This window comes from Cicer arietinum, chromosome 1 (genome assembly GCF_000331145.2).
Source record: "Cicer arietinum cultivar CDC Frontier isolate Library 1 chromosome 1, Cicar.CDCFrontier_v2.0, whole genome shotgun sequence".
NCBI lineage: Eukaryota > Viridiplantae > Streptophyta > Magnoliopsida > Fabales > Fabaceae > Cicer > Cicer arietinum.
In genome coordinates, this window is record NC_021160.2 from 21,974,904 (window position 1) to 22,035,268 (window position 60,365).

Here is a 60,365-nt window from a genome sequence, read left to right on the forward strand (position 1 = left end):
CTTTTTGATAACATTCTGATATTGCTTTTTCAGATCAAGACCAAAAGATTATTCATAATCAATAAGAGAGCTGAAAAAGAATTCTTGAGAGAAAAAGACAATGATCTCACAAACACTCAAATGAACAACCAGATTATTGTGTGAGATACATTGATAGAGATTGAAGACAAATGTAACACCCGGTTTTTCAAAGCGAGGGTATATTTTTTTTTAAAAGTAATTAAAAACGAACAAAGAAATAAATCAGGAAATGCTTTTGGATAAATAATTGAGTCATTATAATTTACGCAGCGGAAAAGTTTCTCCAATTATAAATCCAAAACATTTACATAACATCAAATGGTACATGGAACCCATCCAAAGATGATATCAAACTGATAATATTTGTATAAGTACAGTTTTCCAAACTAAAAATACTTCAAACCAAAAAGAAGGACCCCTAGTCCCTATACATCATCCTAATCTGATCATCCTACCAAAAAGCTATACACCCTGAGTAATCTCCACGCGCCCCGTGAGATCCTCCTAACGTAACTGCAGTCAAGCGTTCCCATCTCCATTCCTGTCCGTAGGGTACGAACCGGTAGGGCCGTCCTGACTCTCATCTGAGGGCAAAGCCCAGATTTCCACAATAGTTGTAAAGGGTCACCAACCAGAAAATAACAGTTAACACATAGCAATTAAGTTTTTGAATGCTCAAAACAACTTTTCAACTAAGCATGCACCTTAACAGGATTTTCAATATGCGAAAAGTTCATACAGTACATTGCCAATGAAAATGAAGGTAAAATGCAGTTCTCGATCTCCTAATTAACACATAATAAAACAAGACATGGATAGATTCATGAGCAATTAATCATACAACTAAAACTGAGGATTTTCACTGAGCCAATCGATTGGGCAATCGATTGGGGTGAAGATTTTTAATGAAAATAGAATCCTGGGCTGAATCAATCGATTTGGCAATCGATTGACAGGATAACGGAGCCCCTGACTTAATACCAATCGATTTCCAAATCGATTTCCTGAAGGTTTTTAGTGAAATTTTGAACTCTGGCTTGATTCAATCGATTGGGCAATCGATTGACAGGATAGCTGAGCCCCTGACTTAATGGCCAATCGATTGGGCAATCGATTTCGAAAGGGATTTTTGAAAACTGATTACAAAATCGATTGGCTAATCGATTTTGTTCATTTGGCCAAGCCCCTGACTTCCATCCAATCGATTGGGAAATCGATTTCCCTGATCATTTTTCCAAAAATTCATGAATTAACCTAAGTCATTCCTAATCAAGTTCACAACTTAACACTTAGCAATTTCTACGCGATTACCACGGCAATTGGGATCTCGATAACCATCATACTTACACACAATAATCAACACATAACACTTAGCATTTTCAACGCAATTAACACGATAAATCAAATTCAAATCACTCAATCATAAACTCAAATCAAATACGACTCGCGTGCCAAGCACCCTAATGCAATGCGTATATGCCAAAATGCATGGACTCGGAATTCCAAACCAAAACCCTCCTCGAAGGGCCGTAAATCATAATTGTACCGCCTATCGCAGGCCAAAGTACCAATTACCGAGGTGCCACCTATCACGGGTCAGCACGATTTACTAAAATGCGTAAATCATAAACGTACCACCTATCACGGGTCAGTACAGTTTACCGAGGTGTCACCTATCACGGGTCAACACGATTTACTAAAAGAAAAAGCGGGAATCGTAAACGTACCGCCTATCACAGACCAGTACTGTTTACCTAGGTGCCACCTATCACGGGTCAGCACAATTCACCAAAAATGTAAATCGTAAATGTACCACCTATCACGGGTCAGTACAGTTACCATGGTGTCACCTATCACGGGTCAACACGATTTACTAAAAGAAAAAGCGGGAATCGTAAACGTACCGCCTATCACAGACCAGTACTGTTTACCTAGGTGCCACCTATCACGGGTCAGCACAATTCACCAAAAATGTAAATCGTAAATGTACCACCTATCACGGGTCAGTACAGTTACCATGGTGTCACCTATCACGGGTCAACACGATTTACTAAAATGTAAATCGCAAACGTACAACCTATCACGGGTCCGTACAGTTTACCAAGGTGTCACCTATCACGGGTCGACACAATTTACCAAATGAAATGCATGAGCATACACAGACTCCATTCACAACAATCGTTAAGCAAATGCAGATATTAAAAGATTCCCCATTTTTAATACCCATTTAACTTAAACGACTTTCAAACAACATTAATTAAATAAGTCATTAAGAGATTCCCCGTTCTTAATACCGATTTAACTTAATGATTTTCAAAACAAAACGTTAAGCAAACAGTCATATTAAGAGATTCCCCATTCTTAATACTCATTTACCGAAACGATTTTCAAAAACGATAGTTAAGTAACCGAGACATTAAGAGATTCCCCATTCTCAACGCCCAGTTAACTTAAACATTTTCCTCAAATACACATTAAGTAAACCGAGGTATTAAAAGATTCCCCATTTTTAATACTCGTTTAACTCTAATGGTTTTCAAATTCCACAGAAACAAATTCAAACATACTTTCACATTCAAACCATAATTCACAACAACCACACCAATTAACAAACATCAAGTTTCATTTACCCATAATCATACACAATGACATTCAAATTCATTTACCACGAAACATTCATCACTATAAACAAAACCTAACTCTTAGGGTTTTACCCGTAACGCACTAGTTTGGTTTTTCCCCAAATCGACACATTTAACCCTAACAATTTCCTTCCCACACAACTACAGATAAGTCCCTAATGCAAGCTAGAAGTTTGGAAGGAGCCCTTACCTCAAAGTTAGCTTTATCGAGTGTTTCCGGTTCCGCGAGAAATTCCGGTAAAATCTCCGCTCGCAACGCCGCTTCCAAATTAGTTCACTAGCACCGTAGCGTGGTGGTGAGCAACTTTCCCTTCTATCACTTCGAGAAAAGAGGTTTGGATCTAGGAGAAACGGATGGGTTTGTGTTTGGATCTCAAAAACCGTATTTCTTCGTTTTCGAATCAAAGAGGAAGAGTGGAGTTACGAAAACCTTGGTCTAACCCTCACCCAACCTTGGGTCACTAGTTTTGAAGAAAAGGAAGCAACGAAAACGAGAAATGGAGAAAGGATGGATTTTTGGTTGTATGCTCGCGTGACTGAGGAAGGAGATGGAAAATTTGGGTTTTCCTTCCTTTCTATTTCTTTCCTTTGCTTTTCCTTTCTTCCTTTTTCCTTCCTTCCTTTATATACTATTTTCTTTTCCTTTTCCTTCCTTCTAGTTTTCCTTTCTTTTTCCCTCCAAGCAAACATATATATATAAAATAAATATAACTTAACAAATATCTCAAAATCTAGATATTTATTAAATTACCGTTTCACCCGAAACGCCTTAAATTAACCGTAAAGTATTTTCCGCAGTTAAATTCAATTTATTTGTCGACGAGAAATTCTAATTGGCATCGAAATATCTTTTTGATTATAAAACTCCAAAATATCATCAACTTTGGCTTAAAAACCTCCGAGCCAAAATCCAAAATATACCAAAAATACATAAAAGGGTACTTTAAAATTAAGGGTCTTACAGTTCCCAAGCTCGGAGTTGAGCCTCTCATGCCTAATCCTCCTCCAACTTTTCCTGGCATAGCTCAGCTATCCATGTCTCTATCATCTGAGGGGTGTTCACCTCCTATTTGCCATGACAAAGGGGGAGAAGTTATTTAGATTTTAAGTAAGATCAGAAGTTCTTTTTAAATGACTAATTATGTATTTTTTGTTTTGTTTTGAACCACCTTGTAATTATCAAGAACTTTATTGTTATATCAATGAAAAATTAATATTTGGTTCAAATGATTAACACATATTGAGGAGGAGTTTTTACCAAAAAGCTCTATGAATTATTATTAGAATCAAAATTAAAATCTGAATTAACATGTTTGTCATCATCAAAAAGTGGGAGATTGTTGAGACAAAATCCCAAATTAATGTTTTGATGATAATTAAACAAAAAGTAAATTAAGACTTCTAATTATGTTTCTAGTATTTAACATGTGTATTTGAGTGTGTTAAAATAAGATAGGTATCAAGCATTAAAAAATAGATCTCCACATCTGCAGTAAAACGAAGAACGTTCTTGATAGATTTCTAGAAAAACGAAAAAAACGTTCTCCACATCTGCCATAAACAAGGATGAACAAATTTTTATGTAAAAGATTAGATCCAGAATGTGTTATCCATTCCATATCTTCATCAGAAAATATACAAGGATCAATCTAAGAAAGAATCATTCCAGAATTCGAAGGCTCAACACTTTGCTTCATAAAATGCATAAAGCAAGACCATTCTCCAAGTCAAGCAAGTGCAAGTACAAACTGACAGGTTGTAAAGGACACTCTTGTTGTACCTTCAAATAGACTTGCACACGTGATTCAAAGCTTGTAATCACTTCAGATAATTTTCATGATCGCAATATAAGTCAACTCATCTCAGAAAAATTCGAAGAATGTTCTTGGATTACAAGAACATTCCTGGTTTCAGCAAAAACAATCTTGCTTTATGGTTGATCTTATCCATTCACTTACTCATGACAACTGACATACTTCCAACGGTTAAATGAGTTGTCATAAGCTCTCTTGAAGCCTATAAATAAAGCTTCACGATGAATTACAAATCAGAACTCAAAGTGTCAAACAAAACATCACTCATTCAATCACACTCGAGCTTTTCAAATCATTTTAAGTTGTAGTTCCATTTCTTAGTGTGATATTAGAATCAATTATTACTGAGTTCTAAAATAAAGAATCTATTTCTCAAACAAGAGTTGAGCAATACCCATATTCTAACATTCTCAAAATTATTACTTTGTAACTCAAGGCTATATTGTTAACATAGCTTGAGTAGTGTGTAAAAATCCTTTTATGATTTAAAATGTAGCTTATAAAATTCTTTCTGAAATAGTGTAAGGTAACCTGTGAAAATCCTTTCTAGGTAGAAAGGTAGAACTGTGTAATAGATCAAGTCTGATCTGTGAAAACTAAGAACATTCTTACTTTGAGCACTTAGTGAAAAATCTCACATTTTTGAGAACTGGACTTAACCCGTGTTGAGCGAACCAGGATATATGCTTGTGTGATCTCTCTATCCCTATCTCTATTTATTATTTGTCTTACAATCAATTTTTATATTGATAAATTGATATTGTTGTTTTTTCACTAACCAAGAACATTCTTCGTTTGTAATCCAGATCAATCTTGAGTTAAACATTTCAGTTTTTAAACAGGAATTTTTAAAAAGGGGCAATTATAATTCAAACACATCTTCCTTATAATTGACATTGTTACTTCAATTTCAACTAGTGAAATATGACTACTCAAGGGTAAGATCAATCAAGCATCTTGAAAAATAAAAAATTTACTTGATAAAAAGGTTCATATTCTAATATTTTTAAAAATAAAATTTTATTTAAAATTAACATTGTCTCAATAAATATAAAATTTAACTTTATTATATTTTTTTAAATAGCCAATGTAAATAATTGATTATTAATTTTGTTAGTAAGATGAGTGGAACTCGTGATTTCTTTGTCACTTCTACTCCCCAAACCACCAAACTACATTATGATTCTCAATTGACTTTACTATACTAAATCGATTATTTTAAGTTAATAAATAATTATATTTTTCTAAGTGTCTAAAAAATAATTTTTGATAAAATTATAATAATTATAGACTTTAAAAGTCCTCGTATTAAAAGTCCTCTCCTACGAATATACTAAAATTACAAAATAGTCCTTCTAGAAATAAGTGAATGACATGAATTATTTTTTTTTAATTCAGAACGTATTTATGTTTTGCATACTTTTTTTAATTATTCAGAATTTAAAATTTTTGAACCATGATAATGTTCCAACAATTTGAAATAGAAAAAAATTCACAACAGTTTTTAATGAAAAATCATAATTTTCATGTATCTTATGATAGTGGCAACAGATATTTAATGCATTTTTCATAGTATAGAATACCTATAAATAGAGTAGTGGTCTCTAAACTTTTCGCCCAATTTTTAAATATACCATCTACAGTAGAAGAGTAAAAATTAAAATCAATAATATAAAATTTGAAGTTTTTCTCTTTGCAATAATGGCTGTATATGATTATTTTAAGAATCAAATTTATTTGTCAGTACTAACAGTTCATTTTTGTTTTAAGAAAAACATAAAGATACTGAGAAAAAAGATAAAATTCTAACAAATAGTTGTAAAAGAAAAGACACTTATAGCAAAACACAAAAAGAGGACATCGACTCACACGGTGGCAAAACACGAAAAACAAAACAGGAATACGAATTAAAAAAATATGGAAAAAAAATAACACAAAAGATCATCCAATACTTCCAAGTAACATATGATATAGCTGAGTCCAAGTAGATTATGCTAGGCTTGAGCTTCAAAAAATTCAAGGCTTAGGTTTAATGTGATATGTCTTATATTTATTTTTTAAGTTTGTCTGATCTTAATAGAAATTTAGTATGACATGTTAGTTTATTAAAAGCATATTTTATTTTAAAATTTTTGAATAGGTAATCAAATATATTTTTAAATAGATTAACAAGTTAATATGTTAATGAAATTAAGTTAAATGTTGATATTTAACATCACATTTTGAAGAATGTGACTTTATACATCTCTTATAATAATACATGTATATATGTTAAAAACTAAAGAAGGTTACTATGCAAAAATTACTAAAAATTGAATATCTAACAAAAAATATCAAAATTTAATATAATAATTATAGTAATAAAAAAATATTATTTATATTTATTTAAATAGGTCGGTCTAATATGCCTAAAAAGTAGTCTGACATTTTTAACTAAATATATTTTTGGCTAAATTACATCTGTGGTCCCTTAACTTAATTTCAGGTAACATTTTAGTCCTTTATTTTTTTTTCCCGATTTAGTCCTTTATTCCTAACAATATCAAATAAAGTATGAAAATATGAGTTTATTTGAAGGTTTGCGTTACGAATTTGATGAAATTTGTATTATATTGAAAAATATAATTAATTTTATGAGTTTTGATTGAATTTTTTTTTGAATTTTTGTATAAAGAAGGATAACATTGTTGAAATTTTAAAACATAAAATATCAAATTGTCACTTAAAATTAAAATAAAGGACCAAGTCGGGAAAAAAAAAAGATAAAGGACTAAAACGTTACTTGAAATTAAGTTAATGGACAACTGATGTAATTTAGCCTATATTTTTTTAGAAGTTTTGATCTTGTTTGTTTAAAAGAAAAGTCTGACCTAATATGAGTCTGTCTGACATAGACTAAACCGTAGGTCTCTGTCGGCCGGTTTAACAAATTCTCACCTCAACTTCCACATAACGATCCATTATTAAGCATGAAAATAATAATGGGAAACAAAGAGATAATATTAAACTCAAACTCTCTCTAATTTCAAATCAGTAAAATTTAAACATCAAACTTTTCTAAATTTTTCAATAAATTTGTCTAATTCTTAAGAAGTTTTGATTGCACTAAGAACACAAACCCTGAATCAATTTTTAGAAAAATCATTAAACATGAGAGAATTTAAGTCAAATACATATTAAAGTTCTTTAAATTAAATGTAAATTTTTTTTAATCTAGATCATAAAATCACATGAAAATTTATTAGGTTGTTCTTATATTATTGATAATAAAAGTCGTAGCAAAATTTGAAACTACAACTACAAATGATTCAAATGAGATTAAGATTAAAAATAGTTCAACTTTGTAATATTTATAAACATCAATGACTAACTTATTACAAACAAAAAAATCAATTTGATATTTTTGTATAATTTAAAAGACACATGATTTATTTTATCTAAAAAGCAATGATAAATTTTTAAGTACTCTTCAATTTGATTGAGTACGGTAAATTAAGGAAAAACATCTCAAAATTAAATTATTTTAAAATTAAATAAATATAAAATAATAATTTAGTTTCAAAGAGTTGATACTCGAGTGTTATACTCGACCAGAGTGTTTACCAAAAATAATAATATATAAGTTTACCTTATCTCATTATATTGTATTCTTAGTTGTATTCTTTCTAATCATATTCTAGTCAACAAATTGGAATTTTATCTTCCAAATCAAAAAAAGATTTTCAATAGAAATAACTTAGCTTGATCAGATATTAATTGTGTGAGGTATAAATTTGATTTTAAAAGAAAATAATTTAGACTTTCAAATAAAATCTCTCATTAGTTTCTTATTCTTTTACAAGGATCTCATTTTTTTTCCGAAATAATAAGATCATATGTTGTTAACTTATGTAGATTTTGTAGAAAAATAAGATTTGGATTCGAATCTTTTTCAGCTCTCAAATATATGGATGATCATGATTAATAATTATTTAATTGACATATGATCACTTAAAAAAATCAAAAAAAAATCAAATAATTATTTATTTAAGAGTTATTTAGGTAAGATTTAATTTTCTCACTCTCTCGTTATTAAACTAAAAGACAATTACTTTTAGCAATGGACCCTATAATTATTATGACAATATCTAACAAAAAATTATTATTTTAATTACTTTTGAATAATATTGATAAGTAGCAATGGACCCAAATATTTAATTATTGTTATTCAAAAATACAAAGTCCTATAAATAGAAACTTACTATGCAAGCTTCTTCCCTTTTCACCAACCCAATAAGTTTATAGATTCTTCATACACCCTTATACTTGTTGATAATATTTATTGAACATAATCAGCCATTGAAGATTCAAAGGCCAGCCATTGAAAGGTAAGAAATTTTCTCCCTTTTTATGCAAGTTGCTATAAGTCAATCAATGAAAGAAAGAATTTTCTTGTGAAAACTTTTTTCTGTCCGTATTTGATTTTGCACTCAAATTTTAAAATCATACAAATTCAGTTAACGTCTTTCTATATTAATTCAAATCATTGAAACTGACTTTTATTATTTATTTAATTTCAAATAATAGAAAAATTGAAATAAACAACGAAAAAGTAAAATTAATTAATAAATTTGACATATCTAACAATTTGTGACAAAATTAGATAAATTTTGTCATTTTTTCATCTCTATTTTAATTTTTTTCTAGTGGTAATATTTTTATTATTGATATGCATCTTTTTTTATAGTGTTATAAATACAATGAGCAGTTCAATTTATTTGTTTGCTGCTAACCAATTTCTATATTTGTATGTTTTAACCAATAAGTCGTAACATGTTAACCTTAAAATACATCTAAAATAAGAGAGAAAGTAGCGTAGTTTTCACGAAGAGAAAGAGAGATCTAATTATAAATTTTCTACCATATTTAAAGTTGATGTTTGCTTGATTATCTATAATGATGACAATGCTCCACCAACTATTTGGCCTCGAAATACCAAAAAAGTTCACACCATCCTTGAAAAGTTTGAGCTTCAAAAGAATGAGGTAACTCCTAAGAATTTTGACATCAATGAATTTTATGATAATAGAAATAGTAAAGTTGAAGCTGATTACCAACGTGAGGAAAGATATCATGAAAATCAAATGTCCAACTTCTAATCCAAGTTTCAATATTCAAGGAGAAGGGCAAATAAGGAATTTCATTGTTTTGTTGAACGGTAAGATTGGGGCTTGTAATAAAAAAATTAAGATGTTGCAAAACATGCCTCAAAGACAACTTCATGATGGTAATGGTTCTCATTATAAATCACAAATGCTTGAATTTAATAATCCAAATAATAAAGGGGTGGTAAATATTAATACTAAATAATAAAGGGGTGGTAAATATTAATATTAAGTTTTGGAAATTCAACAAGAAACCAAATTAGTGAAGCAAAATGGTCTACTCAACTTGGTCAAATTATTGAATTTGTAATGCTGATGGTATGAGGGGTCATGCTTTAATTTCTAGTACAAATTTTCATCAATTTAACGTGTTGTTACAAAATGATACAAATGAAGATAAGCCAGAGTACTCATTTTGCAATGTCAATGAACGTGGGAAATCAATGCAACTATGTGATTTTCATCCTACAATGCCAACTGTTGTTTCTCAGATTGAGAATGTGCAACATATTCAACAACTATTGGTGAAGAACTTTAATGTAGATGAGTACCGCACCAATAAAGATTAGAGTAGGGTTTTATTCTTTGATTATTCTTTTATAGGCAAAAATTAGTAAATTAGTGATTAAGTTGTTTATGTTAATGTATTTTTTCTTTAATATTTTCTATTAGTTTATTACTTATCATCATCAAATTAGAATTAGAACTAGTGACGTTTTATTTAAATACATGTGTATATATTTTGTACTTCCCTTCAATAAAGATTTTTTATTTCATTATAATTTTTTTTTTACTAAAAATGATATTCATTTATTCAAATTGATAAACATTATATTGATTGAGAATAATATAATTAAAATTACCGAAAATAAAATAAAAATAATGTATCTACAAATAAACTCACAAAATTTATGTTAATATCGTAAAACAGTAAAAAAAATTAATAAATATGATAAAACCTATAAATATAACAAAATTAAAATGTTTGAAATAGTGTTTACACATTATATTTATCCTTCTTTTCCGACCATTTTTTGTTTGGACAACCTCTATAGTCTTTTTCATTGAGATGTTTTGAGCTTTGATCTAGTGTAGTTCATGGATCGAGTTGGGAGTTGGGTCAATTTTGATCAACCAACTTTATTAAAATTCTTTGACTCCAATTATGTCGAAAACCGTAGTTTTTCTTTCAAACCCAAACTAACCCAACTAGATGATAAACATATTATCAAGTCTTAAAAGAGAAATAATTTTTGAAATAAAAACAAAAATTGCATTCTATTCCATAAAAATTCCGACATTGAGATTAAATCTCATAATTTAAATACAATACAGCCATATGAACTAAAATGAAATACTTTGAAATTCAGCACATTAACATCTTTACCTACATCTACAAAAATAAATAATTCACAATTTTGTACTACCCAAACCAAACCACTTCGAACCAAACGCTTTGGGTTGAACTTGAACAAATTTGTAGTAGTAGTTCAAATAAAAAATATCAATGATATTAAGTCAGAAAAATCAACTTGTTAAAAAAAATGTGAATTTTTTATTTTTGTAGATGTAGTTGAAGATTACTCTTATTGAATGTAGACGTGTGTTTTAATTTAGTTGAAATGCTAAAATTCAAATTATAAAATAGTCTCAATGTTGAAATTTTCGTGATTTTTTATAAAAAAAACATAATGTCACATAACTCGATGGTCCGGATCAAACTAACCCATTCATCATCAAATTGGATTGGTTCAAGTTTGAAAGAAAAATTACAAAAAAAAAAAATACGAGCCAATAGATTGCATTAGATATTAAAATTAAAATAGACCAAAACTAAACCAACTCGGCCAATGGATCCCCTAGATTTTACAAATCTTAAATTTGAATATATGTAGAAAAACATACAGTCGATGGCATGGGCAATTGGTGTAAAAATGAGATTTGGATTCTATAGATTCCAGAAAGCAAACTCGACCCAAAAGAGATTTTTTAGCCATATTTATTGTGTAGTATGAAAATGCTTTGTAACATCTCAAACTACTTCCAAGATTGTCCACTAACCCCAAAAACCATCACCATCACGAGTCTTTTAATATACTATTTTCTGACTCGCATACTTTCTTTCTAGTTATTCACATAAATACAAAAAAATTAGATTCTTCAAATTTAGAGAATCCAAAACCACAAAAGTGATGCAGCTCGTGGCAGGTTTTTCACATCTATTGGTTGTCTAATGTATTCGATTGAAAAACCTTTTCATATCTAGTTATTCACATTATTCCATATCCTTATTTTCATATAGATTGGTTGTCTAATGTAATAGATTGAAAAACCTTTTCCAACTGTAAAACAATCCTAAATTTAGTTTATATTAATAGTAAGTGTAAAAGTATTTCATCCACACATTCAATAAAATATTATTACCCATCATTCATTGTGTTTACAAACACACAAATTATCTTTGTAAAAAAAACACATTATCATATTCATTGGATAATTTGACAATACATCATGTGACACATACATGAGTAAAAGATCTCTACACTTACTGTTGATGGAAATTAAACTCACCATTCTTCTCTAAACACATAAATTGGAGATTGCAATTTGGTAGAAAAATCGGCAAACAGATCAGGTTAAACAAACTCACATGGTGCATGGTGGTGGTGATGCGTTTGATGTTACCGCTCTAATGCTTTTAACTACAGCCTAAAGAAAACCATATCCGGTATACAAATCAAACAATCAGTGTTTCATTCACCTAAAGGTAAAGTAAAATGTAAAAATAGAAAACACATTTTCTTAGATTATTCGTCGCTTTATTGACCAATCCAACAATTCTGGCAAGAGTGTTCTGTAATTACCTGAGTCAAAATTTTGAACACACAATCAAGAGGAAGTGTGAATCATTTTGTATTTCTCATTACAATCATGAAAAATTGTAAATGACAATAAAAAATGGCCAGAAACGAATAACAGGTCGGAAGAAGGGAATTAACAATGATTCAACACTTCAGGTAGGATTTTACAATTTTTGTACCAACTTGCTTAAGGTTTTAAAGACGTAAAATAATGTGGCAGGATAATTAAAGATACCTGAGAACTCCTAGACTAAGTAATCAAAATTTACATACCTATTGAACAGCCAATAGAGGGATAATCTAATAAAAAAAACTTCTTCACAGACCTGCAGATAATGTATGCAAAATCATGAAAAACTAATAGCAAGAACTAGCAGAAAATCATCAAAGCAGTGATAACCAGCTACTTTATACAGGTTACACTTTTAGCATATCATGTGAGATAATATGCACAACTAAGCTTTGTACCCTTCCATTTACATACAATCGCAATTTTTTAAGTTTCATATCCCTTGGTAAGTCTAATGAAATTAATCAACAATACTAGTTATGTCACCAGGCACCATGATCAGGGAAGATAGAAGTATTATGGCTAGTAATGGATATAGTAGTATAGCCAGTATGACAATCTTGGATGGAAACGAAATTGATCTCTTTCCACCTGTGCCAATCATTTCATACATGTAAACCTCCAGCACAGGTATAAATATCATGGAAATTGATTGCGATTAGGTCAAATTATCAAAGATCTCCAAGGATTATTCCTATGAAAGGAAAAATATTTCAAAGAGCCACTCAGAAGCTAAGAAGACTATTAAATTAACATATGAAGTTATTCCTTAAACCAGAACTCAACAATGATATTTTTTAATAGAAAATTTAATAACTAGTTAGTTTGTCCAAAGTTTAGGAAATAAGTTAGAGCAAAAGAAGCTAGTTTATTACCTCTCCGATATGGACAGCACAATAGAAATTATTAAGGAGGAAGACTTCCGACCTGGACTTGGCAGATGGCCAAACTACTTTATACTAGAGTACAAAAGGTGATGAAGACCAGTTTGTAGATCTATTCTGAATCAGACAAAAGTATGCTTAAACATCACTAATGTAAATATCAAGGACAGAGGCTCAAACATTAATGTTTCCAATTTCACTTTTTTGAACAAAAGTACAAATAAAAGTATTCCAAAACACAAGTCATCCATTTTATCCAAATAAAATTGCCATTTACAAATATCCAACATGAAGAGGAAGAAAGAAAATGTATTAAACACATGATATAATGACAATTAGTTTCTCACAAATGTTGACCTAGGTTCTTGTGGTATCTAGACATATTAGGAGACAGCTATTCTCTAAATTATGACAGATTTATATTAGGATACGAGTTGAAGGCTTGAAGCCTTGAAAGCATCAGAAATTTATTCAAATTTCGCCGTGAATATATAGAATTTAATGAACCAGATCTTAATCAAACTCAAAGCTTCTCAAACCCCACAATGATGGGAATACGGGAGCCTGATGCCCATGGAAGTCCTTATAAAAATGCTAACAACACACTCTTTTAGACACACTATTAAACACATTAGTTGTGATTGGTCCTTTATATAGAAGTCAAATTAATGGCCTCCTAAAATGATCACAATTCAGAAGAGTGTGTTACTAACATTGTCTATCCTTATAATAACAACTAAGCCCTTTTTCACCAGAAGGAATCGGCTACATAGATCAAACAACTCGATAATAAACTTCCATGTTTTGGACGAAGAGATATCCATTTATCTAGGTTGTCCTATATTTAAAACTATTGGACTTCCATGATAAAATAAGTTTATTTCAGTACAAGATAAGTGGGCCTGTGCATCGTCCATGCATCAAGTCCAAATGCTCTTTCCATATGGGCATGTTAGAGGCATAGTATAAAACCAATTCATGTGTTATCACTTAACAACTCGAACTTTTGGGATAGTTGGTTTACAATTTAGATTATGAATGTAACTAACTTGACATTCATCTTCTGAAATCTCTTTTACATGCATCAGAAAGGCTGAAACCTAAAATGAAATAAGTTTGTCATTATGAAAATCCTAAATACTACATTATACAGTTATTATCATAAACATGTTGATGTTTCAAATCCATAATTACGATCATATATTTCATTGAAATGCTTAATGTTTCAAATTTTTACTATGGATGATAGATATTGCTTGAAAGACCAACAAACTATGGATGATAGATATTGCTTGAAAGACCAACAAACACGCTATTCAATCTTATCCATGCATCTGTTAACTTGATTGTTATAATTACAATTATCTTTAGACTCCCTTCAATTTGTTGTACTCTATCACAACTTTTTTAGTATTTTTAGGATTTTTGAATGTGTTCAATAATTTTTTGGGTGGTTAGCTAAATTAGATCCTCCTTGACAACACATGCATTAATGCTACACATAATAATACTTGAATCACAAATCTAGATGATTACATAACAGCAACAAAATGTAAAATAAATAACAGTTTCCATTTCTACTAGCAGGCTAGGCAAGCATTTGGCTCTTCATATGCAAGATAGAAAGTAAAATATGTAACTTTCAGAACTATATTCCATAATATGATTGATAAATTTTATGTACACCACCGCAGAAAATTCGAACTTCAACTGTACAAAGACTAGACGGACAAAAGAAAAGGAGATGGTTGCTACAACTACCTTTCACGAGAAACAGAGAACTCCAGATTTGTCAACTGAGAGAACAAAAGAGAACCAACTGTAGACTCAACAATAAGACAACCAATAGTTTATTGTATAGGTTAATTCATCTCAACTCAAATGGAAAGGAGCCATTAGCAACTAATTAGAGGCCAAATTTCCTAAATCTAGGAAAGTAGAAAGCTGCTAAATTTGGTCTAAGGAAAAACCTTATTCTTTGTTACCATATCTCTTTGCAATGATAGGACGCACATCTTCAGCATCAGCCAATGTCTCTAGAAAGGGAAGTAATGACATCAGCGCACAATCTAACCGATCATCAAACCAACTCTTTATGGGGATACCATTATTCACTTGCAACTGGAAAACCTGAAATGTGTTATGAGAGTGAAAAGATTAAACATCAAATGCAGATAATATATTTATTCCTCTCCCCCATCCAGGCCAGAAAGTAGTATATGGATATTTTATATGGGAAAATCCAAAAAGGGGCAAGGGAATTAAAGGTAGTTGTTTGAATGTTGAAGTAACCATAGAGATTATTTTCCTTTTTAAGTTAAAAATAAGCCTTAACCCTGGGCCAAAATCGAGCAGGAATAAGTTATTCCAAATAACTGAAGATTTCATGAGGAAGGAGAAGGAACACTTCCCCCTCCTTCCCTTCTCCTCATTAAAAAGCTTTCAAACAAGGGTTGAGTCAATTTCTCTTCCTCTCTCTTTCTTTACATCTAATCCAGACATACAAAGTTATAACAACTAATTGAAGGAATCTCAAGTTTCTTCCCTTTTTTATTCAGTGTTCGGAAAAGGCAAAGCCTAGTGCTCATTGCAGGATTCCCCAAGATATAGTTATGAAACTTTTAGCAGATCTAGTTTCATCAATACCTTTTACGTATGTATCTAGATATGTGTGTGTGTGTGTAGAATTAGTAGGGAAAAAAAATTTGTTAAGTCCCCAGAGATTCAAAATAACATCGTGATGAGACTTTTAATACTGAACAGAAATTGAAAACTGCTTAAAATTAAGAAACAAAAAGGAAGACATTTACCTGAGGTGAATTATCAATTATGACAACTTTTGCAAGATCAACACCCAAAATAGTAAGATCTTTTGTGTAATTTCCATCCGAAAACAAGCATGATTCTCGATACACACGGCGAGAAATAAATTTTTCATCTGGATCCAATATATCAAGTAGTTGCTTTGCATATATGCTTTGGCTGGCAGTAAAAATAACTACTTCAAACATCTCTGATACTCTCTCCAAGAATGTGTGGAGAAAAGGCCTCTGTCTTACGTACACTGTGTACTCTTTCATATTGAAGAAAATGGTAAAAGTGAAATCTGCATCATCACAATGTTCCAGTGTAGAATGAACAAGTGTCTCTGCACATAAGAAAGCACAACAGATGGCTAAGGTGAATAGAATTTTCAACTGCAAATATTTTGGAAACGAAGCATCAATAAAAAGTGAAAAATCTTTTTGTTATCAACAGAACAATGAAATATCATCCTGTAGAGATAATCAAAGTTAGTTGATCTAAGTGAGTTTTAAATTCATCCAATGAATTTAATCAAATTTATTTGTGTCAGGTGTAGTGATATTTACTTTTTTGCATCTAGAAATACAAAATATTTTAGCAACGGCACAATTTGATATTCAATATCAAACTTGCTGCCAATAAAGTTAGTTTAAAAGGAAACTCGAGCTATCATTAGGCCTACAGCACTGTAGAATGCTTCGGAGATCAAGATATGACTTCCAAAATTTGGCTTGACAATGAAGTTTCAGGACATATGTTAATCAATTGTAGCTCTTTAAGCATGCACAATTTATTTTATATATTCATATACTGTGCAGTAGAATATCTTTTATTCTTTGGTGCATCTTCTATTCTAAGATCTTAGAAGACCTTAGAATATATTGTGCACTCAGTTAGCCTTCTGATTAAGAATGCGATCTTTGGGTCTATTTCTTAACTTGTTTCCTCGTTTAGTTACGGTTAGGATTCTTCCCATATTAGTAGGCTTGGGCTTGGCTTTTACTTGTAGCAACAAACTAGAAAAACTAATTAAAAGCACTTGGTAGCTACATCACACCAAATCAATCAAAGATAATTGCACTCCGAGGTGTTAGTGCTTTGTTCTCTCCATCAAATCATATCAAACTACATCACACCATATGAAAACCAAATCCTAGGAGATAGTCTAAGAAACTATCAGATACACTAAGATCAAGATATTACGAAATATTTTTCAAATTATAGGGATATCATTTCCAAATTCCAATAATATAAATGCTTAATACACAGCTAAGCATCTGATTTTTATGAAACTTTTATTTGATACCGTTATTTTGAATTTCATTGTTGAAAAAACTGAAACAGCAATAATTTTAGCAATACCAAGCTATGGATTGAAAGATATATAGATATCTTTATTTTAAGATTAAATACCAAAAACCTGGAAGATAAATCATCCAAAATTTATTCTTAAATCCTAAGTGAGACACCATAAACGTTTACAAGCAACGTGTCAACATATTCATATCATCATATTCATAAGAAATGGAGATTTGGACTATGACTCACACACCATTTTATGTCAAATGTATCAGTTTATGCCAATGCTACATTAAATAATTATAGATTATTAGTTATCAGTGGGAAACATGCTAACTTAATTTCTTACCATCTAAATCAAGCACTAGGGTTACTGCCTTTCTTCTTGGAGATTGCTTAGGAATTAGTGTGGGTTGGCCATTTAATTCTACTTCTGATAGTTCTGGTAAATTCTTGATAAATGACTGTGGATCAAAGCATTCTGCCTTATCCAAGTCATCTTTAACATCAGACTCCTGGTTGCAGGATCTTATCTGAGCTATTGCGGAATACAAGCTACCAGTTTCTCGAACCAACATGGCTTCCTCATATGATATAATATCTGAAGTACAGCCAATTTTAGCATCACCTTCAAGAGTAGGCAGAATCATGTACTGTTCAGAAGAAGAAAACACGGATGGTTCGGTGGATCCATAATCAGATAGATAGTTGGTTTCACCAACATCATCGTCCAAGGAATTTCCACGGAACGGTAAACTTGTAATGATCATATCAGAAATGTAGAAATCAGATACATCGCATGTTTCAAAGTCACATATGTTTCTTTCTTCATCAGCTCCCACTCCTGCAATGTTAGTATCACCAAAGCTCCCTATAAAAGAATCAAAGTTGTCAGAATACAAATAATAACAATGAGGTAGCCATAAAGTAGCCATACGTTGTGATGCAGTCAACTCAATCTAAAAGACACTAGAATGAACCAAGTATAATAAAAGCCTAAGCTATTATGTAAAAACACATGAATGGTTTTATGGCTAGTAAACCCCCTACATGATCCCTTTGGGCTTAAATCATGGACAAAGCACAAGATTACTCAAGGTAATGAAATTTAACTTTTATTTGGTTAGTGACTGATACTGTATTATGAACCAAACCAACTGTCCTGAAAGTCTACGCTATCAGGTGAAAGCATGTGAATGGTTTTATATGTAGCAGGCTAGCAGCCATGAGTTTGAAAACCGAACATATTAATTTGGTCTACTTGGGAAATCGGGCTGGATTTGTAAATCCCATTACTTCATAACAGAAATTTTATTTCCAAATAACAATGAGATTTTTAATCTTAGTGGTATTTTACTATTTATATATTGGGGTCTTAAGTCAAATTTCAGTCAAGCATGTGTACAGAGTTTTGCAAGCTTTCTTTAATTTGTACTAGTTTTTTCATTGCTAGTTTTGTTTTGTACTGATTTATTACTTAGGCTAGTCATTATCATGCATCTCTTTCTTTGGCTGCAATCATGATATGGAGATTTAAACCAACAATCTCCTACAAAATGCTCAATACTCTCAGCCACCGCTAGTCACTTCTAGTGGCTTGTAAGAAGTATGTCCTTCTTTGGTATGATGCCTAAATTGATTTCTTCTCCACAAATCCTGTTTATTTTTCTACAATTTATCAAGTGAGCAGATCTGATTTCTCCGGCAAGAAGAAGCATCAAAGTTTAGCCCATCAAATCCAAGTTAAGTAATAAGTCCTACCTTCTATTTTCCCAAAATCTATTCAAACTTAAATCCTGATCTCATAAGATGTCTATGCAGCACCCTAAGAGTAACCATCGACCCTTTTTGTCATCATAGTTTCCTTTCAAACCAGCTATTTCCCCACATAAGCCCTTGCCTTCGACACCCCTAATATCAACTGTCAGTTCTCCCAACAAAATACTAATTTTGATATGTTGAATTCTAAGCCCTGTATCATAATTTTACAGTATGTAGGTGATTGAATAGTGTATGTATGCAACAAAAATTGTTAAAAATCAATGTTGAAGGATCTAACAATGTCTAATATAGTAAGTTACACAATGCAGAACATAGCTTCATGCATGGCATCAAGCGATAGAAAAAGTGCTAGCAAAACACTATTCCCAACAATCTATACTACTGGGTGAAATCTATTTGGATCCCACTAAATCATGTGGGTCTCATTCTTTATTTAGCAAGACCCAACCCAAAAGTGGTGGAATCCACATAAATTACGCCAAATAGCATAGTGTGTTATTGTTAGAACATTGAAAAATATCTTATAATATCTTTTATATTACATTAGAATATCTTGAGTTATTTCCTAGGATCAATTTATAATGATAGAGATATCTTAGAATATCCTCTCATTATTATTATGATTTGTGTTGAAGATTGGCGCTAATTAAGGAGAATCAACAGATTCTGTTTTGTACAGTTTTATGACAGCTTTATGTCCATTAAATATAGATTAGTATTAGCTAATTCCTAGCCTTTCCTATCTTATTAGAATTAGCAATTATGAGGAGAATAACTTCCCTAATTCCTAGGCTAGATCAGCGCTCAGCCTTAATCTCCTAGTCTGTATAAATTCTGCTTTGTATTATTGTAAAGACAACAGAAAATAAATAAGAAAATTCCGCATGGTATCAGAGCTCGATCTGATCCATCCCTAAGAAAACCCTAGCGCCGCCAGCAATAGGTGAACCTTCCGACGAACAGCCAAAGATGGAAACTGGATCATTTCCGACCAGTTCACATGATGGGCTCAGTCATCTCATCACTGGCCATAAATTAAATGGTCAAAACTATACCCAATGGGTAAGATCAGTCAAGATCTTCCTTCAAGGAAAAGGGAGAGAAGACTACATCACAGGAGACACAAAATGTCCCCAAGAAGGAGATGTCACCCTTCAAAAATGGAAACTTGAGAATAGCCAAGTAATGTCATGGCTACTCAACACCATGACCAACGAAATTGGTGAAAATTTCATGTTCTATGATTCGGCAAAGGAGATATGGGATGCTGTGAAGGAAACATATTCAAATGTGGACAATACCTCTGCCATATTTGAGCTAAGAAGCATTCTACACAACCTTCGACAAGGAGAATCTTCTGTTACTGAGTATTTTAATACACTTAGTAGACATTGGCAACAACTAGATGTATATGAAGAAGTCACATGGGACTGTCCAGGGGATAAGAAAAAATTCAAAGAGCTGGTGGAGAAGGACAGAATCTACATGTTCCTATTGGGACTAAACAAGGACCTTGATGAAGTCCGTGGAAGGATCCTTGGAACCAAACCTCTTCCCAAAATTCGGGAAGCCTTTTCAGAAGTAAGGAGAGAAGAGAGCAGGAGGAAACTCATGTTGGGAAATGCCACCTCAACACCTCCCACCGAGAGCTCAGCAATGGCTGCAAGAGGAAACCAAATTCGGCCATTTCAAAAGAAAAATCGTCCCTGGTGTGATCACTGCAAGAAACCAGGCCATACACAAGAAATATGTTGGGTTATACATGGAAAACCCCCAGAAGCCAAGCAATTCAAAAGCAGGGACAGCAGAGGCAACGCAATTTTTAACCACCAAGAAGCTGAGGTAAAATCTACTTCATTTCCATTTAACAAGGAACAAATGGAGGCTTTACAAAAAATCTTCAAACAAACCATGCTCTCTACAGAAAAAGGTGGTACGGCTGTAGTGGCTCAGAGAGGTAATGTCTCACATGCTCTAAATACTAGCATGGGAAAAACAAAGTCATGGATTATTGACTCAGGGGCTTCAGATCACATGACTGGAAATTTTAATTTGTTTACTTGTTATTCTCCTTATCCGTTTAACTGCACTGTCCGAATAGCAAATGGCACACATTCTAAGGTCATGGGTACAGGATCAATTATTTTGTCACCTAATATTACACTAGAATATGTTCTATATGTGCCGAAACTTGATTGCAACTTGCTGTCCATTAGCAAAATCACAAGAGATTTGAAATGTGTTACTAAATTTTCTCCTAACTTGTGTGAATTTCAGATTTTGGAGTCGGGGAAGACGATTGGCAGTGCTAAAGAGTGTGCTGGACTCTACCTACTTCAAGCTGAAGAATTAGAAAGAGGACTCAAGAACCAGTCATATGCAGCAGCTAGTGTTCCAAGTAGTGACAATCCTGTAATGTTATGGCACTATCGATTAGGCCACCCAAATTATTTCATGTATCTGGAAATATTATTTGCTTCTTTATTCAATAAAAATCAGAAGCATTTTCAGTGTGAAATTTGCCAATTGTCCAAACATACACGTAGCCAATACCCACCCCAACCCTATAAGCCATCCCAACCTTTCGCCCTAATTCATAGTGATGTATGGGGACCATCACGCATTAAGAATGTTACTGGTTCTAGATGGTTTGTCACGTTCATTGACGATCACACTCGTGTTACCTGGGTATTTTTAATGAAAGAGAAATCAGAAGTAGGAAGGATCTTTGAGGTTTTCCACAACATGGTGCAAACTCAATTTCACAACAAGATCCAAGTGCTTAGAACTGACAATGGTTGTGAGTACTACAATTCGATTCTAAGTTCTTACCTACAAAAAGTTGGCATTGTTCACCAAAGCTCTTGTGTGGACACTCCACAACAAAACGGAGTTGCGGAAAGAAAGAATAGACATATTTTGGAAGTAACTAGATCAATCATGTTAGCCACAAATGTCCCGAACCAGTTTTGGGGGGAAGCTGTCCTTTCGGCAACACACCTTATAAATAGAATGCCTTCCCGGATCCTTAACCTCAAGACCCCCCTCTCCACACTCCAAATCTTCTTCCCAACCAGCAAAATACTCACCTCCATTCCCTTAAAGATTTTTGGATGCTCATCCTTCGTCCACAACCACAACCCACACCGTAGTAAACTTGACCCCAAATCTATCAAGTGCATTTTTCTTGGTTACTCACCTCACCAAAAAGGGTACAGATGTTACTCACCCATCACCAAAAAATTCTACCACACCATGGATGTAACCTTCTTTGAGAACCAACCATACTACCCCAAAGTTGGCATTCAGGGGGAGCAAGTACACACATATCCAATTGAAACTTTAGAATACCAACCTTGGATGTTTGAACAAACAGAAACTGCCCCTATCCCAGCTGAAAGGACAGCAGAACCTGAACCGGTTGTTGTAACAGAAACTGAAGCAGTGGCCGAGGCAGAAAATGGAAAAAACAATGAAATTGGAACAACCCAACATAATCAAACAGAAACTGAAGCAGTGGCCGAGGCAGAAAATGGAAAAAACAATGAAATTGGAACAACCCAACATAATCAAACAGAAACTGAAGCAGTGGCCGAGGCAGAAAATGGAAAAAACAATGAAATTGGAACAACCCAACATAATCAAACAGAAACTGAAGCAGTGGCCGAGGCAGAAAATGGAAAAAACAATGAAATTGGAACAACCCAACATAATCAAGGTACACACGAAGGAAGTTGGAAAACTTATGAAAGAAGAAGGAGGAAGGAAGTAGAGCCTAGCACAGCTCCACCGCAAAGCCATGAGTCTCACCAGATTCCAGAAAATGAAATCCCTACAGGTAACGTTGTCCCAAACTCTAAACTCCTTGTGAATCTTGACACTGTTGATATTGATATTCCTATTGCTGTAAGAAAAGGGGTGAGAACTTGCACTCAACACCCTATTGAGAATTGTGTTTCCTATGGAAAATTATCACAAAACTACAGATCATTTGTAGCAGCCATTGACAACATAGAAATTCCAAGGAATGTTCAAGAAGCTCTACAGAAACCTGAATGGGCAGCAGCTGTAACTGAAGAAGTCCAAGCACTGGTAAAAAATGGCACATGGGAAATCACCACAATACCTGAAGGGAAGAAACCAGTGGGATGCAAGTGGATCTTTTCGGTTAAACACAATGCTGATGGGAGTATAAACAGGTACAAGGCCCGATTAGTTGCAAAGGGATTTACACAATCATATGGAGTGGACTATGAAGAGACCTTTGCACTTGTGGCAAAACTCAACTCAGTTCGGGTCCTATTATCATTGGCAGCAAATCTAAATTGGCCCCTACACCAATTAGATATAAAGAATGCCTTCCTAAACGGTGAGCTAGAAGAGGAGGTGTATGCAAATACCTCCCGGGCTTGAATCACATGACACCTCAAACATGGTATGCAAACTCCATAAATCCCTCTATGGCTTGAAACAATCTCCAAGAGCATGGTTTGATAGACTAACAAGAGTTGTCAGGGAAGATGGCTTTGCCCAATGCCAAACAGACCACACTATGTTTGTTAAGCACTCTCCGGAGGGAAGAATAGCCTTATTTATTGTCTATGTTGATGATATTGTTATTACAGGAGATGATCATGATCAAATCAGCCACCTCAAGAGTATCTTAACCGAAGAATTTGAAGTCAAAGATTTGGGCCAACTCAAGTACTTTCTAGGAATGGAAATTGCTCGGACAAGGGATGGTATTTGTGTTTCTCAAAGGAAATACACTTTGGATTTACTCAAAGAAACAGGGATGCTTGGATGCAAAGTTGCCAATACTCCGGTAGAACCCATGAAACAAAGTGAAGAAGAAAGTGTACCTTCTGATAAGGATAGATACCAAAGCTTAGTTGGAAAACTAATCTATTTAACTCACACTAGACCAGATATTGGTTTTGCTGTGAGCCTGGCTAGTCGCTACATGACCAACCCAACTGAGACTCACATGAAGGCTCTAAATAGAATCCTTCAATACCTAAAGGGTACACCTGGCCGCGGGCTCTATTTCCAGAAGAGCCACAACCAGGGAATTGAAGTTTATACCGACTCAGATTGGGCAGGGAGTTTATCTGACAGGAAATCCACCACAGGCTATTGCACCTTTGTATGGGGAAACTTGGTAACATGGAGAAGTAAGAAACAATCTGTGGTCGCTAGAAGTAGTGCAGAAGCTGAATTCAGAGCTATGGCACAAGGAATTTGTGAAGGGATTTGGCTCAAACGAATGTTGGATGAGATCAAAATTCCTACTAACTACACTATGAGAATACTTTGTGACAACAAGGCAGCTATAAGTATTGCAAAAAACCCGGTTCACCATGATAGAACAAAGCATGTGGAAATAGACAAACACTTCATTAAGGAGAAAATTGATCATGAGATCATAAGTGTTAACCACATCTCATCAAACAGACAAGCAACAGACATTCTAACAAAAGGCACTTTCAAGGCACACATACGAAACTATCAGGTCCAATCTGGGTATGATAGATATCTACCACCCAGATTGAGGGGGAGTGTTGAAGATTGGCGCTAATTAAGGAGAATCAATAGATTCTGTTTTGTACAGTTTTATGACAGCTTTATGTCCATTAAATATAGATTAGTATTAGCTAATTCATAGCCTTTCCTATCTTATTAATTAGCAATTATGAGGAGAATAACTTCCCTAATTCCTAGGCTAGATCAGCGCCCAGCCTTAATCTCCTAATCTGTATAAATTCTGCTTTGTATTATTGTAAAGACAACAGAAAATAAAATAAGAAAATTCCGCAATTTGTTCCTGATTTAGGATTGAGTCTATATATCTCTATAAATAGAGATTAATATTGAGTCTTTTGTAATCAAGTTAGCATAAAGCTATTATCAATAATAACCCTTATTATTTTCTCTCCTCCTTTTATCTAAAATCCCACAACTTCAACAGTTGTTAAAACTTCTCTTTATTTTAATAGATCCCAACTGTTAAAGAATTTACAAGAATGAAATTGGATTGTGAAAAACTATTTTTATTAACCTGCCATCTTAAATAATAAAAACTTTGAAGAATAATAAGGCAGTCTCTTTTAATTCCCAACGCAATCATCATATAGGAAAGAAAATCATATAGCACAAGTTCAGGTTATATGTCAACTCACAAAACTTGCTAAGAAACAATAGAGTTGCACAATAAATCTTGTTTTCAAATTAATAAAATGAAAAATTTTCAATCATGTTCTATCATAGTGCCAGCAGCAAAGTTGAAACACACACACAACACAAATAACAGAATCTTCATAGCTGTACCTTTTTCAGTATAATGTTGTGAATGGACTTCAATGGGCTCAAAAGCAGGAGAAAATATTGTTTCTAAGTTTTCTGTACAGGGATTGGTCAGTTCCTACAAAAAAGAAAATGAGTTGTGTCAATTGTGCATCACAGAAGACTTCAAACTTTAAATGTCATGGATACAGGTATAGAGCATATAATAACGTTTCAACAGAAAAGTTAACTTATACTTGAAGTATTTACATGCATCTATCTAATTGGAAAATGGAAAATTTTCTTTTATCTAGGAGAAGATATAAAACTCATTAATGGATACGTTTATAAGTGTATGCCCAAAATTAGTTGACTATGGGATTTGGCAACCTTCAAAAAGCAGATAACCATGTACAATAGACCGGGTTCTAAAATCCTGATATTTGGTATCTCCTAAAGAAAATAGCCTTCAGATTTAAGTTTTTAAGTTGAGGAAAAATTATAAATTGAGGGGAAATCATATCTTCAATCCCATTGCATTTTTAAGTTTTCCAGAAAATTAATAAGGTTGAATTAATTTGCATATGTTTTTATGTCATACATTGGTGTGGCTTATGTTTTGCTTGTATATGTGTCCTAAGGTAGGACTGTAATAAGGCCATTTAAGAGAGACATGGCCTAGCAAATTGTGAATGCATTAATTACAGAATAATATTTGTGAAGGGTCATATTAAACAAGAGTACAAGACTCCGCTATTTGTGACTAACAATAGTTGTCTTGATCATTGCAGTGACTAATACCAAGGTATTAGTAGGATACCAAAAAAAAAAGAGTAAATTTCCAATAAATAAATATTATTAAATCAAATATAACCAAACTCTACCATTCTTCCCAGGACAGAGGAACATACAGAAAATTGGTGCTGGGATTCAGAGTTTTCATTATTCAGAAATTCTTTGCCATCATTACATTGATCACTTGCAATATCGTTGGGCAGCGTCCTTGAAGAAACTATAGAGAAATAGCAAGAACTATCAAATGCATGGAATCAAAATAATTTCAATTTAAACAGTCATAAATTAAGCAAGATTGTATGTGACTGGAAAGTGATATTACCTACTATCACAGAATAAAAATAAATTATATCAAGAAAGAAAATAAACTACCAAAAATGGATACACAGTTCTATAGGCCTACTTCTTATCATACATGGCCATTCTACTCAACCAAAAGATTTAAGTAATAGCTTTTTTTTTCTACAGGAAGATCATAAAAACAATTTTCTCTACTCTGTATTTGAACAATTAAAAGAATTTTCAGATAAAGCCCAAATAAAGATCTAATAGATGTATTTTAATTATATACCAGCACAACTACAGTTTTGGAAACTCAAATCCGGAGATTCCGATAACTAGCAGCTATACCTTACCTTCCATGTTTTTGATTGTGACAGACAAACAAATTTATGACCCACCTATAAAGCACGGACACTCCTAAAATTAGACGTGTCTCTGTGTCCAACACTCATCTGACAATTCAGACGAGTATCCCAAAAAACCAATTTCTTGGCTTCAACACACCTTTGACACTCCTAGAACATAACTTAGGCACATCTATGGTAATAATGGACACCTGTTCTAATTTTTTTCTAGTAGAATGTCAAAAGCCATGTATATCATAGATAAATCTCCAAGAGGTGATCTCAATTCTCCACCGCCATGGATGGAGCACTTCAGTCTTTCATGTGTATCGCGAGGCTAACCGGTGTGCTGGCCTGTTAGCAAATCTCAGGCGCTCTTCCTTATAATTAATTGTATTTTTTTATGTTTTTCCTCCTACTCTGAAACTTCTGCTAGAAGATGATGTACGAGGGACTAGTTTTCCTCGGTTGATTTCGTAATTTAGTTCCATTTCTTATCAAAAAAATATTAAGAAACAAATTAAGACAAAATATCAGCTAGGCAAATCACCAATTTAGATTCTATGGCTTGCTTAAAATCAGCAATAAAAGCTCAAAATCCGCAGCATGTTATATATTAAATGTTGAAAAGCTGCAAAAAGAACTGAAAATAACAAATGAAGCTAAAACACGAATCATTCTTAAAGACACTAGTAAGGAAAAAAAATTACATCGATACATCAACAGAAACATCAAAGGAATATTGAATTTAAGCCATCTCAAGTAGCCGCTTACCATCTATGCAATTTTGAATAGTTGCGTCCATCTCTGCATCTTTAGCAGTAATCATGATTTTAGAACATGGGTTTTTGGAAATTACTTTTGATTTCGGACAGATTTGAAGATCCTTTCTCTCCGTCAAACAGCTTCCACTTACTTTGCTCTTCATTTTTAGGGATGGCATTTGTTTTGTGCTTACAATAGGTACAGCAATCCGGCTTACGGCACATCTGCAGGGAACCAAAGTCCCTCTTGACCGTCAAAGCAGCAGAGGCTATTGCACAAAAGGAGAACAGAAATACCAAACTACGAATTATAATCAGTGGACTAAAAATATTTAATGCAGATATTTTAAAAGGAAAAGAAATGTACAAGTAGCAAGCAATAATTTAATATCAACACTGAGAAATGTACATCTAAGAACATGGAACTGAAAATCCAGGTCTTTTATTCTTTAGGGTAATAAAAGATGATGATATCATTAAGAAAAGAGAGGTGAGAGATTACAAGTTAGTGGATAAGTATAAACAAGTCTTAAACAAAACTTTAAATTTAGGTGAGGCCTAACTTTATCCCACAAAACCAGCATGTAAGGTTATGGTTGTCCATACTTTATAAACTCTTAGTCAATATAATACAAGTTGAACAAGTGAAAGATTCTTAAATTTTTATGGTGTGTGAGTAATACTCATAATATACAATATACAGAATATGTTGGCATGTAATAAACCATAATAATAAAGATTGAGTTTATCCAAATAGTAGTTGGGAAAATTACTCAAACATCCAGAAAACAAAGAGCATGTATATAAACAAAACCCCAGACCTAATTTTCAAATATATTTACATTTCTTATCAAATACTACTCTGGAATGAAATATAAGCAAAAATTTTTTGCTTATATTTCGTTCCGGAGGGAGTTCTAATTAGGACAAATTACTCAAATATAGAATACATCCAAGACAACAAAAAAACTTGTATAAAAGGAAAATACCAGACTAATAATGAATTTACCAAGAAGCAAAGAAGCCTATTAAAGGTAAAAAAGCTTTGAAATTATATATACGACTCAATTAAAAAGGATACCCTTTTATAACCATAACATTATCCAACTAACATATATATGTAAAAACACACACACCTACCTCAGATAAAAATAAATAAAAAATTATTGAGATTCAAAACCAGATTAGAAACAAAAAAGGAAAAAATTCTGATCACTTTCTGATGCTTGACAACTCTAGTGAGTAGAGAATTTCCAATACAACAACTAACCACAATAATTTGTTCAACATAATACACCAACAAAAACACAAAAATAAAACTGAAAAATCAATACTCAACAAGAGGTGTCACTCCAAAAAAATACATAAAAACTGAATAATTAACGCGCCAAATCTGGAGTCAACCTAGAAAAATATCCTAACAAACCGAATTAGAAACTATTCTCAAAAATCAAAAAAGAAACTAACTAAAAAAAATGAACAAGTTCAAGTTCAAGTTGCAGTTACACAGCAGAAAAAGTTACTATAACTAACAATTCACAGAAACAGTACAAAGATCAAATCAAAAAAAAAAAAAAAAGAAGCTGTAGTTTTGATGAACAATGTTACGAAGCAACTCAAACACAGTGAAATTCGAGAGGAGGTTACCTGTGTAAGCAGCAACTGAACCAACCCCTTTCTCTCTCTAGTTTCTCACTCTAAAGTTTCATTGAATTTCGTTCCGCGGGTCAGAGAGAAAAGTGAGAGAGAAGGTTCTCTCTGTCCGTAAGTATGCGCTGTTGGATGGTGCTTCTGACGGCTGGGATGAGATCTATTTCTTCGACCGTTGATAAAGTGCCACGTGGCGCGTGAAACCAGCTCAGTAAGACGCGTCGACACGTGCTGTTTCGCGGAAAGAGAGGTATTTTTGCTCCACCAGGGTGGGGGCGCTGTCATACGCGCAACATACAGTGCGTGGAAATCACACTCGCACTCCATTCAACTTGTTGGTGTGCATTGTTTGGTCCTTCGAAGCTTTAGTTTCTTTTTTGTTCTTTTTGTGGCCGTTAGTGAAGTTCGAGGAGGTCCACTTTGTTGTGCAACACTTAACATTTTGGAAAATGAAAAGCATGTTTAATCGATAGACTAATTTTTATTTTCATGAATGAATTTAGAATTCTTCCACTAGCATGATGTTTACAAGTGGAGTATTTCATCTCAATTATTTTTAATTGCATGCTTTGTACGTGGAACATCCCATGGTTTGTTCAAAACAAAACTAAAGTTCTCCCATATTGAATACTCTTTTTAAAAGGTCTAATTGCGTCACTAGTGTGAATTGAGATTTTGAATGATAATTTCTGTATGAATTTTTTATGGTTTTTTTTTTCTTGGAACATGAATATTCTTGTGTTACACTAGAATCATAATCCAACTTTGAAAATGAATATTTTTTGTCTATTTGATATTGAAATTTGAAATCTATTGAGAGGTATGTTAAATATCTATTTTTAAAGACCAAAATACATGAGATCAAATCCTCCTAAGATTTTCTTTTAAACAGAAGAATAACTCATAATATTATTTATTAAGAGAGATCAAATGTCAATGACTACTCGATTTCCAAAGAGTCAAACGAATGTTGGATGAGATCAAAATTCCTACTAACTACACTATGAGAATACTTTGTGACAACAAGGCAGCTATAAGTATTGCAAAAAACCCGGTTCACCATGATAGAACAAAGCATGTGGAAATAGACAAACACTTCATTAAGGAGAAAATTGATCATGAGATCATAAGTGTTAACCACATCTCATCAAACAGACAAGCAACAGACATTCTAACAAAAGGCACTTTCAAGGCACACATACGAAACTATCAGGTCCAATCTGGGTATGATAGATATCTACCACCCAGATTGAGGGGGAGTGTTGAAGATTGGCGCTAATTAAGGAGAATCAATAGATTCTGTTTTGTACAGTTTTATGACAGCTTTATGTCCATTAAATATAGATTAGTATTAGCTAATTCATAGCCTTTCCTATCTTATTAATTAGCAATTATGAGGAGAATAACTTCCCTAATTCCTAGGCTAGATCAGCGCCCAGCCTTAATCTCCTAATCTGTATAAATTCTGCTTTGTATTATTGTAAAGACAACAGAAAATAAAATAAGAAAATTCCGCAATTTGTTCCTGATTTAGGATTGAGTCTATATATCTCTATAAATAGAGATTAATATTGAGTCTTTTGTAATCAAGTTAGCATAAAGCTATTATCAATAATAACCCTTATTATTTTCTCTCCTCCTTTTATCTAAAATCCCACAACTTCAACAGTTGTTAAAACTTCTCTTTATTTTAATAGATCCCAACTGTTAAAGAATTTACAAGAATGAAATTGGATTGTGAAAAACTATTTTTATTAACCTGCCATCTTAAATAATAAAAACTTTGAAGAATAATAAGGCAGTCTCTTTTAATTCCCAACGCAATCATCATATAGGAAAGAAAATCATATAGCACAAGTTCAGGTTATATGTCAACTCACAAAACTTGCTAAGAAACAATAGAGTTGCACAATAAATCTTGTTTTCAAATTAATAAAATGAAAAATTTTCAATCATGTTCTATCATAGTGCCAGCAGCAAAGTTGAAACACACACACAACACAAATAACAGAATCTTCATAGCTGTACCTTTTTCAGTATAATGTTGTGAATGGACTTCAATGGGCTCAAAAGCAGGAGAAAATATTGTTTCTAAGTTTTCTGTACAGGGATTGGTCAGTTCCTACAAAAAAGAAAATGAGTTGTGTCAATTGTGCATCACAGAAGACTTCAAACTTTAAATGTCATGGATACAGGTATAGAGCATATAATAACGTTTCAACAGAAAAGTTAACTTATACTTGAAGTATTTACATGCATCTATCTAATTGGAAAATGGAAAATTTTCTTTTATCTAGGAGAAGATATAAAACTCATTAATGGATACGTTTATAAGTGTATGCCCAAAATTAGTTGACTATGGGATTTGGCAACCTTCAAAAAGCAGATAACCATGTACAATAGACCGGGTTCTAAAATCCTGATATTTGGTATCTCCTAAAGAAAATAGCCTTCAGATTTAAGTTTTTAAGTTGAGGAAAAATTATAAATTGAGGGGAAATCATATCTTCAATCCCATTGCATTTTTAAGTTTTCCAGAAAATTAATAAGGTTGAATTAATTTGCATATGTTTTTATGTCATACATTGGTGTGGCTTATGTTTTGCTTGTATATGTGTCCTAAGGTAGGACTGTAATAAGGCCATTTAAGAGAGACATGGCCTAGCAAATTGTGAATGCATTAATTACAGAATAATATTTGTGAAGGGTCATATTAAACAAGAGTACAAGACTCCGCTATTTGTGACTAACAATAGTTGTCTTGATCATTGCAGTGACTAATACCAAGGTATTAGTAGGATACCAAAAAAAAAAGAGTAAATTTCCAATAAATAAATATTATTAAATCAAATATAACCAAACTCTACCATTCTTCCCAGGACAGAGGAACATACAGAAAATTGGTGCTGGGATTCAGAGTTTTCATTATTCAGAAATTCTTTGCCATCATTACATTGATCACTTGCAATATCGTTGGGCAGCGTCCTTGAAGAAACTATAGAGAAATAGCAAGAACTATCAAATGCATGGAATCAAAATAATTTCAATTTAAACAGTCATAAATTAAGCAAGATTGTATGTGACTGGAAAGTGATATTACCTACTATCACAGAATAAAAATAAATTATATCAAGAAAGAAAATAAACTACCAAAAATGGATACACAGTTCTATAGGCCTACTTCTTATCATACATGGCCATTCTACTCAACCAAAAGATTTAAGTAATAGCTTTTTTTTTCTACAGGAAGATCATAAAAACAATTTTCTCTACTCTGTATTTGAACAATTAAAAGAATTTTCAGATAAAGCCCAAATAAAGATCTAATAGATGTATTTTAATTATATACCAGCACAACTACAGTTTTGGAAACTCAAATCCGGAGATTCCGATAACTAGCAGCTATACCTTACCTTCCATGTTTTTGATTGTGACAGACAAACAAATTTATGACCCACCTATAAAGCACGGACACTCCTAAAATTAGACGTGTCTCTGTGTCCAACACTCATCTGACAATTCAGACGAGTATCCCAAAAAACCAATTTCTTGGCTTCAACACACCTTTGACACTCCTAGAACATAACTTAGGCACATCTATGGTAATAATGGACACCTGTTCTAATTTTTTTCTAGTAGAATGTCAAAAGCCATGTATATCATAGATAAATCTCCAAGAGGTGATCTCAATTCTCCACCGCCATGGATGGAGCACTTCAGTCTTTCATGTGTATCGCGAGGCTAACCGGTGTGCTGGCCTGTTAGCAAATCTCAGGCGCTCTTCCTTATAATTAATTGTATTTTTTTATGTTTTTCCTCCTACTCTGAAACTTCTGCTAGAAGATGATGTACGAGGGACTAGTTTTCCTCGGTTGATTTCGTAATTTAGTTCCATTTCTTATCAAAAAAATATTAAGAAACAAATTAAGACAAAATATCAGCTAGGCAAATCACCAATTTAGATTCTATGGCTTGCTTAAAATCAGCAATAAAAGCTCAAAATCCGCAGCATGTTATATATTAAATGTTGAAAAGCTGCAAAAAGAACTGAAAATAACAAATGAAGCTAAAACACGAATCATTCTTAAAGACACTAGTAAGGAAAAAAAATTACATCGATACATCAACAGAAACATCAAAGGAATATTGAATTTAAGCCATCTCAAGTAGCCGCTTACCATCTATGCAATTTTGAATAGTTGCGTCCATCTCTGCATCTTTAGCAGTAATCATGATTTTAGAACATGGGTTTTTGGAAATTACTTTTGATTTCGGACAGATTTGAAGATCCTTTCTCTCCGTCAAACAGCTTCCACTTACTTTGCTCTTCATTTTTAGGGATGGCATTTGTTTTGTGCTTACAATAGGTACAGCAATCCGGCTTACGGCACATCTGCAGGGAACCAAAGTCCCTCTTGACCGTCAAAGCAGCAGAGGCTATTGCACAAAAGGAGAACAGAAATACCAAACTACGAATTATAATCAGTGGACTAAAAATATTTAATGCAGATATTTTAAAAGGAAAAGAAATGTACAAGTAGCAAGCAATAATTTAATATCAACACTGAGAAATGTACATCTAAGAACATGGAACTGAAAATCCAGGTCTTTTATTCTTTAGGGTAATAAAAGATGATGATATCATTAAGAAAAGAGAGGTGAGAGATTACAAGTTAGTGGATAAGTATAAACAAGTCTTAAACAAAACTTTAAATTTAGGTGAGGCCTAACTTTATCCCACAAAACCAGCATGTAAGGTTATGGTTGTCCATACTTTATAAACTCTTAGTCAATATAATACAAGTTGAACAAGTGAAAGATTCTTAAATTTTTATGGTGTGTGAGTAATACTCATAATATACAATATACAGAATATGTTGGCATGTAATAAACCATAATAATAAAGATTGAGTTTATCCAAATAGTAGTTGGGAAAATTACTCAAACATCCAGAAAACAAAGAGCATGTATATAAACAAAACCCCAGACCTAATTTTCAAATATATTTACATTTCTTATCAAATACTACTCTGGAATGAAATATAAGCAAAAATTTTTTGCTTATATTTCGTTCCGGAGGGAGTTCTAATTAGGACAAATTACTCAAATATAGAATACATCCAAGACAACAAAAAAACTTGTATAAAAGGAAAATACCAGACTAATAATGAATTTACCAAGAAGCAAAGAAGCCTATTAAAGGTAAAAAAGCTTTGAAATTATATATACGACTCAATTAAAAAGGATACCCTTTTATAACCATAACATTATCCAACTAACATATATATGTAAAAACACACACACCTACCTCAGATAAAAATAAATAAAAAATTATTGAGATTCAAAACCAGATTAGAAACAAAAAAGGAAAAAATTCTGATCACTTTCTGATGCTTGACAACTCTAGTGAGTAGAGAATTTCCAATACAACAACTAACCACAATAATTTGTTCAACATAATACACCAACAAAAACACAAAAATAAAACTGAAAAATCAATACTCAACAAGAGGTGTCACTCCAAAAAAATACATAAAAACTGAATAATTAACGCGCCAAATCTGGAGTCAACCTAGAAAAATATCCTAACAAACCGAATTAGAAACTATTCTCAAAAATCAAAAAAGAAACTAACTAAAAAAAATGAACAAGTTCAAGTTCAAGTTGCAGTTACACAGCAGAAAAAGTTACTATAACTAACAATTCACAGAAACAGTACAAAGATCAAATCAAAAAAAAAAAAAAAGAAGCTGTAGTTTTGATGAACAATGTTACGAAGCAACTCAAACACAGTGAAATTCGAGAGGAGGTTACCTGTGTAAGCAGCAACTGAACCAACCCCTTTCTCTCTCTAGTTTCTCACTCTAAAGTTTCATTGAATTTCGTTCCGCGGGTCAGAGAGAAAAGTGAGAGAGAAGGTTCTCTCTGTCCGTAAGTATGCGCTGTTGGATGGTGCTTCTGACGGCTGGGATGAGATCTATTTCTTCGACCGTTGATAAAGTGCCACGTGGCGCGTGAAACCAGCTCAGTAAGACGCGTCGACACGTGCTGTTTCGCGGAAAGAGAGGTATTTTTGCTCCACCAGGGTGGGGGCGCTGTCATACGCGCAACATACAGTGCGTGGAAATCACACTCGCACTCCATTCAACTTGTTGGTGTGCATTGTTTGGTCCTTCGAAGCTTTAGTTTCTTTTTTGTTCTTTTTGTGGCCGTTAGTGAAGTTCGAGGAGGTCCACTTTGTTGTGCAACACTTAACATTTTGGAAAATGAAAAGCATGTTTAATCGATAGACTAATTTTTATTTTCATGAATGAATTTAGAATTCTTCCACTAGCATGATGTTTACAAGTGGAGTATTTCATCTCAATTATTTTTAATTGCATGCTTTGTACGTGGAACATCCCATGGTTTGTTCAAAACAAAACTAAAGTTCTCCCATATTGAATACTCTTTTTAAAAGGTCTAATTGCGTCACTAGTGTGAATTGAGATTTTGAATGATAATTTCTGTATGAATTTTTTATGGTTTTTTTTTTCTTGGAACATGAATATTCTTGTGTTACACTAGAATCATAATCCAACTTTGAAAATGAATATTTTTTGTCTATTTGATATTGAAATTTGAAATCTATTGAGAGGTATGTTAAATATCTATTTTTAAAGACCAAAATACATGAGATCAAATCCTCCTAAGATTTTCTTTTAAACAGAAGAATAACTCATAATATTATTTATTAAGAGAGATCAAATGTCAATGACTACTCGATTTCCAAAGAGAAAATAACTTGACATGCAATTCAACATCTTTTAAAGGAACTTCACCCTCAAAGTATACTAAACGCATGTAAAATGATCCATGCAAACTTCTAAACTTTTGAACAGTGATTCAGAGCAGAAATTGAGAGGTGATTGGTGACAGTTAGCAATGACGGAAAACGATGGAGCAAGTTCTGGTTGGGTGTACCTACAACCACTCTAATGTGCTTTAGTGATAGTTGGAGGGAGTGATATTTAAAGAATGAATGTGACTTTGCATCTAAAAAGTGCAATGTTGATCGGATGATGATCGACAGGTCTTGGTAGAAGGTTATGGCGCACCTGTATGGAGCTATGCTGAGACTGAGATCCCAGACTCTTGGCATATTGGGGGAAGGCCCATTCCATGTTAGTAGTGTGAGATTATTTGGTCGAAGTCCACGTCGGAATAGTTGACCCCAAGTCTTTAGCTCGAGTATCCAAGATGAAGACTTGTAGAGTTTGCTGACTTTGGCTGCCGAAGTGGATGTTTCCTTTCTTTTATGAAGTCAACAGTGGCATGCATGTTCCAGTTGCGCTAAGGTCAATTAGGCGGGAATTTTAAAAGTGAAGTGATGTCATTGTTATGTCAATGGACGTCACGTGGATGCATGTTCTTGTTGATGGGTTTGAAATGGTGCATTTTCATTCCCCAACCGCCACATGGGGTCTAACGATTATATGCATTGAGTGTTCTAGGGGTCTCTTGAGTGATTGACACAACATCCTAGGGAGAATCTCAGTCGTTAAGTTATTCGAAAAAAGTTAGGCCCTTGATAGTTCAAACTTAATGACCTATAAATACCCCTAATGTTTCTTTTTTCTAACCTCTTGCACATTTTGCCTATTTGCTATCTCAACTTTTATTTCCTTGTTTCTCCATCGTTTGTGCCTTAGAATTTCCAATACCTCAAAGGAGTTATTTGATCATTTGTTGATCCATAGTTCTTGATTCAGACAATTGATGCTATTGTCTCACCTTGTCCTTTCTCTAGTACTTTATTTCTTTTGTTTGAGCATGTATTGCTTTTCTCTATTCTTCTTCTTTATGGATCCTTTTGGTATAAATGGTCTTGGTTTCATCATGGACGGAGGTATGAATGGGGGCATCTTCTGGTAGCCCTACCATTTTCCCCTTTGTGTGTTTTGATCTTAGCCATATGTTTATTTTTGTTGATATGGTTGGCTCTAGGGTGTGGTAATACAAATTGTTGATGAGGCATTTGGCTCGATTCAAGGTGGCCTTGGAGGGGTATCTTTCTCACCCTTTAGCCGTGAAGAAGCAGAGTGGTGTATCATCAAGGTAGATCGATGTCAAACTCACATATCCTTCTTTAATATGTGCAGGGACGACAAGCAGGGGAAAAGGTAAAATCTCATTAGAAATGATTTAGAGATGCCCTAAACGTCGATGGCTATCCTTTTAGTGGATTGGAAATTTTACCCACCAATGAGGATCAACGTATATGCAATGTATACAGGGCTTGTGTAGTTCTCATGTACAAGGTGGTGTTCAAGAATATGGAGATATGTTTTCCCTTCACCAATTTCAAAGTGGAAGTCTTTGCCTATTTGGATGTTTCTCCTTCTAAGCTTCATCCAAACAATTGGGCATACATGCATGACTTTAAAGTTTTGTGTTGAAATATGAAGGCTAAGGCGTCAATTCCTTTATTCTTTAACATGTTCGCTATGTCGCAGAGCTCAGAGAAGTTCAAAGCTCAGCGGGGCTTGATCTCTTTAAATGTTGTCCTCAACCAATGTGTCCTTTACGACAAGGCTTATCTTGATATTACCTAGGGACAACTATTCTAGATTGATCCATTGTCTGCCAATAAAATACATTACATGACTAAAAAAACTCTAGTCCTCACACTATAAATATTGTTGTTCAAACACAATGAAAGGTACACAACTTATGCATCAATTTACCTCTCACTTTCGACAAACGACCACTTGCTTAAGTGTTAGAGTGTTTGTAGGTACCACCTATTCTGGAGAACGAACACTACAACAAATATTACTTGAATTTGTTAGGACCAAAAGGCTTAGGAAATACTATAAATAAACCCTGGAAAACACTATTTCTGAGGGCCAAAAGGCCCTAGATAAAACATATGTTAGACAACAATATTGAGGGCCAAAGCCATAGCAAAATAAATTTTAGAATCATAAAGAACGTGAGCTTTCCTAGGGCCAAAGCCCTTAAGAACTTCTTGGGGTTGAGGCAGTCGCAAAGTACCTACGGTTAGGGCCCTCGAAAATGCAATGTCATTTTATGGTTCTTATGGCTTAGGCCTTCGCAAATAACTCCAAATAACAAAAAGTGACATGTTCTTAGATATGTGGACCTCGCAAATGGCATGTGTGGTGACATGTCGAGAGCTTAAGCCCTCACTTATATCAATTATGAAACACTTTCCCAAGACTTTGACCCTTGTTAATTGTTCCACATTTAAAAAAAAATTATATTTTATATTACATGTACGGTGTACCTATGCATAATAGATTATTATAACACTAAATATTTATCATATTTGTGCTGCATAATCTTAATCGATATGCACTAAATAAGTAAGAATATGAAGAAAAAAAATAGCAGAGGCAAGAGGCAGAGAGAGGAACTTACCTTAATAAAGCAGAAACAAAACTAATATTGATAATCAACATCAACATTAAAAAATTCAAGGAAAAAAAATAGCATATGCAAAAATAAATTGAAAGAGGAAAGCTGCAGCTAAAATGAAAAATATTAAAGTTGTACAACTAAAAAGGTGTATTGGATTGAGATTTTAAAAAGACTCTTTAATGGATTTGTAACACAACATTTTGAAATATTTTATGAATTTATAATATTGAATGACAAAATATAATAAGTATATTATCAAGTTTGAATAAATAAAAACAAAACTGATACAATTTTTAAAATATTTCAACATCAAAATAGTTTCGAGTTTCATGTCATCCTAAGTAGCATTTATCCACATATTTGTAGCTATAGTACTCCTTCATAAATTAGCATCTTTGTGTGGCTGCTTTTGGATTTGAGCATTAGGTTCATAATTATGGTATTCGTTAATTAGTAATATCGGAGATGAAGATACATCTACAAGCTCAACTAAAAACCCATCTGAACGACATTCTTTACAAATGAAGTTATGAAGTGATGCACATGCCAATACAAATTATGCTTGTGTCTTAAATAAAAATGGCGTTGACTTAAAGATTGTGAACCGTGATTTTAAATATATCAAATATCATCTCGATGATATTTCTTAAAGACGCATGTCAAAGATTGAACAATTGTTTTTCATTTTGTGGATCATTACCATGACTTGCAAAATCTTGTAGATGATATTTCACACCTTAAAATGGAGCTAAAAACTTGTTGTGATTTGGGTGAGACTAACAAATAATAAATTATTCATTGTTAATATATTGCAAATATTATGATCTATTAAAAGTGTAACTATTACTATAGTTAAAAGGTTATGAACAATTCACCTTCAAGTAATCCTTCCATACTTCTTCACTAGTTGTAAAGTCTTAGTAGCAGAGTTTCATCCAAAGTCAGAGTTGTTTCTTGTTAGTGTTGACATATTATTACATTGATTTCTAAACCACTTCATTCAGCTCCAATAATTAATATTTGTTTTAAGAACTTTAATGTTGGCATTGATGCGAAGAAGTATAACTCGTTCTACATTTTGTTTGTTAAGTGACTCATTGACATCACGTAATCCATCATTTATAGCATCCGCCAAGAGGTGCTATAAACCTACTAATAATAAACTATAAACTCTACCAATAATAATAACCTCAAACCCTAAACACTAAGCCCTAAACTTTAAATGCTATAACACAAGACAAAATATTTTTTTAGTTAAATTACAACCGAGGACAACTGCATACTTAACAAGACAAAACAATTTTTTTATTAAACAAGGAAAAATATTTAAAAAAAACATGTTAATTGGGAGGGATACTAACGTGGCAAAATATAGAGAACCCAAATCAAAATTTTTATTCAACAAAAAGCATACTAACTTGAAATTAACAAAAATCAATGATAACATGAAGAGCCAACAAAAATATGTCAATGTGAGAAATATATGAAAAATCAACAAAAAAATTTAAAAATAAAAATAAAAACCAACAAAAGCAAAGTAAAAGGAATAAATGAAAAAAAAATAACTAAAGAATCAAAATGTAAAAGAAATCAACAAGATACAATAGCAACGTAGAAGATAAAAAAGAAAAAGAAAAACTTGATATGTGAAGAAAGAAATTCAAAAACCGTGAAAAGTAAGAGTTGGATTTCAAAAACCGTGAAAAATAAGAGCACGATTGTTCAAGAGTTTCAAGGATTTTTGTGAGATTGTTGAATGAGAGTTATATATATATATATATATATATATATATTCAACTAAAAAGCCTCACAAAATCTATTCTAGTATAGATTCAATCAAAATATGTATATTTTTGAATAGCAAGAGACAATTTTTAAATGTGTAAAAATTTTAGTTGAATAGCATCGAATTTTGTTGCCTTCTTTAAAAAATATTAGAAATCTCAATAAAATATATTGGGAGTTATTTATAACTTTTTTTAAATCTTACTCAAATACCAACTTTTTTTAATCAAAGAGTCTTATAAATTCTCTTGAAATTTCAATTCAATACACTCCCAAACATTGTCGAATATATCTTATCTTAGATCCAAAAAACGAAAATAATTGTTGCATTTTCAAGTCTCATGTATTGCATATAAAAGACAAAAATGTAAAATAAACTTTTTTATGAAAAATGACAACTTTTTTTTTATGAAATCTTGTGTGTGTGTGTGGATATAGTGAAAGATAGAGACTTTCCTTTGATCAATTATTGCCAAACAAAATTGTAAATATATATTTGTGGATATTTATAGTTGTAATTTATTGTAATTAAATTTTTATTTTATTGAATTTGAATGAATTGAAATATATAGGCAAAGTCAACTTAGGAACTTTATTAATACATCTATTTATGATTCAGTTTATATTTTAGGTGTACGTCCGTTTGATGTATAGGATAAAAGGAGACAAGATATGATATAAAGTTGAATAAGGTTACGAGAGTATATGATAAGATAGTGACAAGATAAACATTATCATATCATATGCTTGATACACACATGATAACCAACATGATAATATTTTATTTTGTCATATATTTGATACACATTTCATCATGATATGATATAATATATATTATATTTAAATAACAAAATTATCATTGTGAATAGTTACATATTAGTTTTTTTTTTTAAATTAACTTATTATATTTTAAATTAACATAAAAATTAAATAAGTAATGAAATAATTTTATATTAAAACTATTGATTGACACTACTAAATAAACAATGTAAATTTTAAAAACAAAATCATGAGTAACTAAATAATTATATTTTATTTGTTAGAATGTAAATAAAAATATGATATATATTATATGTAAATGGCAAGAATATCTTGTAAACAAATTATATCTATTTTAAAATTTCAATTAACGTTCATATTTTTATAATTGTGAATACTCATTTATTAAATTATATAAAAAGATAAAACTATCCTTGTATAAAACCATAAACATTTTTTTAAATTAATTATTAATATTTCATTTTTAAGTTTAATAACAAGTTCTATTAATTATGTTTCTATTTGATTAGATTTATATTTTTATATTTTAGATTATATTATATAAATTTTTTTATATTTATATTTTATTATATTTCAATTTATATTATAAATTATATTTTATAAGGGTAATTGAGTAAACTAATATTCTTATCCTATCTTGTTGATTTCTAACACAACACAACTGATATTCATGATAGAAATTTCAACTAGAGAAACAAGATATGATAGAATTCTGGATTAACTTATCATATCATGTTGATTTATCAAACACTAAATTCAGACATGATATAATAATTTATTTCTATCGTGTCTCTTATCATTTCCATCAAACGGACCCAGTATTTACGATTTGATTTGATTTAAATTATTTATATTAATTATATTTGTATTTGTAAATATGATTGTTGGCAATTGAAATGAATTTTTTTAACAGGTTTGCATTCAATTCATATAAAATAAAATAAAAAATAATGTTATTATTGGTTTAATTATGTTGTTATTAATAGCAAGTTACCTATTTTATGTTTGTGAAAAATTTAATTAAATCAAGTCAATCAACTAATATGTATAGGAGACCTGCCACAATGAGAGTCACTATATTAAATTTAAACTAAAATATTTATAGGCAAATAAATTAAAAAAGAAAATCAATAATAGAGTTATATGTGGTAAGTAGAATGCTTGAAATTAGTCTCAAATAATTTCAAAATAAATTTTGTATTTACATGTAAGGAACAATCACTCTTAAGAGACAAACTCATCTGTAATTTATGGAGTATATTAAGCAATAACATTCTAAATTTGATGAATTATAATAAGGACAACAATTAAACATTCTAGACTTGTTAGAAGGTTTGTTGGAATACTTGTTTTAATATCAAAACTCTATTTTAGTTTTTAAATATTTAAAAATTTAAAATTTATTTGGATTACATGTTTTTAAAAACAATTTTGTAAAATTATTTTTAATATTATACTTTATTTAAAAATACAAAACATGTAAATAGTGATTTACTTCTCATTATTCAATTTTAAAAAGGAAAAACACGGAAAAGTTAATTTTGATTAATGGCATAGTTATAATTATGTTCAATTTATAAAATAGCAAAAATTGATCAATCTCTCACTAAAACAATTGAACACAGAAACACAATGGAAATCCGATGGAGCCGTTGCATCACTCTGCCAAAACGATGAATCCTAGATTGCGATTCCAACTATAGCTCGTGATTGGATCAAGTTCATCCACCTCATTCCCTCTTCTTGACCATTGTTGATAATTCATTTGGTTAGTTTTTCTTTTCCTTTCCTTCGCATATGGATTTTTTGAATTTGAGTTTTAAATTGAATTTTATTTTTTGAATTAAGTTGGTTTCTGGTTGTTGATTTCCTTGGTTTCCTTTGTATTCTGAATCATGATCTATTTGTTATTAATATTAACATGTATATGAGATCAATGAGTATAAATTTGGTGTTTACAAAATCATCTTTTGTTTAATGTGTTTTTTTGTTTTGTTTCATTTTTCTTTTTAATTCTTGTTTGAATGAAGAGTATGAATTCTTGTTACATAATATTTGTTGCAAACAATTTGTGACCACTAAATAAGGCGGCAATAATTCACTACCTTCTTTCCCATTTTCAATTTAATTTTAGCTTTGTAGTTACATGGGACTCGGTTGCCTTTGTCATATTTTAATTCAAGTAGAAACAATTGAAACTATGATTATTCATGGAAAGTCATATGATGCTATGAATTGAACTAAAAGATTATACTATTGGACTTTTTGCACTATATTCAAAATTACAAATACTATCTTTAATTTCTAAAGAACAAAATATAAGATTGAATCATTTGCATAATTAAGTTGATGGAAACTCACAAATTTTAAATAAGAATGAGGGGATGAGCCTCTGACGATAGGTGTTTCCCTTCTAGTGTTGCTGTTATTGCTGAAATACATGGGACTGTACAAACTATACATGTCTAAAATCTAATACACATCAAATTACTTGGTAAGTTATGTATTAGGTTCATTTGTTTGACTTTGAATTGAAATATTGAAGTAGCATATGGTTGTGATTTTATGATATACACCATCAGATATCATAGCATGGTCCCATGCATACTATATCATACCCTTTTGATATATTTCATTGTCTAATAGTGCATTTCTAATATGGTCAACACATCTCATTGTATCAAATTAAAATAGGTTTAAATTCATTTATTTAGGACTTTTATTATTGATTTTCAATTTAATTATATACCATGATCCCTTTGAAGTTAATGTAATCTTCCTTGGAGGGATTGTGATTGTTACCCATAATGAGCTTAGAAAGTTGTGGAGCATAGTGTCTTGAAGTTTCTTGTTTATCTTATAGGATCCTAAAAAAATAAATAAGTTCTACAATAAAAGAATCTTAAATAACTTGGATACATATAGTTTATTAACCAGGTTGGAGAATTCGAAAAAGCATGAAGAGTTCAAGCTTTTGTTCACAATTCCTTCTGACTTCCTCCTCTTCCGCCCCACATATGACGTGCCCGTTGTCGCGCTTGCCTCTGCTGCACAGGTAACCTAGCTACTTACCAAGTGAAAAACTATTCAAGAATAGTTGAGGTCATGGGTTTGTTTGGTTCTTATCCATTATCTTGATATAGAAAGTTGTAGATTATGAAAATTTTTTATCAACTCATTGATTGAGTGACTGAATTGTGTATGCTATGCATGTATGGCTTATGTGTTTCTCAATTGCTCTTTGATTTTTCTTATTAGGTTTCTTCATTTTCATATAGTGTTCTTGAAATAGTAATGGGGAATATTACTAGTGTTTACTCTATCACATTTCTTTTTATGAATCAATTGCAACTTTTTGCTTTATTCTTTAACTTTTTTGTTTTATAGTTGAACATTTATTTTTTATGATCATGAGTTTGCTTTTTTTTTTATTTTTTTTTTATAAATGACAACTAATATTGACAATCTTGAATCAAAGCTTTGGGCGGATTCTGTAACTAAAGCTTTTATTGATATTATAGTTGATGAAGTTACAAAAGAAAATATGCCAAATGGTGTATTTCATGCTAGAACATGGAACTCAATGACTACTAGGCTGAATTCTATAACTAATTGTTCCTTTAAAATGGATCAACTAAAGACAAAAATGTATCGGCTACGAGCCATGTATCGTGAGTTCTATTCACTTTTTCAGAACACTGGATTTTGATGGAACGCAGACACCAACACTATTATTGCAAACGAAGAGGTATGGCAAAATTATTTTTAGGTACTATTAATAATTAATGTTCACTGATTTCAAACAACCTAAAGTATATTGGAAAAATTTTCATCTAACTTAAAACAACCTAAACTATATAACAAGTAGTTTATCTCAGATACCTAATTAAGAAAAAGATAACAGATAGAACAAAATCTTAAAAAGGTTAAAAAGGAATGCCAATCCTAACAATTATATTCAATACTTTATAAATTTAAAACTTGAAGCAATAAGTATAATTTGTGGTTATATACTCTTGAATCTTCTGAAGACACCTTATTATTGTTTCATATGAAGTTTGGTTTCTCAATCTTGACTTGAAATCCAACCTCAATACTTTGTATACACAAATGGTCATTTTGCTTCAAACGGTATATTTGCTTCAATGCCACACTTTTGAAACCTTTTATTCTTCTTACTCATATTGAAAAGCCTTACCTGAGATTGTTGACCAAATGGGTCTGTTAGCCATAGAAAGGTGTCCACCATTGATAGTGGACCAATAAAGCTGAAAATCATTGGCAATTGAGAAAGTATGATCAAAAGATAAAGCTTTTGAATTGATGAATAAAGAGCCTTTGACATAAGGGATGGTGGTCGGAGTAGAAGGGACAGGGTTGTTGAAACATTTTTTTTGGTTGTGTTTTTTGGTTATCTTAAGGATTTCCATTACATAAATATAGGATAATGTTTTGGATGCAACATATGGAAGATGATGGAAAAGTCATTTGATGTGTGTTTATGAGTCTAATTTGTGTTATGTTCCCATTTATGCATTTAGATATGTTTTTGGTACCTATGCATGTGGTGTAAGCGCACTGAATTATACAGCAATAATACTCTAGTTCTTATATGATATTGATGGAGCACGAGATCCACTAACTCATAAAGTAAATGGTTTGATTTTAAAATACTATTGATATATCTTTTCCGGCATTATCCTCAGTATGCAGAATTAACACATGTAGGCTTTATTTAGCTTGCATATTTAATAAAGTGTCAACATAATTCTATTTATGTTTTTACCTCTATTTAAATTTTCTCATACCTGATGACATGCTTGCATTGTTTTAGGTATATGAGAAAGCTTCTCAATTTAAAAAAGAAAGGATGTGACCATTATAAGTTGTTGGAAATCATATTCAACAAAAATAATGCTACTAAAGTACTTCACCATTCATCTACATAAGACCCACCAAATATTGATGATGAAAATGAGCTTGATAATCAATACCTTAACATTGGAATTGCAAGTCATGTACGTGTTGATAAAGATGATTCAGACAATGATATACAAGTAATGGAGCACATCTCACGAAGTGGAAAAATAAAAAGTATAATTAATATCCAAAAAAGAGTCAACATCACAACAAACGGGACATGCTCTTGTAGCATGGGCTCAAGCATCTTTGACGAGAGCAGAGAAGTATAGCAGGAATAAGACTAAAAATAAGTGTAGTAATAAAAATGTTTAAAAGTTGAAGCTGAGTAAAAACAAATAGGTTTAAACTTTAAAATATGAAAATTAAAAGTTTTTAGAATAAATTAATGACCAAAATTACAAACTAAACATATAGATTTAAACAAGTGAAACATATATATATATTATCAAAATGCATAATTTTATACGTCAAAACTACTTTTTATTTTTAATCTTTTAGTTGTCGAAGAAATAGAATAGTAATATTTTAATATTCAACTAAAAGATAAGTAAAATTTAATTAAAAATTATTTTAAATAAAATTTAAATTCTACTATTTTAATATTACTTGGTTATTGTATTTGATCGTTGATACATCGATTTATTTAGATATTATTCAAATTGGAGAAATTGTAACAGTTGTGTAGTATCAAATAATACATTGATTTGTTTTATAAGAAGGTGAAATGATATATCATCAACAGTAATTCAAGGAGAGAAAATATTCCTTTAGAATACATGCAGTTTTTCCCCTCTATGACACAATTTGAATAAATAATTGTAATTGTAAGAATAATCATTAATCAATTATGTGGATGTCCATATAACCATGCCACATGTACTATTTATTGCTATAAGTGAAATTCAAATCGTAGATTATAGATATGTCTTTTGTAAAATATCAACTCTACCTTGCAAACAATGGAAAAATAACTTTTCTACTCTCACACTACTCAACCCTGTACACGACACGTATAAATATATATATATATATATAACATGATACAATTATTGATATTAAAATCAATTAAAATTTGAAACGTTGAAAAGAGGTTATAAAATAGCAAAAATATTAGTTACTATTTATTTGTAACATAAATGATATAAAGTAATCATCGTTTTCAATCAATATTGATATTAATATATGTTTCTATACGTTAATATGCACAAGAGCCGATTCATATAGCTCATAAAACATATTAAATAATATATTTGTTTTGAATAAATCCAAACAAAGATTAAAATCAAAAAAAATTTATTAATTAAAATACTTTTGATATATTATTATAAAATATACAACATTTCTTATTTAATATTGATATACCGTAATAATATTATTTGAGTTATTTTTCGTTGTTACTAAACACAATTTTTTATTTTTAAATTTTATACCGTAAATTTAACAATTTAATTAAAAGTATATTTAATAAAAAAATTCACCCCTAATTTATTAAATTATAAAAAATAAAAGAATTTAAGACCGAGACAGGTGGTATTGGGATGGTTTCACTTCCAAAAAGCCCTGTTTGGTATTCTCTAAATAGTGTATATATATGATGGACTTTAGTGCAACATCTCATAAGAGAAATAAAACATAAAGTGAAACCCTTCAAAATGGCCTTTCGCAACCATCACTTTTATGTTTTCTGCATTTTGTGTGTTGGTTTAAGTTTGCTTTCAGGTAAAGAAAAATTTATTCTATAGTCTCTTCAATTGGATGAGTTTCTGATGTAAAATTTACTAACTCAAATTTTTTAAATATTTTTAAATTGATATTGTTCCGTATATTTACTTTCATAGTCTATTATCTATATAAAAAACTTTAGTTCGAAATACCGAGAGTATCTAAAGCCTTTGTTTTGGGCTTCGCTAAAAAATAAATTTTTTTTATTTTAATTTTTATACGGTATTGAACCCATGGTATATTATAAAAACTATACGCATAAATAAAAATGCCTCTAATTTTTTTTTTTAATTTTCTATTTTTAGTATAATGATATGTGTGATGTCTATTGATTGTATTATTAGTCAATTAAAATCGATGCAACTATTTACGAGATGATAGTATGAAGAATCTTTTGATCTTAAACGTATTCATTTTCACTAAAAAACATCTTATATTAAAAGCAAGATATTATTTTTCACTAAAAGTGTCTCTTGAAAATTCACCTGAACTCTTGCTATTCATTCTACCTTGTTTAAAAATTTATAATTTAATTTTTACATGCTTATTTATATGGATTTAAATTTAATTTTGTTGATTGCAGGATCAAACGCTTTTGATTTTCCAATTCCTCCAGGAAAGGTTTGCATCAAAAACAAGTGCTCAAATGATTCACATTGCAATCAAGAATGCAAACAAAAGGGCTTCATAAAAGGTGGCAGTTGTTATAGTTTCACTGAAGTAGATTATCGTTGTTGTTGTGTAAAGAAATAGTTATATTGTAACCACTATTGCACCAAAATTAATAAAATATTAATCGTTGAGCTTGATTACGAATCCAGTTTAAATGAAATTCTTCATTAATCTTTTTTGTTTTGATTTTTTTATTAAATTTGTTAAATAATTCAACACTTCAATTTGTATCAAACTACTACGTGGACCTTCGCCTTGCGATATACCAATTTAAGTTAATATAGATATCAAATATAAATATATTTTGAAATTAAAGAAGATATACTAATAATATACAACTTTTTAGTTTGAAAGTATTATATTTACTTATTTTTGTCGTGACGGTTATTATTAATTATTGATGTAAAGTAATTTTATATTGTATTTCCGTTATTCCCTTATATTTAATTTAGTGGGTGAAACAATCTAAAATCTATATTTTCGAAATTTAATGTAATGGGAACACATAACAGAAAAAAAATAAAACTTAACTCAACTTTATGGAAATAATCTGTATTTTAAATATTTTAAATTTATTCAATAAATCTCAAATAAATACTTCTTAATTGGTTGTTGCACTATATACAACCCTCCTCACAATATATCATTTGATGCTCTTGCAAAATATTAAAAAAATAAATAATAGTCGAATAAATTATTTATTTATTTTTGGTCAAAAGTAATTATTAACAAGATTTAACATATAAAGAAAATATTAACCTAGGCAAGGAACAGATATACATATGATAAAAATCCAAAAATAATTTTTATTTTTCGAACATTTTTTTTCAATATCCGAGCCAATATATACGCCTGACAAAGCCATAGCTGAACTCCTAATAGCAGGATTCTCAGGCCAACCCAAAGGATGGTGGGACTACCATCTTACACCTCCTCAACGCCTAGAAATATTAAATGCAATCCAAACCGTAGAGGAAGGAATTCCCATCCTCTAAGAGATAGGAAACCCAATACCTGATGCAGTTGCAACATTACAAAAAATACTTTCCTAACTAGGGTTATGCTTAGGGAAGAGTCAAACCAACCTTTCTGGAAGGAAAAATTCCTTGCTAGACTCCCAACCCTTTTAGGAGAAAAGGTTAGAAACAAAATTAAAGAAGTCTATGGGACAAACCAAATCCCATATAATCAACTAACTTATGGGGAATTGGTAAGCTTCACACAAAAAGAAGGTTTGAAAATCTGCAAAGATTTAAAACTCCAAAAACATCTAAAGTGGGGAATGAAAAGAACTAGGCAGGAACTAGGATCTTTTTGCAAACAATTTGAAATACCAACGACAAATGTTTCAAAAGACTGTGAAGGATCTTGCTCAAAACCTTTTAGAAAACTTCACAGAAAATCTTTCTATAAAACAGGCAAACATGAATTCTATAAAAAATATAAACCTCAAACTTCTTACAATCAAAGAAAACCTAATTTTTATAAGAAAACACCCTTGCAAAAGAAGTTCGAACCTCAAACTTCAAAACAAATAACTTGTTATAAGTGTGGCCAAACAGGGCACATCTCAAGATAATGCAACAGAAATAAAAAACTCCATGAATTAAAAAATAATGAACAAATAATTCAAAAAATGGAGGCAATACTTTTAGAAACCTCTGAAGAAGAAAGACTTACATATTCTAAAATAAGTTCATCGGAAAATGATAAACTTTTGCAGTTTGATGAGTTAGGAACCTCCGACTCTCTTAGCGACTCAAAATCTAGTTTAAAATCAATTAATGTTTTAACAAAAGACCAAGAACTAATTCTTGAAATTATAAAACAGGTTGAAGATACAAAGCTTCAACAAAAAAAAAATAGGAAAGTTGTTAAATATTTTTGAATCAAAACAAGGCCAACTTTAGACATCCTCATAAAAATTGCTTCCTCAAACGACTTATGACCTAACAAACATCTTAGGAAAAAGAACAAAATCACAAACCCCTGTCACAATCCAATCTCTACAAGAAGAGATTAAAAATGTAAAACACGAATTAAAAACTCTTAAACAAAAACAGGAAATTGATTCAAACATTCTTCAAAATCTTCTTTCCCAAATACAAAATCAAACCTCTTCTGACTCGGAACAGGAAGGAGAAGAGGAAGATAATGAAGATTATTCAAACAAAATTGAAAACTTGGAAGAAATCCCATAAGATTTCTTGTTTGTTTTGAGAACTATAACAACAAGAAAATATATAATCAAAATTAATTTAGTTTTTTTTTAAGATTTCAAATTTGAAATAATTGACTTTTTGATACGGGAGCAGACTTAAATTGTTTGAAAAGTAGCATTGTACCAAACAGATTTCTACAAAAATCAAATGAAAAACTTGTTGTTGCAAACAACTCCAACATGATTATAAAAAATAAAATTGAAGCTTCTATTAAAAATGGTAACGTTTCATTCAAAATTCCTTTTGTTTTATTAGAAAATATTACTCATAGTGTCATTTTAGGGACCCCTTTCATTAACATGATAACTCCCATCTCAATCAATTATGACAGTATTTCTTGCAAAACAAAAGAAGCCAAAATTGTTTTCTCTTTTATTGAAAAACCCAGAACAAATAATTTAAATCTTTTAAAAGCTTGTTTTGTTTACAAAACTCAATTGAATTGTTTAATTCAAGGAAAAGAAAAACATCTATGTTTTCTTAAACAAGATGTTTCTTTTCTCAGAATTGACCAACAATTACAAAATAGTTTCATAAAACAAAAAATTTTAGAACTCCAAAAAAGAATTGAACCCTCCTCACAATATATCATTTGATGCTCTTGCAAAATATTAAAAAAATTAATCATAGTCGAATAAATTATTTATTTATTTTTGGTCAAAAGTAATTATTAACAAGATTTAACATATAAAGAAAATATTAAACTAGGCAATGAACAGATATACATATGATAAAAATCCAAAAATAATTTTTATTTTTCGAACATTTTTTTTCAACAAATTAATATTTTCTATTTTTTTGAATATTTGCATTGATACAATTAACCGTATAAACAATTTATTTTATCATCAATTATTAATATATATATATATATATATATATATATATATATAGTGAAAGATTCCGTCTTATGCTGAATTGCTTAGTGGAAGAAATGATGAGATTCCTTTCACTTTTTTACTTTTAGTGATTGTGGGGAACAAGTGGCAGACAATTTGTTGTCGCTTTTGCTTTTCTTTCTTTTGTCATTTACCGTCTTTTAATTTTAAGATTACATTTTTGATATGGGTCAAAAGTATTGGGCCATTGTATGAGCCAAAATTGTTGGGCCATTGTATTCATTTTATGGGTAACAAGATGTCGAAACAGTCGTCTTCGTTGTCATTTTCCAAATTAATGGTGTCTTCCGAAGCGCTGCCCTTTGAAAGGTTTTGAGGATTGGACCTTGCTTTTGAGAAGTTGGGCCATGATGTTAAAGTATTCCTCTTTCGGATTTTGCTGCTGCTAGTTGCATTTGGGCAAATGATTTTTGGGCCAAGAATTGAGTTGCCATTGAGTCTGGTTTCTTCATTCCTTACCTTTGGAGCCATGTCGACACAACTTGTTTTTTGATACTTGGTGGAATAGAGAATTTTTTCCACCATCTGACTTTGAATCTTCTGACGAGGATTGTTTGGGCATCTTTTTGGTCAATTTCAAAATATCAGGCTAATACCCATGGTAAAAAGAATTTAGTAGAGAATAACATCAGATGAGAAAAATGTGTTCTCTGTCTGTTGGTTTGTAATGAGTTTTGTATAATTTTAGATGGATTTCGTGGCTGCCTAAACCCTAAACCCTAAACCCTAAAATGACAACGTTGTGATTTTGTGAGGGCTTAGGCCGTCACAAAATTCAGCTAAAATTGGAGTCCTTTGTGAGGGCTTTTTCAGCCACAAAATCAACCCTTTGTGAGAGTAAATGCCGCCACAAAGGCAAGCAATTTGTGGCTGTCAGGCCGCCATAAAATCATTGGTCCGTTGCTTTTTGTGAGGGCAAAAGCTGCCACAAATGCCCATTGATCCGTTTCAATTTGTGGCCGCCCAGGCCGCCACAAATTCCTTATTTTTTGACCGTTAAAGCCGCCACAAAAGATCAATAATTTTCTATAAATATCACTCCACTCCTCTTATCATTTTTCACTTCTACCTTCTCTCTAAACTTTCTTTCTAAATTTTCTCTCCACCTTCTCTCTACAAAAATTATTTCTCCAAGGTTGTTCTTTACTATCTTGAATTTTGGTAAGTTTATATTATATATTTAGTTTTTTAATTTTATTTTTGATTTGAATTTATTTATTTAATGAATATTGTTGAATTTTTATTTTGACAGTGGTGATATAGTGTTTACTTCAAAGAGTTCTCAGCTCTGTGAAAGCTTGTCAGACACTACCCAACATCAAGTTAGTATTTTATACATTTTAAATATAGATTAGTAAAATATGTGATATTATAAATATTTTTATATTATTTTTAAAATATATAAAAAGTTCGTCATTCGAAATGTTATTATAGAAATTATGTTGTTTACATAATATATGATAAATAAAAATTATAAAAATTATGTTGCTTACATAATATATGATAAATAAAAATTTGAAACACATGTAAAACTTATTGATTTTAATATAACTATTTTTTAAAAAAACATTATTAAAATTGATGATATTAATATTTGTTGTTAGTTATTAAAAAGAGTTGTAGTTGAATTCGTACACAAAATTTATATACTTTAACAATCTCTATTTTTGTTTATATATAAGGAGTTATTTTATGAAAAATTTCATTAAACGTCATTTAAAATTTTATTTTGGTTTATATAATTATAGTCTTTATAATAATTTATTATATTGTTTGCAAATTCTCCCCTAGTTGACATATAAAGTATGTCAAAATGTATATATAATTCTTTTTAAAATTTTATTTTGGTTTATATAATTATATTCTTGATAATAATTTATTATATTCTTGAGAATAATTTATTATATTCACATCAACTTCCTCAACCTCAACTAGATCAAACTCCATACCGACCAACTATGCCAACAGCTGGCTTGATCAGACCAGATTTAAATCGACCTCAACCAGCTATGGCTCCTCCTTCGACTAGTGGTGGTGTAAATGAAGATGAAATCCATTTTCAAACCATGATGTCTCCTCCAACACAAATTAATAATACTTTTGAGGGACTTCTGTCGTCGGGTAACATTGCAGGAAATAATGATGGTGGGAGTGGAGCTGATCAGAGGAATTATTATGAGGATTGATGTTTTTGAATAATTTCATAATTTTATTTTTGGTTTGTATGAACACATATTTATCTTGTCCTAGTTAATTATTGTGTGTTTAATTATTGGTTTGTAAGACATTATTTATTAATTTTGGAATGTTTTATTTGGTTTTGTAGTAATTACTTTAATTATTATTAATATTATATTTTTATATATAATAGTTATTTTAATTTTTCAATTTAATTTTAATTTAATTTTAATTTAATTTTAATTTAATTTTAATTTAATTTTAATTTAATTTTAATTTAATTTTAATTTAATTTTAATTTAATTTTAATTTAATTTTAATTTAATTTTAATTTAATTTTAATTTAATTTTAATTTAATTTTAATTTAATTTTAATTTAATTTTAATTTAATTTTAATTTAATTTAATCTTTAATTATAATTATAATTTAAATATTATATTTTAAATTTAATTTAAATGATAATTAAATTGTAATATTATATTTTTAATTTAAATTTTTAATTTATATTGATATTAGTTTATTATATATAACATATTAAATTTAAATATTATATTTTAAATTTCATTTTGATTTTAATTTAATTATAATATTGTAATTTTAATTTTAATTTTAAATTTTAAATTTATATTCATATTAATTTATTATATATAATATTATTTTTTAGTATTAATTTTGAATATAAAAAATAATTTTTTAATAAAGTTAATATTTTGTGGCGGCCTAAGCCCTCACAAAGTATTTATTTTTTAATATGAAACATCGTTTGTGGCGGTCTAAATCCTCACAAAGGGAAGCATTTGTGGCGGCCTGAGCCCCCACAAAAGCTTAACTTTTTAAAATCAACTTATGCTTTGTGGCGGCCTAAGCCCCCACAAAGTGAGGCATTTTGTGGCGGCTTATGCCCTCACAAAAGCAAGCGTTTGTGACCGCCTTTGCCCTCACAAAGGACAACGAAATTTTCACACTTTGTGGCCGTTTTGGCCGCCACAAAGGTTTGTGACCACCTTATTTGTGGCTGCCTAAGACCGCCACAAATGCCTACTTTGTGGCTGTTTTTTCTCCTTTGTGAGGGCTTTTGACCCTCACAAAATCCATGTTTTCTTGTTGTGATAGTTCAAACTTCCTAAACATATTTGTAATTGTGTTTTGTCAAGAATTTTGTCAGAAATTTATCTGCGAAACTTAAGGATCTTTCAATAGGGGTAATAGTACCTTGAGAGGTATAATGTCTTAAAACATGGATTTTTGTTTGAAAAAGAGAAAGTTTGAATTTTGAAAAAACCATTCCATTTTTCTTAGTGATCATTAAGAATGTTCTATGGTGTTTGAAATGTTGTTCAATGGTTTCTGAAAAAATTAAAACATCATCAATATAGACAACGCAAAATTTTGAAAATGGATTAAAAATTTCATTCATAATTCTTTGAAATTTTGAAGGAGTATTTTTTAATCCAAAGGGCATTACCATCCACTCATATTGGCCAAAAGGGACACTGAATGCTGTTTTATATCGGTCTTTTGGATCAATTTGTATTTGCCAAAATCTTGATTTCATGTCGAATTTTGAAGTACAGATGAGGAATGCAATTTTTGTAAAATATCTTTTTTTGTTTGGAATCGGGTATCGAATCAATTTTAAAGCTTTGTTTAAAGGTTTGTAGTTCATTTCTAACTTAGGTGTACCTCTTTCTATTTCAGAATTTTTATTCACATAGAAGGCTGCACAACTACAGGGGAATATAGATTTTCTTATTAGACCCTTTTGTTCTAGGTCTTGGATTTTTGCTTTGCAATGCGTTTCTAGTTCATAATTCATTTGAATAGGTCTAGCTTTTGTTGGGATTTGTTTATCAGAAAAGTCATTTTCGTATGGTAGATCTACCATATGTTGTTTTCTATCCCAAAAAGCATTTGGCATATAAGAACAAATTTCATTTTCAATTCTTTTTTGGAGTTCTGAAATTTTTTGTTTTAAGAAACTATTTTGTAACTGTTGTTCAGTTATGAGAAAAGAAACATCTTGTTTAAGAAAACATAGATGTTTTTCTTTTCCTTGAAATAAACAATTTAATTCAGTTTTGTAAACAAAACAAGCTTTTAAAAAATTTAAATTCTTTGTTCTAGGTTTTTCAATAAAAGGGAAAACAATTTTGGCTTCTTTTGTTTTGCAAGAAATACTATCATAATTGACTGAGATAGGAGTTATCATGTTAATGAAAGGGGTCCCTAAATGACACTATGAATAATATTTTCTAATAAAACAAAAGGAAGTTTGAATGAAACGTTACCATTTTTAATGGAAGCTTCAGTTTTATTTTTTTATAATCATGTTGGAGTTGTTTGCAGCAACAAGTTTTTCATTTGATTTTTGTAGAAATCTGTTTGGTACAATGCTACTTTTCAAACAATTTAAGTCTGCTCCCATATCAAAAAGTGCAATTGTTTCAAATTTGAAATCTTAAAAAAAAAACTAAATTAATTTTGATTATATATTTTCTTGTTGTTACAGTTCTCAAAACAAACAAGAAATCCTATGGGATTTCTTCCAAGTTTTCAATTTTGTTTGAATAATCTTCATTATCTCCCTCTTCTCCTTCCTGTTCTGAGTCAGAAGAGGTTTGATTTTGTATTTGAGAAATAAGATTTTGAAGAATGTTTGAATCAATTTCCTAATTTTGTTTAAGAGTTTTTAACTCGTGTTTTACATTTTTAATCTCTTCTTGTAGAGATTGGATTGTGACAGTGGTTTGTGATTTTGTTCTTTTTCCTAAGATATTTGTTAGGACATAAGTCGTTTTAGGAAGCAATTTTTATGAGGATGTCTAAGGCTGACCTTGTTTTGATTCAAAAGTATTTAACAACTTTCCTATTTTTTTTGTTGAAGCTTTGTATCTTCAACCTGTTTTATAATTTCAAGAATTAGTTCTTGGTCTTTTATTAAAACATTAGTTGATTTTAAACTAGATTTTGAGTCGCTAAGAGATTCGGAGGTTCATAACTCATCAAACTGCAAAGGTTTATCATTTTTCGATCAACTTATTTCAGAATATGTGAGTGTTTCTTCTTCAGAGGTTTCTAAAAGTATTGCCTCTATTTTTTGAATTATTTGTTCATTAATTTTTAATTCATGGAGCTTTTATTTCTGTTGCAATATCTTGAGATGTGTCCTGTTTGGCCACACTTATAACAAGTTATTTATTTTGAAGTTTGAGGTTCGAACTTCTTTTGCAAGGGTTTTTTCTTATAAAAATTAGGTTTTCTTTGATTGTAAGAAGTTTGAGGTTTAGATTTTTTATAGAATTCATGTTTTCATGGTTTAGAGAAAGATTTTATGTGAAGTTTTCTAAAAGGTTTTGAGAAGATCCTTCACAGTCTTTTGAAACATTTGTCGTGGGTATTTCAAATTGTTTGCAAAAAGATCCTAGTTCCTGCCTAGTTCTTTTCATTCCCCACTTTAGATGTTTTTGGAGTTTTAAATCTTTGCAGATTTTCAAACCTTCTTTTTGTGTGAAGCTTACCAATTTCCCATAAGTTAGTTGATTATATGGGATTTGGTTTGTCCCATAGACTTCTTTAATTTTGTTTCTAACCTTTTCTCCTAAAAGGGTTGGGAGTCTAGCAAGGAATTTTTACTTCCAGAAAGGTTGGTTTGACTCTTCCCTAAGCATAGCCCTAGTTAGGAAAGTATTTTTGTAATATTGAAATTCAGATAGTTTTTTACATCCGATGTTTGAAAGGAGTTCAACATTCTTATCTTTTAAGTGAGATAGATCACCTATGAAGTGCAGGCTCATTGTGTGGATTAATGTTGCAACTGCATCAGGTATTGGGTTTCCTATCTCTTAGAGGATGGGAATTTCTTCCTCTATGGTTTGGATTGCATTTAATATTTCTAGGTGTTGAGGAGGTATAAGACGGTAGTCCCACCATCCTTTGAGCTGATCTGAGAATCCTGCTATTAGGAGTTCAGCTATGGCTTTGTCAGGCGTATTGGCTTGGATTTTGTAAGCATTTGATGCCATTGTCTTTTGTTGAAGGAGACTTAGGATGTTGTATTCAAACATACCATCTATGTTCCATTAGTACTGACATTGAATTTAGATTGAGAAAGGACATTAGGTATGTTCTCAATACCTAGGTCTGGTGCTGTAACCATGGTCAAAGGTTGATCCTTCTGCCATTGGAGTTTGCACATATTTTGTTGTTCTTGTTCGACTTAAGAAACTTGGTCTAAAGTCGTAACTGTTTTTTCGAAGGTATCCTTCGCTACCAAAGGTGTAGAGGTATAAGAATGTTCTATCCTACTGAGTTGGTCATTTAAGGCTTGGGTAAATTATGATTTTCCTTCTCTAAACAGTTTTTCGCTTGTTTTTGTGATTTGGAATGGTTTAAAACCTGGATTTTTTAGTTTTTAATTTGTTGTCTCAGTTGAGGAATCAACGGTAATCTGTTGGTGTTCTTCTATCTTAGTTAATTGTTTTGGAACTGTGCTAAGGTAGGTATTTGTGAAATTATTTTGTTGAAGGATATGTCTAATATCTTTTTCTGAGCTTTCACTTGGGATTTTGAAAGGTGCTGCTTCTATTGGCTTTTCTAAGTGTGTTATTATGATTTGCCTTAATGGTGAATGTTCAGATTGTATTTTCATACCATTTGCCATCTCCCATTGTGTAGTTTTATTTCTAGTTGTTATGGGATTTACTGAATTTTGATCTTGTTTGAAAGGGTAAGAAATTTGACTTCGTGTTGCATAAATTTCAAACCAATCGAAAAATAAAATATGTGTTTTATTTTGTAAAATGAACTAATAAAATTCATTCTGAATTTCTTGTCTTTTTTTTAGAAAGTTTTTGAAGAACCACATTCTTTTTTCTGTATTTTTAGAAGCATAAAAATCATTATGGAGAATAGTTTTATCAACTTCAATTTCTTTTTCTATTACATTTAATTCATTAACAACATTTTCAGTTATTGCAGGAAAAAAATGGTGAAGTTGGTGGAGAAATGTTTTATTATTCCTCATTAGTGTTTTGAGGTGCTGTGTAGATTTGATGGGGTACATTTGTGGAGTAGTCAATGTTTTGAAAAGAAGCACTTGGTAGGCTAGAACATGAAAAACGTGGTTTTGTATAGTTTTCTATCTTATGAGGTAATTGTATGAATAGAGGGGGTCTGGAGGAACCAACATCAGAATACCTGGCATTGGAAGTTCTTGAAAAGCTTAGTTTTACCCTACCGTTATTGTATTGGACGACTTCCTTCAAATAGTTTTGACTGTTCAAGAGACTGTGGTCTAACAGCTCCTTTCAGAATCCATTCTTTAGGAAGATCTATATCTTTCCAAAGGACGGTTTTTGGAATAACAGTGTTTGTCTTTGTTAAATCAGTTTGTAAAAATAGGGTTTCCCCTTTTTTATTTTCAATATTTTTTGTTGCCGTAAAGGGTTAAAATATTGCTTTGTAATGAACTCTGTAAATAATTGCTACAAGAATATGGTTCATGATTATGGTATTCGTTAATTAGTAATATCGGAGATGAAGATACATCTACAAGCTCAACTAAAAATTCATCTGAACAACATTCTTTGCGAATGAAGTTATGAAGTGATGCACATGCCAATACAAATTATGCTTGTGTCTTAAATAATAATGGAGGCGTTGACTTAAAGATTGTAAACAACGATTTTAAATATATCAAATATCCTCTCGATGACATTTCTTAAAGACGCATGTCAAAGATTGAACAATTCTTTTTCATTTTGTGGATCATTACCATGACTTGCAAAATCTTGTAGATGATATTTTACACCCTTAAAATGGAGCTAAAAACTTGTGATTTGGGTGAGACTAACAAATAATAAATTATTCATTTTTAATATATTACAAATATTATGATCTATTAAAAGTGTAACTATTACTGTAGTTAAAAGATTATGAACAATTCACCTTCAAGTAATCCTTCCATACGTCTTCACTAGTTGTGAAGTCTTAGTAGCAGAGTTTCATCCAAAGCCAGAGTTGTTTCTTGTCAGTGTTGACATCTTATTACATTGATTTCTAAACCACTTCATTCGGCTCCAATAATTAATATATGTTTTAGGAACTTTGATGTTGGCATTGAGGCGAGGAAGTATAATTCGTTCTATATTTTGTTTGTTAAGTGACCCATTGACATCTCGTAATCCATCATTTATAACATCCGCCAAAAAGTGCTATAAACTTACTAATAATAAAACCTAAACCCTACTACTACTACTACTAATAATAATAATAATAATAATAATAATAATAATAATAATAATAATAATAATAATAATAATA

At 31.1% G+C, this 60,365-nt stretch overlaps 2 protein-coding genes and 1 pseudogene across 16 annotated transcripts; all 3 read right to left on the reverse strand.

Annotated features, from left to right (window-relative positions):
* Positions 1-12,005: 12,005 nt before the first annotated feature.
* Positions 12,006-29,597, reverse strand: LOC101503117 (uncharacterized protein C2F7.02c-like). Of its 14 annotated transcripts, none has more exons than XR_012161609.1 (10): positions 29,437-29,597; positions 27,800-28,058; positions 26,489-26,616; positions 25,650-25,743; positions 17,890-18,411; positions 16,247-16,584; positions 15,407-15,566; positions 13,428-13,553; positions 12,756-12,808; positions 12,006-12,485 (listed from the first exon to the last, which is right to left on the reverse strand). XR_012161609.1 is itself a non-coding variant. In XM_073364407.1 (9 exons), the coding sequence occupies exons 2-8, from the start codon at positions 27,966-27,968 to the stop codon at positions 12,801-12,803; spliced, it is 1,404 nt and encodes a 467-aa protein (XP_073220508.1). In that variant the 5' UTR covers positions 27,969-28,058; positions 29,437-29,597; the 3' UTR covers positions 12,006-12,330; positions 12,756-12,800. The 14 variants fall into 14 exon arrangements, 7 of the variants coding, with proteins under 7 accessions (XP_073220508.1, XP_073220503.1, XP_073220494.1 ...); XR_012161606.1 differs by having other exon boundaries at positions 12,006-12,330; positions 15,198-15,566; XR_012161605.1 differs by having other exon boundaries at positions 15,198-15,566.
* An 807-nt stretch (positions 29,598-30,404) lies between these two features.
* Positions 30,405-35,414, reverse strand: LOC140919030 (uncharacterized). Of its 2 annotated transcripts, none has more exons than XM_073364414.1 (4): positions 35,254-35,414; positions 33,618-33,876; positions 32,334-32,434; positions 30,405-31,561 (listed from the first exon to the last, which is right to left on the reverse strand). In XM_073364414.1, the coding sequence occupies exons 2-4, from the start codon at positions 33,784-33,786 to the stop codon at positions 31,388-31,390; spliced, it is 444 nt and encodes a 147-aa protein (XP_073220515.1). In that variant the 5' UTR covers positions 33,787-33,876; positions 35,254-35,414; the 3' UTR covers positions 30,405-31,387. The 2 variants fall into 2 exon arrangements, with proteins under 2 accessions (XP_073220515.1, XP_073220512.1); XM_073364411.1 differs by having other exon boundaries at positions 32,307-32,434.
* Positions 35,415-39,199: 3,785 nt separating this feature from the next.
* Positions 39,200-52,336, reverse strand: LOC140918669 (uncharacterized; annotated as a pseudogene).
* Positions 52,337-60,365: the final 8,029 nt, after the last annotated feature.

Bases quoted from the DNA above. Each gene is read 5' to 3' on its own strand.
- LOC101503117 (XM_073364391.1), bottom strand. From the start codon at position 27,968: ATGCCATCCCTAAAAATGAAGAGCAAAGTAAGTGGAAGCTGTTTGACG. The intron at 16,585-17,889 runs GTAAGAAATTAA...TCTTATGTGCAG, and splicing joins CCTAGTGCTTGATTTAGATG to AGACACTTGTTCATTCTACA. The intron at 15,567-16,246 runs GTAAATGTCTTC...AACACATTTCAG, and splicing joins TAATTGATAATTCACCTCAG to GTTTTCCAGTTGCAAGTGAA.
- LOC140919030 (XM_073364411.1), bottom strand. From the start codon at position 33,786: ATGCCATCCCTAAAAATGAAGAGCAAAGTAAGTGGAAGCTGTTTGACG. The intron at 32,435-33,617 runs GTAAGCGGCTAC...ATTTCTCTATAG, and splicing joins TATTCAAAATTGCATAGATG to TTTCTTCAAGGACGCTGCCC. The intron at 31,562-32,306 runs GTAGAGTTTGGT...TCTTTTTTGTAG, and splicing joins CCTCTGTCCTGGGAAGAATG to GAACTGACCAATCCCTGTAC.